The sequence below is a fragment of the Quercus suber genome, unplaced genomic scaffold, assembly GCF_002906115.3.
Source record: "Quercus suber isolate HL8 unplaced genomic scaffold, Cork oak 2.0 scaffold_926, whole genome shotgun sequence".
NCBI classification, from domain to species: Eukaryota; Viridiplantae; Streptophyta; class Magnoliopsida; order Fagales; family Fagaceae; genus Quercus; species Quercus suber.
The window spans coordinates 118,862-190,950 of record NW_027070349.1 but is presented as its reverse complement, the minus strand read 5'-3'; the positions used below and the strand labels follow the sequence as shown (position 1 = coordinate 190,950).

Sequence of the window (72,089 nt, the reverse complement as noted above, 5' to 3'; positions counted from 1 at the left end):
CTCTTTTCTTAAACGTCTGTTTGATTAAAAGGGTAAAAACGTAATGGGATTAAAAAATAAGTTTGAATAAATTTATATACATAGTCTTATTAAGAATGATATCCAATTAAAACAAAAAAGTGACATAATCACAAAAAAGAAGAGCAATCACCCAAATTTATTAAAAAATAAAAATCATGTCCCAAAAAAAAAAAATCGAGGAAAGGGCAAAAAAAAAAAAAAAGAGCGAAAAATTGGACTAGATTCAAGCGACTAAAAGGTCTATTGCAGCGGTCAAAATTGCCACTATAACTAAGAAGCTATGCCGCAAAAAAGTATCTATTGCGGCGGTTTGATAATACCGCCGCTATAGCTAAATAGAACGCCGCTAAAACACATATATTGCCGCAGTTTTATATATCGTTGCTATAATATACCGCAAAAAGGATATATCTATTGCAACGATTTGATAGAGCACTGCTATAGCTATGTCAAACGCTGCTAAAACGTATATATTGTGGCAGTTTTATGTACCAGCGATATAAGATGCCGCAAAAAACTAGAACTACTACAGCGGTCCCAAAAAATGCCGCAATATGCGACATATAGTAGCGGTTTTTGCACCCATCGCAAAATACTCACCGCAATAGTACAGATTTCTTGTAGTGGTAGCTAATGGCAACAACTATACTCAATATTCTTGTATGTGATGTAAATTTGGACAAATCCACTATTAAATAGCATTTTTTTTCTTATATTTTGCATACTTACAAAATTTCCAAAATATCAAAGATCAATAGTTATATTATCAATTAAATGTTTAAATTTCAACTTTTTGTATTATTAAATTATGTGTAAAAAATAAGTTTATAGATTGAATATTAAATAAAATCCGATTGACGTGAATTTTTGACATATGTATTAATCACATAAAAAATATGAAATCTAATGGTTAGATTTTTAAAATATAAATTAATTTTGTTAGTGAGAATTGTAGCAATTGGTTAGAACAAAATTTGTAACTAAATTTTGTTATTTAATTTCTTGAATATCTTGAGACAATTAGAAATATTGCTCCTCCTAGGACTAATTAATGTTCTCACTTTTACCATTTTTCCTTGCATTACTCTCCACACTTACAAATAAATTAGCATTCGCTCTCCGTATCAAATTTTTACAAAAATATTGACTGTAGACATACAAAACTCTGGCATTATATTATTTGATTTGCCAATGTATCATTTAATAAATTTATAAAAATAATATTTTAGTAGTAAAATGCTCCAACACTTTTCAAGAAAAAAAAGTCACAAAACCATTGCATCTCTTTTTCTTAAAAGCATTTCAATGTTCATTAAAATACATAACATGTCCAAGATTCATGTCATTATTAGTTATTACAAGAAGTTTCTAGCACGTAACTATAACATATATATCATTGTCCTTACAGACTTTAATCGGGAGAACTGGACCACTTGCCTTACCATTTTCATGAGTATCTCCAATATCATTGTCCCACTACACGTCATTCATTAGGATAATGATATAGAGTATGGAGGGTAACACAATACAATACATGAGATAGAAGATTTAGACTCTTTCTTATGACCTAAACACATGCTGCACAACACATTAAAGACTCCTACGAGAGTGGCCAATAATCTCATTCACAAAATCTTGGATATTCCGGTCAGAGGACCCACCATCAGCTACCGCCACACGTGCTGCCCGCTCGAACTCTGCCACGTTTTTCTTGAATTCCTTAGATCTTGGCCCAGTCATAATTTGTTCAATGCATCTTTCTACATCCATGGTTGCCACAAACCCATCACTCCCTGGCTTAAGCCGCACACCCATGTTTACAACTTCAGCAATAAGCTTTGCATTTGTGGGCTGGTCAGTCCACTGAGGATATGCAATCATTGGCACACCTATAGCTATGGATTCTAGCAAGGAACTCCATCCACAATGTGTTAAAAAGCATGCAATAGACGGGTGAGCTAAAACCTTTGTTTGAGGACACCAAGTTACTATATGGCCTCGGTCTTTTGTTTCTTCCAAAAATGCTGACGGCAATTCTTCTTCACCTTCTGGTTTTGGCACTTCTGAACTTTTCAACACCCAAAGAAATGGACGATTACTGTTCTTTAAGGCTGTTGCAATGCTCACTAACTACTTGTTAGGCTTTATGGAGCCTAATTGTATTTGATCCGGTTGATGACTTGACTCGACCCTAAATAATGTTGTGTGGTTTTTAATGTGAGATTTTTTGAGGCTTAGTCCATGGGCTACGGCTTGGGAAAATTTTTTGGCCCATTTTGTAACCAATTGTATATCTTGTGCGCATGACGTAGAAAACGCAGCTTGATGATTAGGGTTTTGTTGTTATCGTGTTTTAGAGAGAGAGAGAGAAACACTGTACTGCCGCACTTTTTATTTTTATTTTTTCTTGATAATAGTAAAATTACTGCAACTCCGTGGATGTAGGCAAATTGCCGAACCTCGTAAATACTGTCTTATGCATGTGATTGTTTTCTTTTGATGTATGTTTTTTCTTTATTTTTGTTTCTCATGTTTTGGGAATTTCGGGTTGAATTCCCTACAACTAGTATCAGAGCCTAGGGTTAGGTTTGAGTGGGAGCAATGGTAGAGGAAGCAGGAAAGACGTCTGGAATAGAAAAGTTTGATGGCACAGACTTTGCGTATTGGAGGATGCAGATTGAAGATTATCTCTATGGGAGGAAATTGCATCTGCCTCTTTTGGGAACAAAACCTGAGACTATGAAGGTCGAGGAATGAGCTATTCTTGACAGCCAGGTATTGAGAGTCATTAGATTAACTTTGTCTAGGTATGTTACACACAATGTTGTAAAGGAGAAGACCACAATAGATCTGATGAAGGCTTTGTCTGGTATGTATGAAAAGTCGTCAACAAACAACAAAGTGCATCTGATGAAGAAATTATTCAATTTGAAGATGGCAGAGAATGCATCAGTAGCACAACATTTGAACGAATTTAACACTATTACAAATCAATTGTCGTCTGTAGAAATTGATTTTGATGATGAGATTCGTGCTCTAATCATTTTGGCTTCTTTGCCAAATAGTTGGGAGGCAATAAGGATGGCAAAAAGCAATTTTGCAGGAAAAGAAAAGTTAAAGTACAATGACATACAAGATTTAATTCTGGCTGAGGAAATTCGTAGAAGAAATGCAGGCGAAACCTCAAGATCTAGTTCTGCCCTAAACCTTAGGACAAGAGGCAGAGGTAACGACAGAAATTCAAATCGGAGAAGATCAAAATCTAGAAATTCTAATCGGAACAGAAGTAAATCTAGATTAGTTCAACAAGTACAATGCTAGAACTGTGGGAAAATAGGTCATTTTAGGAGGTAATGCAAAAGTTCTAAGAAGAAGAATGAAGATGAGTCTGCTAATACTGTAACAGAAGAGGTACATGATGCACTACTTCTTATAGTAGACAATCCACTTGATGATTGGGTTTTGGACTCAGAAGCTTCGTTTCATATTACTCCACACCGAGAAATCATACAGACTTATGTTGTAGGTGATTTTGGTAAGGTGTATTTGGCTGATGGTTCAGCCTTGGATGTTGTGGGTATAGGAGATATTCGGATATTGTTGCCCAATGGGTCTGTTTGGTTACTGGAGAAGGTTTGACATATTCCTAAACTGAGGAGGAATCTGATTTTTGTTGGACAACTTGATGATGAAAGGCATGCAATACTATTTGTTAGTGGTACTTGGAAGGTAACAAAGGGAGCTAGAGTATTGGCTCGTGGAAAGAAGACTGGCACTCTATATATAACCTCAAGTCCAAGAGATACGATTGCAGTTGCTGAAGCAAATACTGATACAAGTCTATGGCACCATAGGCTTGGTCACATGAGTGAGAAAGGGATGAAGATGCTGTTGTCAAGAGGAAAGTTACCATAATTGAAGTCCATTGATTTTGACATGTGTGAAAGCTGCATTTTAGGAAAACAGAAAAATGTGAGTTTCCTAAAAACTGGTAAAACACCGAAGGATGAAAAATTGGAGTTAGTACACACTAACCTGTGGGGGCCTTCTCTGGTTGCATCCCTTGGAGGTTTAAGGTACTACATTACCTTCATTGATGACTCAAGTAGAAAGGTATGGGTTTATTTTTGAAAAATAAATCTGATGTATTTGAAACTTTTGAGAAGTGGAAGACCATTGTTGAGATAAAAACAGGTTTGAAACTAAAATGTTTGAGATCAGATAATAAGGGAGAGTATATAGATGGAGGGTTCAATGAGTATTGTGCTGCACAGGGAATTAGGATGGAAAAGACCGTTCTTGGGACACTATAGTAGAATGGTATGGCTGAGCGCATGAAAAGAACTCGTAATGAGCGTGCTAGGAGTATGAGATTGCATGCTGGACTACCAAAAACTTTTTGGGATGATGTTGTTAGAACTGTAGCTTACCTGATAAACTGAGGACCATCAGTTCCCATGGAGTTCAGACTTCCTGAGGAGGTTTGGATTGCTGAAAAGGTAAAGTTTTCACATTTAAAAGTTTTTTGTTGTATTTCTTATGTTCATATTGATTCTGATGCTCGTAGTAAACTTGATGCAAAGACTAAAATATGTTTTTTCATTGGCTATGGTGATAAGAAATTTGACTATAGGTTTTGGGATTAACAAAACAGGAAAATCATCAGAAGTAGAAATGTGATATTTAATGAACAAGTTCTGTACAAGGACATATCAACTGTTATGTCAGATGTTATAAAGATAGATCAAAAGAAATCTAAGTTTGTCAACTTAGATGAACTGACTGAAAGTACTGTCCAGAAAAAGGGTGAAGAAAATAAAGAGAATGCAGATCCATAGGTAGATCAGAGTACACCTGTAGCTAAAGTCCATAGATCTTCCAAGACCATTAGACCACCACATCGTTATTCACCCACTCTAGATTATCTCCTGTTGACTGATGGTGGTGAGCTAGATTGTTATGATGAAGCCTTGCAAGATGAAAATTCAAGCAAGTGGGATAAGCCATGTAGGCTAAGATGGATTCCTTGTTAGGGAATCAAACATGGGAACTGACTGAATTGCCAGTAGGAAAGAAGACTTTGTAAAACAAGTGGGTATACAGAATAAAGAATGAGCATGATGGTAGCAAACGTTACAAGACCAAATTAGTTATTAAAGGGTTCCAGCAGAAGGAGAGCATTGACTACACAAAGATATTTTCTCCAGTTGTGAAGATGTCAACAATCAGACTGGTACTGGAAATGATGGCTACAAAAAGCTTACATCTTGAGCAATTAGATGCGAAGATGACATTCCTTCATAGTGACTTAGAGGAAGATATTTACATGATTCAGGCAGAAGGATTCATTGTTCAGGGACAAGAGAACCTAGTCTGCAAACTGAGAAAGAGCTTGTATGGCCTAAAACAAGCTCCTAAACAGTGGTACAAGAAATTTGACAGTTTTATGCATAAAATTGGGTTCAAGAGATGTGAAGCTGATCATTGTTGCTATGTTAAATTCTTTGACAATTCTTACATCATATTATTGTTGTATGTGGATGATATGCTTATTGGAGGGTCTAGCATTGAGGAGATTAATAATTTGAAGAAGCAATTGTTCAAACAGTTTGCAATGAAGGATTTGGGAGCTACAAAGCAAATCATTGGTATAAAAATCATTAGAGACAAGGCTAATGGTACATTGAAGCTTTCACAGTTAGAGTATGTGAAGAAAGTTCTCAACAGGTTCAACATGAATGAAGCTAAACCAGTGAGCACACCCTTGGTAGTCATTTCAAACTAAGCAAAGAACAGTCACCGAAGACAAAAGAAGAAAGGGACCATATATGCAAGGTGTCCTATGTCTCAGCTATTGGTAGCTTGATGTATGCTATGGTGTGTACAAGGCCAGACATTGCACATGTAGTAGGAGTTGTGAGTAGATTCATGAGTAGGCTTGGAAAGCAGCATTGACAGGCAGTCAAGTAGATTCTGAGATATTTGAAGGGTTCATCAGATACATGTCTTTACTTCACAGGTGCAAGTTTGAAACTGCAAGATTATGTAGATGCTAATTTTGCTAGTGATATTGATAGTAGAAAAAGTACTACTGGATTTGTTTTTACTCTGGGTGGTACAGCTATATCATGGGCTTCAAATCTACAAATGATTGTTACTTTGTCTACTACAGAAGTTGAGTATGTTGCAGCAACTGAAGTTGGAAATGAGATGATTTGACTACATGGTTTCTTAGATGAATTGGGTAAGAAGAAGGAGATGGGCATTCTACACAGTGACAGTCAGAGTGCAATTTTTCTTGCTAAAAATTTGGCTTTTCATTCAAAGTCGAAACATATACAGACAAAATACCACTTTATTCGGTACCTTGTTAAAGATAAATTGGTAATACTTGAGAAGATCTGTGGATCTAAGAACCCAGCAGACATGTTGACTAAGGGTGTCACTATTGAGAAGCTAAAACTGTGTGCAGCTTCAGTTAGTCTTCTAGCTTGAGGACAGGAGGATGAGTTGCAGGGATGAGGGATTACTTTTGGAGGATAGCGGTTAATGTTGGTGATTGAACTAGTCTCCAAGTGGGAGATTTGTTGGGCTTTGTGGAGTTTAGTTATGTTTGATCCGGTTGACGACTCGACCCGACCCGACCCGAAATAATGTTGTGTCTGATTGTTTTCTTTTGAGGTGTGTTTTTTCTTTATTTTTGTTTCTCACGTTTTGGGAATTTCAGGTTGAATTCCCTACAGGGGTTCCCACATTTCTATGCCAATATCAAGATTTGGGTCTTCACCAAGTATGGAAGGAGGGACTAGTGGACGAACAGCTCATATTGGGCAAAGCTTAGCCATGGATCCAATGGCTTCCTTCTCAAGCTCATAGAATGTGTTTCCCGGTACCCATTTAAGCTTCTTCAAGTTTTTGAACACTTGGGCGAGTAGATTTTGGTAAACTACCAAATGGATTTGATGGAAGAACAAATGATGGTTGGTCATGTGTGTGCAACAATGGTAAGCCTGGTAATTGAACACTCATGTCTGGGTTTGTAGGAGTAGGAAATGGGAGGAGGTTGTTATGAAAATGGTGGTAAATGGCTTAGAGAGAACAAGGTTGGATCCACAGCATGGCACATGGAATTTTTTGCTCTTCGGCAACGTCAAGTACCCATGGCACAAAAGGATTTTTGATGATGCAAGAAAGTCTTTTATGTTCACCATGGAAGTGATTTTTGATAAGGTTTGAGAGGCTAATGGGTCCAAATTTACTTAGGGTCTCCATGTAGAGATCAAGATCAACCTTGCGGTCATATTCGATGGATTCTGGAGATGGAATTGGTGGTGGTGATGGAGGAAGATTTGAACATATGTTGCTGAAATATTTCTGTGACTGCAAGGTTGACATGCAGGCCTTTAGAGACAAGGTGTTTTCCTAGTCTAAGTAAAGGGTTAATGTGACCTTGAGAGGCAAATGACACCATTAGCACATGAATTTCTTCTTTCTGCTCATTCAAGGCCATGATTCAACGTGCACACACAGAAATTTGGAGGAGATGAGTTCAGATAAAGAGATATTTGGATGGTTGGTAGTGAATAACGATAGAGGCAGATATATATAAGATAAGCTATAAGGTAACTCAGGCTATCCATGAGTCGGTCCGAGTCGGGTTTGTGCCCAACCTGGAACCGATCCGACGAAATCGGGTTTTGGAAAATCTCACTCACTGTTGACTGCCGGAGTAAACAGGTTGGGCAGATCAGACTTCTACGGGTGGCGGGCGGGTCAGTCGACGTCTGGGTTCTAAGAAAACAGGGAGAAAATGGCAAGAAAACTCAAGAAAACGGTGAGAAAACTCGAGATCCGGTGAAAATCTCATTGGAATCTATGAGATTTCGTCAGATCCGGCTGTAATCTCATCTAATTTGATGAGATTTCGCCACATCTAGTCAAAATCTCACTAAATCTATGTGAAATATCGCCTGAATCTGGGTTTTTTGGTAGTGATTTGGGTTTTTTTTGGCTAGATTTTGGACTTTTTCTCGCTAGGATATGGGTTTCTCGTTGGAACCTGGGTTTTTCGCCAGAATCTGGGTTTTTCTCCGGTCAGTTTGGGTTTTTTTGGGGTTTGGGGGTTAGAAACTAAAATTGACCCGCCAAAGTCGGTTTCTGGGGGAGGAGACCTGCCGCCGACTGTCGAAATAGTCGGGTCGGCCGATTTCAGATCGGTTTCGGTATGGTCCTCTGGGTGGGTCAGGTCTCGAATAGGTTTGGATAGGCCTAAAGGTAACATAGGCTATCGTAGGCAATGACGCAGTTGTAGGTTGAGAAGTAAAAAAAAAAAAAAAAAAAAAAACATCATTGTGAAGCTCTTAAGATTTATGTCATAGAATAAGGTTGGGATGGTGCTTGGCAACATTGATACCTATAACCATGTCTGCTTACATTACTAACTTAAGGGTTGCCATGTGAATCCTGCTCACTTAAACAAATTACTTTACTTAGAAGCTTAGCTTCTCTCCACATCTAGATGCCAATATTTGTCATGCTATCAAGGAATCCTTAATGAATGCATTATCATGTCTTAGCATCGAGCATACTGCACAATATGCCCTTTCTATAAATACCCTTATATGTTTTAAGGATTCAGATCTTATAAGATTTAACTAAGGATTTTATAATTTTGCTACACATGCTTTGGGTGATTGCAACAACAACAACAAAGCCTTAGTCCCAACATTTTTGGGGTTGGCTATGGATCCTCAATAAGATTACTTAGGTTCACATGTATTTTATGCTTAGGCTGACTGCTCAAGATAAAATACTTCATATGAATTTGGTGGAATTAGATGTACCAAATCAGTGTTCTTAAACCATAAGTTTTTGTTAAGATCATTCATAAAGTTGCCTTGGTTCCTGTTTTAATATGACATTTGCTGGTTTTACTTGTACCTGTAAATATTTTTATGTTGTCAACCCTGCTCTTGTAGTCTTATGGAATTCTTGGTACATCCTCTACTATGGAGCCCATGACAAAGGATTTGCCATCTGTTAATTTAACCTTCTTTTCCTTTATTCCCACTCATTTCAAAAGTACATATATCTGCTGATTAGTATGATATTTTCCCAATGTTTGGACTCCATGTTTGAAGATAAATAGATCATCTTTTTTCATCTGTTTCTTAACCTTGATGTTTTGGGGAGGTGTAAATTTTTTCTCTTANCAGCACTAATAAAGATTCTCCATGAGTTTGGAGCAATTTGACTGACGGATATACCAAGGAAATCAGCCAGCTGACGGTGTAAAGCCGTCAGAAACAGTCTCAACCCAGGGGCAAACATGGCATCATACATGCCAACATTTGCGGTTCTTCCAGTATAACATTTCTCACCCTCCCTAGGCAGACGGATAGGAATATGGTCAGGGATTTGGAAACGGGTGCGTAATTCGTTAAAAATTTTAAGTGTCATCTTTGGAAGGAACTTATTCAAGCCCAGTCCTTGGGAAGGATGAAGGGACGACTGCCTCCAGGACTTTCAAAAGTCCCTTCACAAGGCTCCTCGTCACCTTCCTCCCCGTCACTATTTGCCTCTCCTATTCCAATTTCACCCTCCTCGCCTACTTCTTCCTCCTGGCTGTCGTTTCCCTGACTTCCTACTTCTTCGACGGGAGTATGGGTTGACGTCTCCCTCTTTGATGACTAGGAGGAACTCTCAGACTCACTACCTGAGCCTGAACCAAACACCTCGTCGTAGCCCACTCCTTCGCGGACCGATGACTGGTCACTCGACACGTCACTCGACATCTACCTACAAGTGACGGATGTAAACTAAGCACCTAGGATGACGACCTCACTGTAAAGAAAATAATTGAAAGTGTGCAAGGAAAGAAAGGAAACTTACAAGTTTTCCAAGAATAACAGATTGAAGAAGTGACGACAGAAATGTTGGCAGTGCTGACGGAATATAGGCGACGGATGTGCTCTCCAGGAATCAGTGAAAGTGAAATAGTACAAATGGGGAGAGGTGGCCATATATATATTAAGGAAAAGCACGGAAGACGAAGTGACGCCCTCATCCAGACGCGGAGCCAATCCGAGCAAGCCACGTGTCCTAGCATTTAATACTGGGATGTCAGCTTTTAATTATTTTCTCCCCTGGTCAAAGAGCAGGTAACGACGAATAAAACTCCATAACCGTCAGTTATAGCTGACGGAGATATGGAGTAGGGGGCAACTGATAAGGAAGAATCATAGTACCATGGGCTTAACCCGTCAGCTTATGCTAGGCTGACGGTCAGTCACGACGGATGTTAAGGACTCTAATGCGCCGACGGAAAGAGACACGCTGACGGTAAGGGAAATCCGAGAAGCTTGACATTATTCTCAAAGAGGCTGACGGCCCTTTATCGACGTAGGGAACGAGACAAGCCGAGGGTAAAAGGCCGACGTTCCAATAAAACCTTTACTTGGCCACCACGCTCAATGATAAATTCCTATAAGGAAAGGACTCCGAATCTACGCTCATAAGGATTCCTATATGGAAAAGACTTCTGCTCCAAGGAAGAAAGGTCAACCCTCTACTACTATAAAAGCCCAATACCTTTACAAATCAGGTACGCATAATTAACCCCTCTCTAGCACTCTAGAGTTGAAAGAAGTTCTAACTTACCTTCGGAGGGTATTTGGCCGGCACCACACCGTGCTCTCGTTAGTCCTCTTTTCTTTGTGCAGTGTCGTTTTAAGGGTACAGATTGTGTAACTCACTGTTGATATTTTCGGCATCATCAGTTTTGAAATTATACACACACACACACACACACACACACACACACATATATAATATATATATATATTTCAATCATTTTCAAAATTAGTTCTGAAATTATATATATATATATATATTGTAAGAACCAGATTTGAATTTCCAGCCCAACGGGTGGATGGACTTAGGTTCAAAAGGCCCAAAACAATGAATTTGTAAAGAGTGTGTTGAAAAACTGGGCTTTAATGAATAGATAGCTACTCAAGTAGATTTGGATGACAAGAGAATGAAAGTAAACAAGTTTATACTGAAGAAAATCGTTCTCAGCAAAGTCGAGGAAATCTGCTTTTACATATTTCTCACAGGTTCAATTACACAATTAGTTCTTGATGCTACAGTATTTTTTATGTGTTTTCTCGATCCCTTTGTCTTGTTGCCCCTTCTTCTTTTATACTATCTTTCCTTTTCATCTCTACCTTCCACGTGTATGCTAAATGGTTGGTGTGAATACTTATCCTAGCAGCGCCTCCCATAAGTCCTTATGTAGTAGCAGTAAAACTGAAAACCACTGTTCAGGTATCACCTCCACATTAATGCGACCAAAGAGTTAGCTGTAGAGCATTTAATACGTGGTAGCAGCTTTCTCCTAAAATAATTTAGGACTTTTCCCTATCTGACGTCTCTACAAGGCTTATCAACATCAACAAGACTTCCTGGAACGTCACCCTGAGTGACAGACAACCTCTTTGGACCTCGGAATTGGTCAACCGAGGATGCATTTATCCTTGGCCCACCCTCTTGAGTCATTATGATCAAAACTAACCTATATTTACTAACACAGTCTTTCCTTAATAAAGATTTCTCTTCCTCGAACAACCCTCATCCCCGGATTTGAGCCACAGGCCTGAAAAACAAACAAATGACGAACTCCTGGGCCCAATCTTATATATATATATATATATAATTTCACTTGATGTATAATTTCTAAATCTATGGCTGATTATCTGACAATGTGGTTAGAAGATGTTCCGCCTGATGTTCCTTCTTTTGTTATTCAAACCCTCCTAACCTTAGATTATCACTGAAACCAATTACACATTAGATGTCCATTAATTCCTAGGAATTTCTATAGTTATTGGTGACTATGTATCCTTTGAAACAGCAATTATGCAACCAAGCGACAAAGAAATCAAAATATCATATAGATAAATATTGTCAGTCGAGGCCTTTCATTCCACAATAAATAATTTATTTAAAGTATAATCATGATAACTTGTGTGCTAATATCCAATATCACAACCCAAGACATGTAATAAATATAATCCAAGACATAATTCAACTTCCACATAACATTAACTGTGGCTTAGAATTGCCTGAATAGATAGACATACCGTAGCACTCAAATTTAACATGATATAAAATCAAGTAATGCATTTTATAATTTAATATTATTTTTAAGTGGAACTCAAAAGTGTAAGATGCACAATTGGTTGTATTATGGCTTAAAATTTTAATAATTTAATCATTATACAAGGTTAACAACGGTTTACGAAAGTTGTACTAAAAGTTTATTTAATCACTAAAAATCATTACATGAGAATTATAATTGAAATTTTGATAATAAAAAATTACAACAGGGATTACTCATATTTAAAACTCTAACAAATAAACAGAATATAATGAATTGTTATATTTCTATGGTTTTATAATTAACATTAAAATACCATTTATTATTCACAAAAGTGTCAATTTTTTTTTCTTTTTTCATTAAGTCAAATCTTGACTCCACTAAAACACCACCATGTCACGAATGAAACCTCCATGATTTCAAAGCGGCTGACTTAAGGAGACAAGTAAAGCTGCGCTCCAGGAATTTCTTGAGTGCTATGAACCTTTTGAACGTGATTATTCTCGTCATCATTCAGAATTTCTGAAGGTGAACCTCTTCCAGTGAAAGTGAAGGGAATAACCTCTTTTATCGTGCTTGAAGTCAAACATCAAGCGGAAAGTGTTTTTTCCTCGTTGTCATGCTCTAAGGAGCTATGGGTTAAGCCAGCAAGATCAATTAGATGTGGAAGTTTAGATTCTAGAGCTTGAAGGAAGAACACAACCAGATGATTTCTTAATTGGCTATACTTGGTGAAGCGAGTCTTATATTATAGAAATTTCCCAAATCATCGTAAAGTGAAGCTTGTCGCCATCAAATTAGGAAAATAATATATGAGAGAGGTCTTTTTGGACAATTACCAACAAGATGTTTGCCTTATGTTCTAAATCCTCAAGCAAAAAGATATGTCTGAGGAAGATAATATAAAGCGAAGTTTGATCATCTTATGATGAAGTGTGCAATTGTTGAGCAAGAAGTGTAAACTATAGTTTAATATTATCTTCACGAGTTTATGGTAGAGATTGGTAATGTCGTCCAATTACAGTCTTATTAGACTTACAATGATGCCATTAAATTAGTATTAAAGGTGCTGAAGCGATTCAAGGAAGCTCGTGGTGGTAGCCATAGATCTTTGGTGAAGTATGGTCAATTTAATCTGGGGAGTTCTTTATCAGCCAATCAAAATTCCGTGGGTAAGGTGTCAACACTTATAACTTCTAGAAAGATTACCAGTTTTTTTTTTTTTTAAAGTAAACTCTGTCCAAGTGGTATCAAGTACTCCGTATATCATTAGCATCTGCCAATGCACTTCAAATTCTGTTATGACGTTAGTTTGTAAAAATTGTAATTTTTTTATTAGCATATCTTTTGACTGAACTGAAATTTGAGCACAATGGGATTGACCATAAGTTTATTGCTTTGAAATTAAACAAGAATCATCCATTGATTAATTTCTTTAATTTTTTATACCTCATAGGGAAAATTAGTAACATTGGTAATGTCATTTTAATCCTTATGCACTTCTATTATATACAACCCTCACTCTAATTGCTTCTTAAAAATACTATTCCAAACAAAAGTCTTGAACTTTCAAAATTAGTAGTATAAATAAGGAAGTAATTTCTTAAATTTTTTATAAAAAGTAGGGAGTACTCCTATACCTGAATCTTATTCTCATCATTCTAGCTCTTGTTCTTTTACTCTGAAAAATCCTATTGTCCTTCATATCACTAAAAGATGGGTTTGAACCAACCACTTAAGACTTAAGAATCCAATCACAACCTACTTAATATTTATAATTTTTCTGAAAAAATGAAGAAAAATTGACTATGTTCATATTCAATCCATCTCCCTCCCATTGAACCTACCACTTAAGATTTAAGAATCCAATAAGAAAAACAGCAAAACCCATACCAAATCCACAAAACCCATACAAAATCAAGTGATTGATGTCCCAAAAACCCAATCCCATTTATATTTCAAAATTAAAAATAGGGGAAAACTACCAAATCATGAGAAAACAAACCTTGAGATTGCGACACTAGACTAACAGTGGATTCGGCATCTTTTACAGGCTCTAAAAACAACTCCAATGATCACGGTGGCAAAATGAAGCTCCGTTGTGAGGAAGAGGGGAGAGTCTGCCTTTGTTTGCCGTTTGGAGAAGTTTTGAACGCCTTTGAGGAGTGTTTTAATTGGGTTATAATTGCATGTAATCAAATGTATTGAATTTAAATTTGTTGGCTGATGTGTCTTCTCATGTTTGGCTGGCGTAAAAGATGTCATTTACATCTGCTCCGGACCTACCTTATTTTCTTTCTAAGAGAGAATAGTCCATTAATAAAAATTGTCTAAGGATACCTATAAAAATTGTCTGTATGTATATTGCGCCTTTTCTCAGGGCCCAAGCAGTTGATGGAGTCTGTATATAGCGTTGTTTGTTACAGAAATTGGATAGGACCAGAAAAAGACAGTAGAAAAATAAATGGACACAAATTATAGCAGTAGAAGGTAAACAAAGGACAGAGAAAGTAGAACCTGTAGAGCTGCTTTTAGGGTCCGTTTGTTTTGGGTGAAAACAATTTCAGGAAAGCATTTTCCGTAAAATAGGCTGTTTGAGTGTAAAGGAAAATTCGGTCAAACGGAAAATCATTTCCGTTGACCTTCAAAAATACCCTCTGTTTACAGAAAATCATTTCCGTTCTCATTTTACCTTCAATTTACTTCCGGAAAATGAGAGAGAGAGAGAGAGAGAGAGAGAGCCACGAACCCAGAGCCCAACTCCGACACCCACGATCCACCGCCACTCGCCGTCGACCCACGACCCACCGCCACTCGCTGTCGACCCACGAAGACCCACGACCCACCACCACTCGACGTCGACCCACGAAGACCCACGACCCACCGATCTTCGACCCAGACCGAGACCGGAGACCGTCGACCAGACCCAGACCCAGACCGTCGACCCAGACCCAGACCGACGACCCATCGCGTTCGACCTTCGACTTCGAACCATCGCCTTCGACCCAGACCTTCGACCCAGACCCAAACGGCGACCCATCGCTCTCTCTTCCTCGCTCTCGTCGACGACTCAGTGTTGTTGTTGTTGTTGTTGTTGCCGGAATTTTTTGTTGTTGTTGTTGTTGTTGTTGTTGCCGGAATTTGCCGGAATTTGTTGTTGTTGTTGCCGGAATTTGTTGTTGTTGTTGCCAGAATTTTTTGTTGTTGTTGTTGTTGTCGCCGGAATTTGTTGCCGGAAATTGTGAAAAAATTTAGGAAAATAACATTTTCCTAATAGAACAAAACACATGAAAATATTTTCCACAACAATTTTCATAATTCATCCAAACACTTAAAAATATTTTCCTTTTCCGGAAAATATGTATTTTCGGAAAACGTTTTACACGAAACAAACACAGCCTTAGTGGCCAAAACTGAAGTAGAATGAAAACATTACTCCTACTAAGAAATCAAAGAGATGGTTGACACATTATTTGTTTGGAACAAATGAGACTGAGAATTAATGAATAAGAAGACAAGGGCTTTCCCATGTGTCGACACAAGAGCAGAATGCAATAAATTTGTCTCATCATCAAATAGATAACAAAATGATAATAATTAATATTTGTTTAAATACTAATGATGGGTTAAAATCTATTCCACTCATTTCAAAGTGGATGGATACAATTTCAAATACTTTATAGTGCAGTCATTCTAAGAAATCTACTTGATCATAATCTTATATATCGGGTAGAATCAAGGGGGAAAAAATATAATATATAGGGTAAAATGTATTGGCAAATGTGAGAAGAACCAAGAATCAAGGTAAAAAAATAAAAGAACAAAAGAGAAAAGAAAGGAAATTAAGAAGTTAACACAGGCAAAATCAGGTCATTGATTTGGTATTTCAATTACTCTGTTCATTATCATAATTTTCCCATTTTTCAATTTCTCTATGATCTTTTGCAGTTTTCGTTACAATTAAGAGAAAATTATTCAATATTATGAGAAAAATGATTTTTTTCTCTCATATGAATAGTGGGTTAGTCTTGAAATATTATGTAATTATTCATCATTAAGGATTCTAGATCCTCTCTAAGCAGGAAATATAATTTGATTGGCTAAATGGGCAACTACATTGGGTCCCAAATTGGGAGGGTTTAATCCATATTAGATTAGTTTACTTTTAAAAATCTTAATTTGGTTTGAAGTTTGGACATGATACCTGTTGATCCACTGCCATGTTAGTGATTTCCTTTCGCTATATATAGTTTAATAATGAAAGGGCGGAGGATACAAGCCTAGCCATTAGCCAAGAATTTTACTAACACAGAAAAAGTGATGAGTAATGCGATTGGTATTTAAAATTATGCTACATAATCTTACATACAAATTTATATATTATCAATTATGATTTTTTTTTAACATTTATTATATTGTCAAAATGGTAACAAATTAAAAATCACATTCATTGCTGTCATATCAATTTGTAAACACTTTGTAGTAAATTTGTATTACCTTTAACAATTTTTTAAAAATAAAATGCTCTATCCTTTCCTGTCCTTTTGAAAAATATTATAACTATTTCCAATTTTATGACAAAAAGTTTACAAATAAACATAACAATAAGTGATTAGTGCAACATTAACAACATAATAAATTATTATCTAAATTGCATTTTTGTGATTGATGACAAATTAATCTATAAGAGTTAAAACGTAATATTTATTGTATCAATTGATCCCTAATATCAATATTTCCTTTTTCCTATATCTAATACCTTTTTTTTTTTTTTTTTTTTATTGAAACAACTTGATTAGAATTCAATAACTTCTGCTCTATAATGATTATTTCTTATCATCATTACAAAATACTAATTAATTTTTAGTATAAAGGGCATAAATGATATATATTTTTTAAATATGGAAACTATTTTTTTCCCTTGTCTAATTAGCAACTAATACATTTTAATTATTTGCTAAGTTTCAGAGATTCAGTAAAGCACTAACAGTTTGTCCCTTTGTTGTCCACAATTTAGTGAGACAATAATATTTAATTGTCACAAAACAACATAAATAACTTTCAATTACTTCAATTTCTTCTCTCATTTTAATATGAAAAACCCACATTAAACTTCTAGAGACACAAGTTTCACAACTTTATGAGAAATGAAGCCCTTTTTCTGTCCCCTCTCCTATTTTTCCTTTTGATTTAAATTTCTAGGATATAAAACCGTTCTCTTTTTTTTTTTCCTAGTGTTTCTTAAAATCTAATAAGCCTCATCAAGGAAATTTGTATCTCTTGCCTGTACCAAGCACTACTGATGTCACTTTGTTGAAAATCCATTCAGAACTTGTGCATGCTTACGCCCCCTCCCACCTTTTTTCCTTCCTTTGGATGATGCAGGAGCCATTAATAGCACTGAAGAGGCATTTTGCAGTTCATCGGGACTTCTCAGCAGCACTGAGTCCAAGCAGAAGCCTAGACGACTTTAAGAAAACCAATTTTCCTATGATTTGTTATTATAAAATTTGTGATGTAGTTGAAGACGAGTTGGGGTGCGGGTGTTAGACAAGAAAAGGGACCAAGATGATCCAAGGACCAGTGGAGACTGTAGCTGAAGAAGACCCAGTCACTACTGTTTTGCATGAGAAGGAAAATGGCAAACTGGATCAAGAGCCAGGGCTTAGGGAGACCATTAAATTTGGTTGACTTGGAGATGAACCAATTGAAGTAGAAGGAAATGATGTTTCAGATGCCAACTTCCCTAAGGATGCAGTTGACGAGTGTGCAGCACCTAAGCAAATCCATTTATTTGATTTTTGTCTCAGGCTGATAAAGAGAACCAGAGGAAAAATCAAGTCTGATTTCAGATCATTGAAGCTGATGATGCCGAAAATATCAACAGTGAGTTACACAATACTTGTACCCTTGAAACGACACTTGCACAAAGAAAAGAGGACCTAACTGAGAGCACTGGTGTGGTGCCGGCCAAATACCCTCCGAAGGTAAAGTTAGAACTTCTTTCAACTCTAGAGTGCTAGAGAGGGGTTAATTATGCGTACCTCGATTTGTAAAGGTATTGGGGCTTTTATAGTAGTAGAGGGTTGACCTTTCTTCCTTGGAGCAGAAGTCTTTTCCATATAGGAATCCTTATGAGCGTAGATTACGGAGTCCTTTCCTTATAGGAATCTATCATTGAGCGTGGTGGCCAAGTAAAGGTTTTATTGGAACCGTCGGCCTCTTACCCATCGGCTTGTCTCGTTCCCTACGTCGATAAAGGGCCGTCAGCCTCTTTGAGTATAATGTCAAGCTTCTCGGATTTCCCTTACCGTCAGCGTGTCTCTTTCCGTCGGCGCATTAGAGTCCTTAACATCCGTCGTGACTAGACCGTCAGCCTGAGCATAAGCTGACGGGTTAAGCCCATGGTACTATGATTCCTCCTTATCAGTTGCCCCCTACTCCATATCTCCGTCAGCTATAACTGACGGATTATGGAGTTTTCATTCGTCGTTACCTGCTACTTTGACCAGGGGAGAAAATAATTAAAAGCTGACATCCCAGTATTAAATGCTAGGACACGTGGCTTGCTCGGATTGGCTCCGCGTCTGGATGAGGGCGTCACTTCGTCTTCCGTGCATTTTCCTTATATATATATATGGCCCACCTCTCCCCATTTGTACTATTTCACTTTCACTGATTCCTAGAGAGCACATCCGTCGCCTATATTCCGTCAGCACTGCCAACATTTCTGTCGTCACTTCTTCAATCGTTATTCTTGGAAAACTTGTAAGTTTCCTTTCTTTCCTTGCACACTTTCAATTATTTTCTTTACAGTGAGGTCGTCATCCTAGGTGCTTAGTTTACATCCGTCACTTGTAGGTAGATGTCGAGTGACGTGTCGAGTGATCAGTCATCGGTCCGCGAAGGAGTGGGCTACGACGAGGTGTTTGGTTCAGGCTCAGGTAGTGAGTCTGAGAGTTCCTCCTAGTCATCAAAGAGGGAGACGTCAACCCATACTCCCGTCGAAGAAGTAGGAAGTCAGGGAAACGACAGCCAGGAGGAAGAAGTAGGCGAGGAGGGTGAAATTGGAATAGGAGAGGCAAATAGTGACGGGGAGGAAGGTGACGAGGAGCCTTGTGAAGGGACTTTTGAAAGTCCTGGAGGCAGTCGTCCCTTCATCCTTCCCAAGGACTGGGCTGTGAATAAGTTCCTTCCAAAGATGACACTTAAAATTTTTAACGAATTACGCACCCGTTTCCAAATCCCTGACCATATTCCTATCCGTCTGCCTAGGGAGGGTGAGAAATGTTATACTGGAAGAACCGCAAATGTTGGCATGTATGATGCCATGTTTGCCCCTGGGTTGAGACTGTTTCTGACGGCTTTACACCGTCAGCTGGCTGATTTCCTTGGTATATCCGTCAGTCAAATTGCTCCAAACTCATGGAGAATCTTTATTAGTGCTGAGGTACTGTGGGATCGTCTAAGTGGAGGCCACCGTCAGCTTTCCTTGGATGAATTTTTTTACTGCTACAGACCCCGGCACCTTTCTTCTTCAAAGGGGATGTATCATTTTGCCGTCAGGGACAAGGAGTTAAGGCTGGTGTCTGAGATGCCAGATTCCAACAAAGCCTGGAAGAGTAGGTTCTTTTTTGTGGAAGGGACGGACTGGGTGTGCCGTCAGGAAGAGTGGGAAACGATACCTTTTGGTTGTTTTGACAATACATGGGGGTTTGCTAAGGAGTCAGGTTTTAGCCGTCAGCTTTTATCCTCGTCAGTTTGCTACTTATTTCAATTTATTTTTGAAAAGGTACTAACGTAGTCAATTTATTCTTTTTTCAGCTTTCACTCGTCCATCAATAACTGACGAGCAGGAAGATTTCATCCGTCGGGTTTTAGAGATACCTATAGAAGAGCGATCGTGTCGGGACTTGATTACCCTTGACACTCTTCACACGTACTGCGGGGGTCTAGAACCGACGCCTGAAGCTCGCAGATTGGAAGAATTTTCCTGTCACCGTAAGTTCCTTGACCTATTCGTTATGTCACTCTTTGTACCTTTAGTCGGCAGCTTCCCTTATGCATTTTTTGCAGAAATGGATGTAGCTAAGGAACGGATCAGGGCTGCCGCTGCCCGTCAGAAGGAGGAAAAGAAGGCAAAGGGGGAGGCGACGTCTACGTCTGCCCCCCAAACCGTCGCTATGGGCTCCCAGAAGAGGAAAACTGACGGGGTAGTTATTCGCCCGTCGAAAAAGCTCACCGTCACTCCTGGGAAGTCGCCCCCCTCGTTGGTCCATGGAGTAGGGAAGGGTGCTATGACCTCTTCTGGTCCCGTCCTGCAGGGACCCCAAAGCCTACTAACACATAAGGATTTTGCTGTCGAGACTATTGAAGCCCTCATAAGACCGACGGATATAGATCCTTGCGCTCAGCTGGGGACGGAAGAACTGGGGTCGTCAGCTTTGTTCGACCTCTCGCGGGTAAGCCGTCAGCTTTTTTGGACTGACGTGCTTAATCTTTCTTTTTTGATAACCGACGGTTGTATCTTTTTCTAGGCCTTGGTTCGTGTGAAGGCGCTGCAAGACCGTTGCGTGGCCAAGGAGGGGGTCGTCAGTCGTGTCAACAAGCATAATGCCAACATGCGAGACCAGCAGGCTCAGTATAAGCAAGCGGTACGCACACTTAACCTCGAACTGAAGGAGGTAAAAGAGAAGCTGGAAGAGGCGAGCCGTCAGAAGGGCGAGCTAGAGGGAGAGCTGACGGCCCTTCGTGGACAGTTGGAGACAGCAGGGGCTGACGCCATTGAGAAATTCAAAGCGTCAGACTCCTTCATCGATTCTTGTGGTGCCTATTATGGCACGGGATTCGATGATTGTCTCAAACAGGTTGCGTCAGCTTTCCCTGAACTAGACCTATCTGGGATTACCCTGGACGACTCTCAGCCCATGACGCCTGCTACTGATGCCGTCACTGCTGGCGCTGACGACTTGGTTGATTCTCCCTCCCATGGAGGTAGTGGAGTTGTCCTGGCCCAACCTGCTGCGAACCCTCCAACAACTGCCGCGACTTCTCCTGTAGTGCTACTTGACGGAGAGGACCCTTTTGCTGTGTAAAAAATTTTTTTTAAGTGACGGTTTTTTATTTTTGTAGCTTCATTTTTTTTTTTCTTCTTTTTAATTTATGTAGCAAATAGTTTTATTAATTGCCCCTTGGGTCCCAATGTGTAATATTTTAACAGCTTTTTAAATGCCTCTTTTTTGGATTTTGATTTGTTTGTAATGCTGTCGCTCTTAATTACTTGTATGTAGCTACTTTTTAACTCGTATGTTTCGATTTGAAAGAACGGGATCAGGATTGTGGCCCCTTTTGGTGCAATGTACCGTCAGTTTTACTAAACCGTCGGTTTAAACTTGCCCATTTTTAGAAATTTTTGGCAAAGTCCTGTTACCTCGTGACAAGGTCATCTTCCTTATAGACTTGCCCATTTGTGGACTGATAGATTCAGCCTTTTTTAGACCGTCAGTCTAGTGGCTGACGTTATTGGTTTACGAACTCCGTCAGTCTTTTATTTAGACTGTTAACTTTGTCGTTTTGTCCATCTTGTGGACTTGATTATTTTTATACCGTCGGTTTAAATACTTGGCCTCTTTCTCAGTCCTTTAATTTGATTGTAAGTTTAAGTGCTAAGATGATTGTGGTCTTAACCATATTTAGTCTTTTAGACCGTCAGCTTTGAGAGCTGAAATGATTGTGGACTTGACCAGTCTTTTAGTCCGTCAGCTTAAGAGTTGAGACGATTTGTGGACTTAACCAGTTTTTTAGACCGTCAGCTTGAGAGCTGAGACAATTTGTGGACTTAACCACTTTTTTCGGTCTTGTGGTTAGACCGTCAGCTTGAGAGCTGAGACGATTTGTGGACTTAACCACTTTTTTCGGTCCTTTGGTTAGACTGTCAGCTTGGGAGCTGAGACGATTTGTGGACTTAACCACTTTTTTTTGGTCCTTTGGTTAGACCGTCAGCTTGAGAGACGAGACAATTGTGGACTTAACCACTTTTTTAATTTGATGTCCATTTTATGGACTTGGTCATTTTTTAGACTGTCAGCTTGAGAGTTGAGACGATTTGTGGACTTAACCAGTTTTTTAGACCGTCAGCTTGAGAGCTGAGACGATTTGTGGACTTAACCACTTTTTTCGGTCTTGTGGTTAGACCGTCAGCTTGAGAGCTGAGACGATTTGTGGACTTAACCACTTTTTTCGGTCCTTTGGTTAGACCGTCAGCTTGGGAGCTGAGACGATTTGTGGACTTAACCACTTTTTTTTTTGTCCTTTGGTTAGACCGTCAGCTTGAGAGCCAAGACAATTGTGGACTTAACCACTTTTTTAATTTGATGTCCATTTTATGGACTTGGTCATTTTTTAGACCGTCAGCTTGAGAGCTGAGACGATTGTGGACTTAACCACTTTTACGGTCTTTTTAGGTTTTAAGGCCGTTCATGTTTTGTGAATTTGAACTTGTAAGTAGGTACTTCAGTAATTCTGAATAAACTCTCATTGTTGTGTATTAATATAAAAGGTAGTTTGGAAACAAATTCTGCCCATTTTGGGCTTTATTGTAGCAAAAACATAAGTAGAAGAAACTGCCCATTGGGCTTATTGTAACAAATACTTAAAAAGATAATCGATAAGTCTTAGTGTGCTTAAAAAAGTTGCTTTTCGTGTCGCCGCCCCTACTGGTAGTACTTCCGTTAGTGTTCAGCATTCCATGGATGTGGTAGCTTCCGTCCGTCCGGTGTCTCTAGATGGTAGGTGCCCTTCCTTTGCCATGCCGTAACTCGGTAGGGTCTTTCCCAATTTGGGCCGAGCTTTTCTTGGGTGGGGTCCCTTGCTGCACCCATAACCTTTCGTAGAACGAGGTCTCCCACTTGGAAGTCTCTGTGTTTGACCCGGGAGTTGTAATGCTTGGCCATGCGGTCCTGGTACCGTGCAAGCCTTTGTTCTGCTGCCATCCTAACTTCGTCCACCAGATCAAGTTGCAGACGTATGGCCTCATCATTCCTCTTTTCGTCATGGTTGTGCACCCTGTAGCTTGTAAGGCCGACTTCGGCTGGGATGACTGCTTCGTTCCCGTACGTTAGTCGGAATGGTGTCTCTCCTGTTGGTGTCCTTGCTGTTGTCCTGTAGGCCCATAGTATGCTCGGCAACTCTTTAGCCCATATGCCCTTTGTCCCCTCTAGCTGGGTCTAGATAATTTTTAGCAAGGACCGGTTTGTAACTTCGACCTGTCCATTGGCTTGGGGGTGGGCGGGAGAGGAGTAGTGGTTCCGTATCCCTAACTGCGAGCAGAAGTCCCTGAAAGAGTCGTTGTCGAATTGCTTCCCGTTGTCCGAGACTAAGATCCTTGGAATGTCAAACCTGCATATGATGCATCGCCAAACGAAGCTCCGTACGTTTTTTCCTGTAATGGTGGCCAAGGCTTCAGCTTCCACCCACTTCGTAAAGTAGTCGATGCCGACAATTAGAAACTTCAGTTGTCGTATTGCCGTAGGGAACGGTCCCATGATGTCCAACCCCCACTAAGCGAATGGCCACGGTGCCGTCATCGGGGTGAGTTCTTCGGGTGGTTGTCTGATGACGTTGTTGAACCTTTGGCATTTGTCGCAGGCCTTCACATAAGCCTCGGCATCCTTCTGCATTGTTGGCCAAAAGTACCCAGTTCGTACTACCTTGTGCACTAGCGATCTTGATCCTGAGTGGTTTCCGCAAATTCCTTCATGCACTTCTCTCATGACGTAATCTGCTTCTTCAGGACCTAGGCATCGTAGGTAGGGGCGGGAGAAACCTTTCTTATATAAAACATCTTTTATCAGCACGAACCTTGCTGCTTGAACCTTCAGTTTTCTTGCCGCCTCCTTATCATTCGGCAACATGCCGTTCTTCAAGAAAGATGTTAATGGCGTGGTCCAATCATTTTGGGGATCGAGCTTCTGTACGTCGACAACATTTATGAGTGGAGAGAGCTGTGTGAAGGAGAGTGTATTACCAATGGTGGCCATGTGTTCAGCCGAGGTAGCTTTGGCCAAGCGGTCGGCTTGTTCGTTCTCTCCCCGGGGAATCTGCATAATTTTGACCTTCAGCTCGTTCATCCTCCTTCTTGCTTGGTCCAGATTCTTCTTCATTCTTTCGCCTTTGCATTCATACTCCCCACTTATCTGGTTGACTATGACTTGGGAGTCACAGTAAACGATCACTTTTTCGGCTCCCGTTGCTTTTACGAGGTTAAGCCCTGCTATCAAAGCTTCGTACTCCGCCTCGTTATTGGTGGTAGGGAATTCAAGGCGGACCATACACTCCACCGTATCTCCTTCGGGTGACTGTAGTACGACGCCAGCTCCGCCTGCCTGCCTGTTGGAGGATCCGTCTACATGCATGCTCCATTGCGGGGATTCTTCTGCCCCCCTGTCCTCACCATTCGTGAATTCTGCTATGAAATCTGCAACGACCTGCCCCTTAACAGCGGTCCGCGGGCGATATTGGATGTCAAACTCGCTTAATTCTATGGCCCAAAGTGCCAAGCGCCTGGCAGCTTCTGGGTTGCTCATTGCTCGTCGCAAAGGCTTATCAATTAAGACAATAATCGTGTGGGCTTGAAAGTACGGCTTCATTTTGCAGGCTGCTGTAACCAGCGCGAAAGCGAGTTTTTCCATGGGTGGATATCTTTCTTCAGCTCCTCGTAGCGCCCGGCTAGTGTAATACACAGGTTTCTGTTCTTTTTCTTCTTCTCTAATCAAGGCGGCACTGACGGTGGCTGGGGAGATAGCGAGATAGAGAAAGAGTTCTTCTCCTGGTTGCGAGGGACTTAGCAGTGGTGGGGAAGAGAGGTAAGCCTTCAACTCCTCAAACGCTTGTTGGCATTCAGTGGTCCACTCGAAAGACCTTTTTAGCGTGCGAAAGAAGGGTAAGCATTTGTCTGTTACCCTGGAGACGAACCTGTTTAGCGCTGCTATCTTGTCGTTGAGGCTCTGTACTTCCTTCACATTCCTCGGTGGTGCCATCTCCATTATAGCCCGGATCTTGTCTGGATTGGCCTCGATGCCTCTCTGGGAAACCATGAATCCTAAGAATTTTCCTACCGTCACCCCAAAGGCACACTTCCCTGGATTAAGCTTCATGTTGTAAGAGCGAAGGGTGTCAAATGTTTCCTTGAGGTCTTCTAAATGATCTTCTTCCCTTCGACTTTTAACTAGCATATCATCTACATATACCTGGACGTTTCTCCCGATCTGCCGCGCGAACATCTTGTTCGTAAGCCTTTGATATGTTGCGCCCGCATTTTTTAGACCAAACGGCATTACCTTGTAGCAGAATAGGCCTTGGTTGGTTACGAAGGAAGTTTTTTCTTGATCATCATCGTGCATCTTGATTTGGTTGTAGCCGGAGAAAGCGTCCATGAAGCTTAACAGCTGGTGTTGAGCCGTGGAGTCTACTAGAGTGTCGACTCTCGAGAGAGGGTAGCTGTCTTTAGGGCATGCCTTGTTTAGATCGGTGAAATCTACACACATCCTCCATTTCCCGGAAGCTTTCTTGACCATCACTACGTTTGCTAGCCAGTTGGGGTAGTAGACTTCTCTAATGAAATTTGCCTCTCGTAGCTTGCGGACTTCTTTGGCTATAGCTTGATCCCGTTCTGGGGCGAAGACCCGCTTCTTCTGCCGGATGGGCAGAAAGGATGGTGATACATTCAGCCTATGCACCATGACGGAAGGGTCTATCCCTGGCATGTCTTCGTGACTCCAGGCGAATATGTCCTGATTCTCTTTGAGGAATGCTGTAAGTGTTCGCCGGATTGCGGGACTTGCAAGGGTTCCAATCCTTGTTGTCTGGTCAGGTATGGAGTCGTCCAGGGGTATTTCTTAAAGCTTCTCGACTGGCTCCGTCGCGCTCTGGTATTCTTCAATGCTCATGGTTTGGAGGTGATCATCCATTTCCATCATGGCCACGTAGCATTCGCGTGCGGCAATCTGGTTTCCACGTAGTTCTCTGACTCCGTATTCTGTTGGGAACTTGATCATTAAATGATAAGTTGAAGTTGCCGCCTTCCACGCGTTGAGGGTGGGTCTCCCTAGGATAGCATTATAGGCAGACGAATGGTCGACCACGAGGAACGTTACGTCCTTTGTGATTTGCTAGGGGTAGTCGCCTGCCATCATAGCCAACGTGACCGCGCCCAGCGGAAACACTTTTGCGCCTCCAAAACCTACAAGTGGGGCGTTCGTTGGAACCAGTTGTTCCCTGCTGATTTTCATCTGCTGGTATGCCGGGTAGTACAAGATGTCTACCGATCTGCCATTGTTGACCAACACCCGATGCAAGTTGTAGTCCCCAACCTGTAGGCTGACAACAAGTGCGTTGTCGTGCGGGTGGTGAAGACGTCGCGCGTCTTCTTCCGAGAACTCGATAACGGGGCTTTCCCTACGGGCTACATTTTGCACTGGACCCGTCAACTGGACGTTTTGGACGATCCGGAGGTACGTCTTTCGAGCCTTTTTGGACGGCCTGGTAGCCATCCCTCCTGCAATCATTCGTATGTCACCAACGAGAGGTCTTGGACGGTCGTTGTCTCGTCGGGGAGGGTGCTCTGGAGGTGCTGGATCCGCTCTTTCCTTGCTTACGAATTTCTGCAATTTCCCTTGCCTTATAAGGGCCTCGATTTGCTGCTTCAAGTCGTAACAGTCGGCTGTGTCATGGCCGTGGTCTCAGTGAAAGCGGCAGTACTTGTCTCTGGAACGCCTGTTAGGATCCCCCTTCAGCTTTCCAGGGAAGGTCAGAGCCCCTTCGTCCTTAATTTGCATTAGGACTTGATCTATTGGGGCAGTCAGCGGGGTGAAGCTTGTGAATCTCCCTCCCGGAGGTTTAGAACGCCTTTCGTCTCTTCGATCTCCTGTTCTGGGCCTTTTTCTCCTTGGTTTGGTCGTGCATCTTCCTGCCTCTCCCTTTTTCTCGGCTTCTCTTCTCGGGCCTGCAATGCGTCCTCGGCATTTATATACTTAGTAGCCCTGTAGAGTACTTCCGACATGGTCTTCGGGTCATTTTTGTATAGGGAGAACAAAAACTTGCCCTTCCGCAACCCATTTATGAAGGTTGCTACAAGTATTTTGTCGTCAATTTTGTCAACTGATAGCGCTTCCTTATTAAAGCGCGTTATGTAGGATCGTAACGTTTCGTCCTCTCTTTACTTGATACTCATCAGGCATGCCGTGGACTTCTTATACCTATATCCCCCAATGAAGTGTGTAGTGAATTGGGCGCTTAGCTCCTTGAAGGTGCTGATAGAGTTGGGCGTCAGCCGGCTGAACCATACCCTTGCGGGGCCTTTGAGTGTTGTGGGGAAGGCCCTGCACATAATCTCATTTGCTACCCCCTGAAGATGCATCAGGGTTTTGAAAGTTTCCAGGTGATCCAGAGGATCCTTCACCCCGTCATAGCTATCTATATTCGGCATGCGAAACTTGTGGGGTAGGGGGAAGGAGTTCATGGCCACAGTGAAGGGTGAGTCGATACGATTGACCAGATCGTCAAGATCACTGGAAACTCGCCCCTTGAGGGTGTTCATCATGACCTCCATCTGTTCCCTCATTGCCTGTATCTCGGCGGCAATATGGTGGAGTCGAATCCGTGAGGGATGGCATGTTCACGTGCTGCCTCTCCGGCCTGCTTGGGGCGTGGCTGCCTTCAGGTCTCTCCTGATTCCTATTTGAAGCGCTAGTCCCTTCCTGATCTTCTGGTTAGTCATTTAGTGTTGCATTCTTTTGGCGCAGCTGTTCCTCCAAGTCGAGGTTCTGTTTGGTGAGACGCTCCACGGCGGCACTGAGGGTCCGAACTTGTCTCTCGAGGGCAGTCATGGGTGGTTCCTCTCCTTGCACGTCATTAGTAGTCACCATTGAGCGAGTGAGTACCATGCAACCTTTTAGTCCGGGAAACGATAGTATGGCTTAATTACGAGTTCCCCACAGACGGCGTCAACTAATGATGCTGAAAATATCAACAGTGAGTTACACAATACTTGTACCCTTGAAACAACACCTGCACAAAGAAAAGAGGACCTAACAGAGAGCACCGGTGTGGTGCCGGCCAAATACCCTCCGAAGGTAAAGTTAGAACTTCTTTCAACTCTAGAGTGCTAGAGAGGGGTTAATTATGCGTACCTCGATTTGTAAAGATATTGGAGCTTTTATAGTAGTAGAGGGTTGACCTTTCTTCCTTGGAGCAGAAGTCTTTTCCATATAGGAATCCTTATGAGCGTAGATTACAGAGTCCTTTCCTTATAGGAATCTATCATTGAGCGTGGTGGCCAAGTAAAGGTTTTATTGGAACCGTGGGCCTTTTACCCGTCGACTTGTCTCGTTCCCTACGTCGATAAAGGGCTGTCAGCCTCTTTGAGTATAATGTCAAGCTTCTCGGATTTCCCTTACCGTCAGCGTGTCTCTTTCCGTCAGCGCATTAGAGTCCTTAACATCCGTCGTGACTAGACCGTCAGCCTGAGCATAAGCTGACGGGTTAAGCCCATGGTACTATGATTCCTCTTTATCAGAAGCATTGAAGGCAAAAAGGTCTAATTGAACAGGGATAATTTCTCAAATTAAAGCTCTGAAAGATGACAACAGGAAATTAAGATGATCTTGGATGAGAAAAGAAAGGAGATGGAACCTTGGCAACAGGCTCTTGCGAAGTTGCGCAATTCAAGCAATGCTGGTCGGGGTAGTGGTTTAAGTTTATCTGAGGAATAGCTTAAACATTTTATCCATATTTTTCATTACTACATACAACATTAGAGCATTCCATTGTCAAAGGAAAAGAAACTCCTTAAGGAAATCAAATAGCTAGAGGGAACAAGGGGGACACCAATGATGTCTTAGCTGGATATTCTGATGCAGACTAGGCTGGGAATGCTGATGATTGAAAAAGTACTTTAGGGGGTTGTTGTTATGTGGGTAATAATCTTATTTCCTAAATGACTAAGAAACAGAACTTCATCTCTTTATCCACTGCTGAGTAGGGATGGCAATGGAGCGGGGCGGGTCCGAAGGATGGGTCTTCATCCCTACGCCGTAAGATTTTGTCTTGTCCCATTCCCGCCCTGCCCTGCATGACAGGGAAAATTTTCTTGCCTTGTCCTCACCCCTTGGGGCCCCATGAGGCCTCGCCCTACCCTATAAAACTCTACTACTTTTGTTAATTTTCCCTACAATTAGTACCCTTTTTTTTTTTAATGAAACCTATTTCATTAATAAAAATATACTTGAAATTACAACTAAATTTATCCCATGAAATCAAATAAATTTTTAGAAATAATTGAATAATATATCCAAGTGTTTAACAAGTCAATCATAATAAAAATAAAAAAAATAAAAAAAAAATCTCATACTATAACACATGACTAAATAAAAGCAAAGAACCACATTGGGGAGAATAAAATAAGCGAATATCGATATGTGTGTTTAAATAGTAGAATTTTAGGGTATGAAAAATTTATAATTATAACTCTTGAGAACGCGGGGCAGGGCAGGGAGGGGAAGGGGCGGGGCAGGGTGGTCCAAATCCATCCCTGCCCTGCCCCGTGGTGCAAGGCTAAAATCTTGCCCTATCCCCGCCCCACCACCTTTGCGGGGTGGGGAAAACCCGCGCGGGGCAAAACAGGGAGGGGCGGGTTAAGTGGGGCAGGGAAAAATTGCCATCCTTACTGCTGAGGCTAAATACCTCGTTGCCAGTAGCTGTTGCACCCAACTTCTGTGGATGCAAAAACTCCTCTTTGATTATAGTATTTGTCAAGAACATCTTACCATCTATTGTGACAATACCAGTGCCATTAACATCTCTAAAAATCCTGTTCAACATTCTCGAACAAAACATATAGAAATTCAACTCCACTTCATTCGGGAGCTTGTCGAAGAATCAAAATGCTTTTAATTATGGTTGCAAGCGTGTTTCTAGGAGATGTGAGAGTTATAGGATGTACCTCAAAGGTGATAGTCTTCCATCAAGCAGTTATGATTGTGTGTGAGTATATTTGATTTTCTCATATCTAAAATCGTCATACTGGGAGACATTTAGGGGCTGTTTGGTTTTAAAAAAACCATCACTTATCACTCCTTACTCAAATATCATCACTCATCACTCATCACTCCATAACTCATTTTTTATCACTCAAAAATCACCAAATATCTCCAAAACCGGTTTGGCACCTAAACCCGGTTCTGTTTTCAACTCCAAAAACTCAAAAAATTGGGACCCACACCTAACATATACTACCAATGCACCAGATCCCCTACCCACCCTTCTTTACTTCACTTACCCCAAAACCAAACAACAAGTTCTTCACTACTACTTTCTTAGGAAAATGGTCATGAAAGAATAGTATATTTTTGCTTGGAATTAATTGCCCAGCTGAGATCATCAGGTGACTATATAAAGCCACGGAAAGCAAGTAAGTGGACACACATATCATATTATAATGCACAAATCATATTAGAATGAAACTGAGCACAATACCCAGTACCCATATAGAAATTACAGAGCAACTGAGCAACAACTCTTTACTCCATAAAGACCCCAAAAAAAAAAAAAAAGAAGAAGCTTACAACGAAGAAATTTTTTTTAAAAAAAAAAAAAAAAAAGCATAGAGCATATTTTTGACTTCTCCACTCCAAATCTCATATTATTTTGCCTTACCCACAACCCAAATTTGCTCTGTTCCCCGCTCCAAATCTCTTTTCTTTTTTTTCTCTCTTACCCATAGCCCATATTTTCTCTCTTTCCCACTCCAAATTTCAGATTTTTTTTCCTCTTACCCACAGCCAAAAACAACAAATACAAACTCTCTTAAACATACAGACATAAACCCATAGATACCCAACCCAAAACCATGTCTATGCCACCGAGATGACAACCCACAACCCGGAACCACAAGACCCACTGTCGAGACAGAGACAGGGATGGAGCAGAAGGAAGACTTGAGCTTCAGCTAGAGTGGTAGACTGGAACTGTGAGAGTAATGGGTTGTGTTAATGGCAGATGGGTATGGAGAGAAGAGAGTGGCATGGGAAGAGAAGAGGAAGAGGAAAAAAAAGAAAAAAAAGAAAGAAAAGAAAGAAAAGAGATGGTTTGGTAGAGGAGAGAGCTGTTGGTAGTCATTGGAGCTGGCAAGGAAAAGACAGGACGCAGAAAACGGGGCCCACCATATGAATATATTTACAAAAATGCCACCATCACTCTATTTTCATAACTTGAAAACATCTAAAATGTGTTTTCAGTTTCTATAACTCATCACAAAAAAATCAGAGAATTGAGTGACGAAAACAAAAATTGAAAACAAATCCAAACAAACCCTTCAGCCATGGGACCCACTAGTTTTGAGTTACGGATGATGGAAACAAAGTTATGGGTGATGGAAAACAACAAATCCAAACAGCCCCTTATGTACTCTTGCCATGTTTTCACACACAACACACAAATTCTTTGCTAATTTTGATACATGTGCAGGTACAATGTGATTTGGCCATCACAAAGAATATATGTGTTAATGTATACTCACTAAACTATCTGAACTTGTTTTTGAAATATAAAATTGGTTAGACTTGTTTAGTGTGTGTGTGTGTGTTTTGGATCTTGAATTCTTTGCATTTTTTTTGTTGACAGATGTTTTGAGAACTTAAAATGTTGATTGGATCTATGTTTGAGTAGCTTGCTTGTTGCATTCATCTATATGTGTTTTTCCTCGATAGATTCTCTTCTATCAAGCCCCTATTTCTTCTTTTCTCGACAGAAGTTAGCGCTATCTCAATCCATTGAGCTTTCTGGAATTTGTCTCGATAGCTTCTCGACAACTTCTCAATCCATCGAGAAACTTTCTGTCTAGCCGATAGATTCTCGACAGAATCTCGATCCATTAAAGTGTTTTTGCCATCGACAAATCCTCAACAGATTCAAATCTATCGAGAATTAGTGCTCGACAGATACTTCAATCCATTGAGCTACAATTTCAATTTATATATGGAGTGCAAATCAGATTTCTTTTTCACTTCTCTCTCAACAGAAAACCTTTTCTCTCACCCTGAACACTTCTTCCTCACTTAAATCCTCCAATTTCCTCTAAATTTAATCCAGATGTGAGATAAATGATATTAAAAAAAAAAGCCTTAAAAAAATCTACATAAACAACAAAATCAAATAAATGAAGCATATCTCACATTTGCCTAAAAATCAAAGAGAAGTAAAGAATTTAAATGAGAGTGGATTTTATTTCGAGTTGGATAAGTACCATTAGATAAAATTTAAAGGACTAAGCTAGTGATTGAGAACCGAGACCAACAAAAAACCAGAACACGATGATGACAATAACCATACTGTTATAATAGAAACTTCTAAAGTTGATGGAATATACAAAATGGTGAGAAATATTTAAAAGCTTTTACCACTTTTTCAGGCATGATATCAAGTGTTAAAAGAAAAATCACAAAGGGACTGGCAAGATCTCATATCGTTTGAAAGAGTTTCCAAGTTTGCCTCCAATAAAAATTAATTAGTGAGTTAAATAATAATAATAATAATAATAATAATTATCTGAATCCTTAAAACATATAAGGGTATTTATAGAAAGGGCATATTGTGCAATATGCTCGATGCTAAGACATGATAATGCATTCATTAAGGATTCCTTGATAGCATGACAAATATTGGCATCTAGATGTGGAGAGAAGCTAAGCTTCTAAGTAAAGTAATTTGTTTAAGTGAGCAGGATTCACATGGCAACCCTTAAGTTAGTAATGTAAGCAGACATGGTTATAGGTATCAATGTTGCCAAGCACCATCCCAACCTTATTCTATGACATAAATCTTAAGAGATTCACAATGATGCAACTAATGCATTTTAATTATTTGCTAAGTTTCAGAGATTCAGTAAAGCACTAACAGTTTGTCCCTTTGTTGTCCACAATTTAGTGAGACAATAATATTTAATTGTCACAAAACAACATAAATAACGTTCAATTACTTCAATTTCTTCTCTCATTTTAATATGAAAAACCCACATTAAACTTCTAGAGACACAAGTTTCACAACTTTATGAGAAATGAAGCCCTTTTTCTGTCCCCTCTCCTATTTTTCCTTTTGATTTAAATTTCTAGGATATAAAACCGTTCTCTTTTTTTTCCTAGTGTTTCTTAAAATCTAATAAGCCTCATCAAGGAAATTTGTATCTCTTGCCTGTACCAAGCACTACTGATGTCACTTTGTTGAAAATCCATTCAGAACTTGTGCATGCTTACGCCCCCTCCCACCTTTTTTCCTCTCTTTGGATGATGCAGGAGCCATTAATAGCACTGAAGAGGCATTTTGCAGTTCATCGGGACTTCTCAGCAGCACTGAGTCCAAGCAGAAGCCTAGACGACTTTAAGAAAACCAATTTTCCTATGATTTGTTATTATAAAATTTGTGATGTAGCTGAAGACGAGTTGGGGTGCGGGTGTTAGACAAGAAAAGGGACCAAGATGATCCAAGGACCAGTGGAGACTAGCTGAAGAAGACTCAGTCACTACTGTTTTGCATGAGAAGGAAAATGGCAAACTGGATCAAGAGCCAGGGCTTAGGGAGACCATTAAATTTGGTTCACTTGGAGATGAACCAATTGAAGTAGAAGGAAATGATGTTTCAGATGCCAACTTCCCTAAGGATGCAGTTGACGAGTGTGCAGCACCTAAGCAAATCCATTTATTTGATTTTTGTCTCAGGCTGATAAAGAGAACCAGAGGAAAAATCAAGTCTGATTTCAGATCATTGAAGCATTGAAGGCAAAAAGGTCTGATTGAACAGGGTTAATTTCTCAAATTAAAGCTCTGAAAGATGACAACAGGAAATTAAGATGATCTTGGATGAGAAAAGAAAGGAGATGGAACCTTGGCAACAGGCTCTTGCGAAGTTGCGCAATTCAAGCAATGCTGGTCGGGGTAGTGGTTTATGTTTATCTGAGGAATAGCTTAAACATTTTATCCATATTTTTCATTACTACATACAACATTAGAGCATTCCATTGTCAGAGGAAAAGAAACTCCTTAAAGAAATCAAACGGCTAGAGGGAACAAGGGGAACACCAATGATGTCTTAGCTGGATATTCTGATGCAGACTAGGCTGGGAATGCTAATGATTGAAAAAGTACTTTAGGGGGTTGTTATTATGTGGGTAATAATCTTGTTTCCTGAATGAGTAAGAAACAGAATTCCATCTCTTTATCCACTGCTGAGTAGGGATGGCAATGGAGCGGGGCGGGTCCGAAGGATGGATCTTCATCCCTACGCCGTAAGACTTTGTCTTGTCCCATTCTCGCCCCGCCCTGCATGACAGGGAAAATTTTCTAGCCTTGTTCTCACCCCTTGGGGCCCCATGAGGCCCCGCCCTACCCTATAAAACTCTACTACTTTTGTTAATTTTCCCTACAATTAGTACCTTTTTTTTTTTTTTTTTAATGAAACCTATTTCATTAATAAAAATATACTTGAAATTACAACTAAATTTATCCCATCAAATCAAATAAATTTTTAGAAATAATTGAATAATATATCCAAGTGTTTAACAAGACAATCATAAAATATAAAAATAAAAATAAATAAAAATAAAAATCTCATACTATAACACATGACTAAATAAAAGCAAAGAACCACATTGGGGAGAATAAAATAAGCTAATATCGATATGTGTGTTTAAATAGTAGAATTTTAGGGTATGAAAAATTTATAATTATAACTCTTGAGAACGCGGGGCGGGGCAGGGTGGTCCAAACCCATCCCCGCCCTACCCCGTGGTGCAAGGCTAAAATCTTGCCCTATCCCCGTCCCACCACCTTTGCGGGGTGGGGAAAACCCGCGCGGGGCAAAGCAGGGAGGGGCGGGTTAAGTGGGGCGGAGAAAAATTGCCATCCTTACAGCTGAGGCTAAATACCTCGTTGCCAGTAGCTGTCGCACCCAACTTCTGTGGATGCAAAAACTCCTCTTTGATTATAGTATTTGTCAAGAACATCTTACCATCTATTGTGACAATACCAGTGCCATTAACATCTCTAAAAATCCTGTTCAACATTCTTGAACAAAACATATAGAGATTCAACTCCACTTCATTCAGGAGCTTGTCAAAGAATCAAAATGCTTTTAATTATGGTTGCAAGCGTGTTTCTAGGAGATGTGGGAGTTATAAGATGTACCTGGAAGGTGATAGTCTTCCATCAAGCAGTTATGATTGTGTGTGAGCATATTTGATTTTCTCATATCTAAAATCGTCATACTGTTAGACATTTAGGGGCTGTTTGGTTTTAAAAAAACCATCACTCATCACTCCTTACTCAAATATCATCACTCATCACTCATCACTCCATAACTCATTTTTTATCACTCAAAAATCACCAAATATCTCCAAAACTGGTTTGGCACCTAAACCCGGTTCTGTTTTCAACTCCAAAAACTCAAAAAATTGGGACCCACACCTGACATATACTACCAATGCACCAGATCCCCTACCCACCCTTCTTTACTTCACTTACCCCAAAACCAAACAACAAGTTCTTCACTACCACTTTCTTAGGAAAATGGTCATGAAAGAATAGTATATTTTTGCTTGGAATTAATTGCCCAGCTGAGATCATCAGGTGGCTATATAAAGCCAAGGAAAGCAAGTAAGTGGACACACATATCATATTATAATGCACAAATCATATTAGAATGAAATTGAGCACAATACCCAGTACCCACATAGAAATTACAGAGCAACTGAGCAACAACTCTTTACTCCACAAAGACCCCCAAAAAAGAAGAAGCTTACAACGAAGAATTTTTTTTTTTTTTTGCATAGAGCATATTTTTGACTTCCCCACTCCAAATCTCATATTATTTTGCCTTACCCACAGCCCAAATTTGCTCTGTTCCCCGCTCCAAATCTCTTTTCTTTTTTTTTCTCTCTTACCCATAGCCCATATTTTCTCTCTTTCCCACTCCAAATTTTAGATTTTTTTTTCCTCTTACCCACAGCCAAAAACAACAAATACAAACTCTCTTAAACATACAAACATAAACCCATAGATACCTAACCCGAAACCATGTCTATGCCACCGAGATGACAACCCACAACCCGGAACCACAAGACCCACTATCGAGACAGAGACAGGGATGGAGCAGAAGGAAGACTTGAGCTTCAGCTAGAGTGGTAGACTGGAACTGTGAGAGTAATGGGTTGTGTTAATGGCAGATGGGTATGGAGAGAAGAGAGTGGCATGGGAAGAGAAGAGGAAGAGGAAAAAAAAGAAAAAAAGAAAGAAAGGAGATGGTTTGGTAGAGGAGAGAGCCGTTGGTAGTCATTGGAGCTGGCAAGGAAAAGATAGGATGCAGAAAACGGGGCCCACCATATGAATATATTTACAAAAATGCCACCATCACTCTGTTTTCATAACTTGAAAACACCTAAAATGTGTTTTCAGTTTCTATAACTCATCACAAAAAAATTAGAGAATTGAGTGATGAAAACAAAAATTGAAAACAAATCCAAACAAACCCTTCAGCCATGGGACCCACTAGTTTTGAGTTACAGGTGATGGAAACAGAGTTATGGGTGATGGAAAACAACAAATCCAAACAGCCTTTATGTACTCTTGCCATGTTTTCACACACAACACACAAATTCTTTGCTAATTTTGATACATGTGCAGGTACAATGTGATTTGGCCATCACAAAGAATACATGTGTTAATGTATACTCACTAAACTATCTGAACTTGTTTTTGAAATATAAAATTGGTTAGACTTGTTTAGTGTGTGTGTGTGTGTGTGTGTGTTTTGGATCTTGAATGCTTTGCATTTTTTTTTTTGTTGACAAATGTTTGGAGAACTTAAAATGTTGATTGGATCTATGTTTGAGTAGCTTACTTGTTGCATTCATCTCTATGTGTTTTTCCTCGATAGATTCTCTTCTATCAAGCCCCTATTTCTTCTTTTCTCGACAGAAGTTAGCGCTGTCTCAATCCATTGAGCTTTCTGGAATTTGTCTCGATAGCTTCTCGACAACTTCTCAATCCATCGAGAAACTTTCTATCTAGCCGATAGATTCTCGACAGAATCTCGATCCATTGAAGTGTTTTTGCCATCGACAAATCCTCGACAGATTCAAATCTATCGAGAATTAGTGCTCGACAGATACTTCAATCCATTGAGCTGCAATTTCTATTTATATATGGAGTGTAAATCAGATTTCTTTTTCACTTCTCTCTCAACAGAAAACCTTTTCTCTCACCCCGAACACTTCTTCCTCACTCAAATCCTCCAATTTCCTCTAAATTTAATCCAGATGTGAGATAAATGGTATTAAAAAAAAAAAAAAAAAGCCTTATAAAAATCTACATAAACAACAAAATCAAATAAATGCAGCATATCTCACATTTGCCTAAAAATCAAAGAGAAGTAAAGAATTTAAATGAGAGTGGATTTTATTTCGAGTTGGATAAGTACCATTAGATAAAATTTAAAGGACTAAGCTAGTGATTGAGAACCGAGACCAACAAAAAACCAGAACACGATGATGACAATAACCATACTGTTATAATAGAAACTTCTAAAGTTGATGGAATATACAAAATGGTGAGAAATATTTAAAAGCTTTTACCACTTTTTCAGGCATGATATCAAGTGTTAAAAGAAAAATCACAAAGGGACTGGCAAGATCTCATATCGTTTGAAAGAGTTTTCCAAGTTTGCCTCCAATAAAATTAATTAGTGAGTTAAATAATAATATAATAATAATAATAATAATAATAATAATAATAATCTATCTATATATATATATATATAAGTTAAAGCATAACATTTATTATTGTCATGCTCCTATTAAGCTACCTTATCTGCCACATCATTAGTTTTTTTTTCATATTTATTTTTTAAATTTATTTTTTACAATATTAGCTATATAAATATTTTGACTTTACAAATTCATTTTAGGCGGTTTTAACTTTACATATTCATCTACTTTAATTTTAAAGTTATAATTAAATAATAAATCAATGGAAAAAAAAAAAAAAAGTGTTGTCTACATATACTCCTCCTGGACGGCTTTAAATTTAAATATTATATTGTCATTTTATCTTATTTTATTTTGACTCTTCTTAATCTCATCATCTTACTATAAATTTGTCACCCTCTTCTGTTCTATGCAAATTTTTTCTATACAAAAAGGGCTATCTTTCTCTGTCTCTCAATTTTTTTTTTCATTTTTTGTTGGATTTATTATTATTATTTCTCTTGCATTTATTCCTTAGATTGATGAATATTTGTGTTTTTAGAATTTTACTTTTGATTGTTTATAACTAAAAAATGAAATCAATGAAAAATAAATTTTTTTTAAAAAAAACGTGTCTATAAAAAATGTATTCACAAGTCTTACTTAATCATTTATGGTAAAAAAGATAAAACCTAATAGCTGTCCATAGGACGATCTCCAACTACAAGTTTGTACCCTCATTGTCCTATTATTGACTAATTCATATGTGTTCTTTGATGCAAATATTTTTTTTATCATTTTATTTACAACACTAAAATACTTTTAATGAATGGTGTTTGTTGTTGATCTAATTTGGAAAAAAAAAAATCATATTATAATATGTTATATTTTGTGTAGTTGTCAGGTTTTAGCTTATTTGGAAAAGTACAGGATAGTTTGTACAAGCTAATGAAGAATAGTTAGTTCATTTGAAAACAATGGTCTTTGTGCATTTCCTTTCATTATTTAAAAATATTTTGTTTAAAAAATTAGTAGTAAATTGTTATGTATTTTTTATATGATGGTCTTAGATGCTTGAGTAATTGTTTTAAGTGTTTACAAATATTTTGTGCTATTCTTCATCCTCCGTATCTTATTAGTGTATTCTTTGATATTTTTAAGAAAACAAATTCAATTTTGTGTTTAAAATGATTTATTTATCTATTTATTTTTCACATATTTGATTAGAAGTTAGATTAGATTAAGATAACATTAACACAATACTTCTTCTGTTTTCAAAAAAATTTCTCTACTTTTTCCCCTTTGGAATTGTACTCTTTTGTTTTTTTTTTAAAGGAAAAATGGTTACAATCTTTTAATTTTTTTTCCTTTCTTTTTTATTTTAAATTATAGTTTTGATGAGTTTTATTAATATTTTTAGTTACGTTTCTTGGGGTTTTTTTATTGTATGGTAGAAAAAATTGGGTTTGAGAAAGTTTGTTTAAAACTAAAAAAATAATTTCCAATTTTATATACTTTTTGATGAAACACAAAATATTATAAATAATTTTTATCAAAATATTAATGTGGGGCCCGTGGGCCTGATAGCCTCGGCCCATCGTGTAGCAGGCCTAAGGCCCACGCGGAGGAATACTGACCATTCAAGGCTAAATTGGGGAAAACCTCTTTTACGGGTCCACGCCGAGGACCTCCTCGTCCTCGGCATGACAAGGATGATTTTTGGGAAAGACCAGGCCCAAAGTAAGCTGTCACCCTCACACTTAATGCATTCACCTAACCCCTCTGGCCGCATTAATGGGGATATAACCCCTTAGCAGGGCAACGTTGATCAGAGTGAACCACTTGAGTACTGATAAGGCCTTTGATGGGACGGACGGCCAGAAGAGAGGCAAATGGATGATTAACAGATGGAAGAAGGAGATAGGAAGATGAAGACTATATAAGAAAAGCAAGTAAAGTAAAAAAGGGAGGGGGAAAGATGGAGTAGAAAAGGGGCTCCTCGACCACGGGCCGAAGAGCATCCCCCCCAGTTGTAAACAAACTCTAAGTATTTTCTTTTATAAAGAAGAGTTCATGCTTGGTGAACGACGGCCAGCGCCTAAACCTTTAACCCACTCTCTACAAATTTATTATTTGGGCTTATTGGGCTGAAAACCCATTCATACTCAGGGTCAAATCCAAATTGAGTCCCTACAATTAATATTTTCACTAACTTACTTTTTTAATTCTTGAGAAAAATTATATTGTTTTGATTTTGGCACGACAAAAATTATATGTGTTACATTTGATTGTTGCTATAATAAATGAAAATATGATTATGAATGACATTACTATTTATTAAATAATTCTAAATTGAAAAATATATATATATTAATGAGACTATTCTAAAAATATTATCATGCGCAATGTGCAGGGTCTAAGACTAGTAATGATGATGATGATGATAATAATAATAATAATAAACTGACATAGTAACAACTTGATTATGCTCCATCCTCTATGGACTGAGAATTCAATTCACAGACAAATCGTATGAGTTTTGATTTCTAAGCCCTCTTTTATGATGGAGACAACTTCCTTATTAATAAAGGGAGTCTCCTGATAAAAACCAAACATCTTAACATACATCCCTGCCTACACAAAAGTTGATGAATAGATCCTTATGCAAGATCACCTAAGATGGAAGATCAACCTAGTTGTGCCTATTTACACTGCAGCTCTTCCGTCTACCACAATTATATCTAGCAATATAACTCATTTCAGTTTAAATGTTCCTAACGGAGACTGGTAGGAATTGTAAGAGAATTGACTTAATTCGAGGTAGTCACCCTCCATAGAGAAAGAAAGAGATTAAGAGTGAGAGAGAGAGAGAGAGAGAGATACACTAATGCACTAAGCAATGAGTTGGTTTATTCTTCAATAATGAAAATGTGATTCCAAGTTGTTATTTATAGAACCGTAAAACTATTCTATTAACTTACATGGCCTTATCCTAATAGTCCTATTATTCCCCATATGCATTAATAATTTCAGCATGTGTTAAATGTGATTAACATGCTTGGAATTGTAACTAACTAACCAACTAACTAACTAAATGCAACCATAGTTGTCAAAATGTGAATCATATCGTGAATTAATTTTTAATTTTTCTGTATAATGTATCGTATCATATCGTGTATCGTAAAATACACAAAAACTTAATAAAATTTATAAAAAATTATAAATATACATATATAAAGGGTATGTTCATTATAAATTTTGAATATATTCAACTAATGACTAAGTCATTCATCACTTATATAATAATATTTAACAAACTAACTAAATAAATCAAACTAACATGTGTTTATAACATACACATTCAAATTATTTAAATTCAAAAGTAATAATATAATACAAATGACCAAAAAATAATAATTTATTTTCATCATATTGCCTAATCAACCTCATCTAAGTCAATGCTATCATCATGTTTATAATTTTGCAAACTTATCTCTTCATTAAAATTTTCTTCATCGTCATTCATCATTAACATTTACTATCTCTTGTATTTTTTATTTTTATAATTTTTTTTGGGCATTCTAGTTTCTTGGACTTATAACAATAATGATAAAAATAAATAATTTATATTGTCAATTCATACTTTATTCATAGTATATAAAATAAATTTGTAAATATTAAAGTGAAGGGTAAGTGTGTACTGTGTAGTCCAATTGTAGGAGAGAGGAAAAAAAACTTATGAATATGTTATTTTAGTAGGCTAAATTAAGTAAACTAACAATTTTGTGTTAAAAACAAGTCTAACAACTTATTAGATTCAAATAAAAGTACAAATTTTAACAAAAAATCTCATTTTAAAACATTTGTCTATGTATTGTACAATGCGTACAATTTTACGACACGATACTAATTCATTCGATACATACACTGTACCATACGATTCATGAACACTTACGATATGCCGATACGAAATAGAACTTTTTACACACGATACGATATGTATCGTATGATACTGACAACTATGAATGCAACATTACAACAATTATTATCCATATGCTTATAGAATTCCTAATTTTAACCTATCACTAAAACTACTTTTTTATTCATTAATAATAACTCAAACAATCTACTATTTATCTATGAATCATGGGTACAGCTCCAGGGCTGTCGCACCCACACCCAACTTGGGTGGTGGTCAATGCCGTAGATCGTGCATCCATGCTATGTCAGTTTTTTTTTTTTTTTTTTTTTTTTTTTTTTTTTTTTTTTTTTTTTTTTTTTTTTTTTTTTTTTTTTTTTTTCGTTTGAGGATTCGTGCCAAGCTGGGCCAGTTCATGCCAAAACGGGCTGAATCAGGTCGAAACCGGCTTTGAATCAGGTCGAAATTCTATTATTAAAAAAAATTATGAAAAAGCAAAACTCACCGTTTTGAAAACTTGAAGCAACTTTAAACCAAAAAAAAAAAAAACCCTAATCCCTCTCAATTCCTCTCTGCCTCTTTTGTTATCTCACTCTCCATCTCTCTGTCTCCATTCTCTCACTCCCTAACCCACAGCCACTCACTCAAATTCTCAGAATCTCTCCTTTACCTCATTGCCCAAGCTCTTTTGGTCTCAATTTCTATCTCTCAGTCTCAAGCTCACTGGCCCTCCCAAGCTCTCTCAAGTATTTTGCTTTCATTCTCACCCTCTATTATTCTCTCACATGCTTTATTGCTCATTCTATATCTGTCCCTCAATCTGTATCTACTATCTGATTTTTTTTTTTAAAAAATTTTTATATAAGCTGTAATGTTGAAACTTGGGTTAATCACTTGATTTCTTCTTTAGTTATTATATATTTGTCAAATTATTTGTAGGTTAAACAACTTAAGTTGAAATTATTGAACTTTCAATGGATGAAGCTACTAGCATAGAACCTTCATCAGATGAAGGTCTTCTTTGGAAGTATGTAACTAATTTGGAAAAACCTCCTGGTTCTACATCTAATTCAGGTGGAAACACACAGTTTAAGTGCAACTATTGTGATGGAGTTTTTGTGGGATCCTATTCTAGGGTTAAGGCTCATTTATTAAAAATTAGTGGTAAAGGTATTAGAACATGTAAGAACGTGACACTGGGCCATAAATTGGAAATGCAGAAAGTGCATGATCAGGTTGAGAATGATAAGTTAGAGCGAGAACGCAAAAGTCGAATTCCGTTACCCCCACCTCTCCATGGACTTATTCCTTTATTCCAGAGACAGGAAGGGAGTGGTAGTACAAATGCAGTGGTTGATGGTAAGAGGAGGAAGGTGATTGTGAATTCTCCTTTGGAGAGAGCATTCCAGAATAGTGTTAGAGTCGAATTGGGCAGTAGAATTACTAGGATGTTTTATACTAGTGGGCTTTCATTTCACTTTGCAAGGAACCCAAATTATCGTAATTCCTATGCATATGCTGCTACCTATAACATTCCGGGTAATGTTCCTCCTGAAAACAATGCATTGAGAACAACACTTTTACAAAAAGAAAAAGCTAATGTTGAATGATTTTTGAAACCAATTAAAGACTTTGGGCTTGCAAATGGTGTAAGTATAGTTTCTAATGGATGGTCAAATCCACAAAGGAGGTCTCTTATTAATATTATGGCTACATTAGATGGGGGTCTAGTGTTTATAAAGGTAATTGATGGGTCAAGTGAGTTAAAAAACAAACATTTTATTGCTGGGGTGTTGAAGGATGCTATAACAGAGATTGGACACAAAAATGTTGTCCAAGTCATCACTGATAATGCTAATGTGATGAAGGTTGCTGAAGCTCTTATTGAAGGTGAGCTTGCCAAAATATTTTGGACACCATGTGTTATCCACACTCTCAATCTAGCTTTGAATAATAATTGTGTAGCAAAAAACACTAAAAAGAATGAAGCTACATATGAGGAATGTAGTTGGATTACACGTATTGTTGATGATGCATCCTTCATACGTGTTTTTATCATAAACCATTCAATGAGGTTGGCAATGTTTAATGAATTTTGTCCATTAAAACTGCTCCAAGTTGCTGATACTAGATTTGCTTTAGTAATTGTTATGCTGAAAATGTTGAAGTTGATAAAAAGATTCATTCAAGCCATGGCTGTTAGTGACCAATGTGCTTCTTATAGGGAGGATGACGTTGAAAAGCTCAAAAAGTGAAAGATTTTATTCTAAGTGATCATTGGTGGAATGTTGTTGATTATATCATTGAATTCACAACACCTATTTATGATATGCTACGAGAAGTTGACACAAATAAACCTTGTCTTCATCTTGTGTATGAAATGTGGGATTCAATGAAGAGAAGGTGAAGGTAGTAATATATCAGCATGAAGGCTTGGAAGTAGATGAGTATAGCTTATTTTTTAATGTGGTGTATGATATACTCATTGATCAATGGACTAAAAATGGTACACCATTACATTACTTGGCTTATTCCTTAAATCCTAAGTAAGTACTTTCATTTTCTATTTTACTTAGTTCCCCCTTCTAGTAAAATACACGTTTCATCATCTATATTTGTTTTTTTTTACTAGGTATTATTCTATTGAATGGCTTTCGAAGAATCCAAAATGTGCCCCTCCACATTAGGATCATGAAATTCCTATAGAAAGGCGCAAGAGTTTGGATGATACCTTGAAGATGAGAATGAATTAAGGATGGTGAAAGTTGAGTTTATTACATTTTCAGAAGGGAGGTTTCCTTCACCAGATGCCTTGATAGATAGGTGGGTCTTACAACCTTTGGTTTGGTGGCAATACCATGGCTCTTCATTACCAACACTTCAAACCCTTGCCTTTAAACTTCTTGGACAACCTTGTTCATCCTCATGTGCTAAGAGGAATTGGAGCACATACAAATTCATTCATTCCTTAAAAAGAAACAAAATGGCTCCTACACATGCTGAGGATTTGGTATATGTGCATTCTAATCTTCGACTCTTGTCAAGGTGCCATGAGGAGTACGTAAATGCAACAAAAAAGATGTGGGATATTGGAGGAGACTCTTAGAATGAGAGTGACATACATGGAGGAGCTAGAATTCTTGAGAATGCTACCCTTACACTTGATGAGCCATAGTTGGAGGTAAGGGTGTTCGCGGTGCGGTGCGGTGCGGTTTTGGGCCATTTTTGGCACCGCACTTTGTGGTGCGGTTTAGCTAAAACTATAACTGCACTGCACCTTGTTTTTACGGTCATATGTGCGGTGCGGTGCAGTGTGGTGCGGTTTAAAGTTTAGCCAAAACCATAACAGCACCGCACGTCATTTTTGTGGTCATATGTGCGACACTATGTATAAGATGCAGTTTGAAATCGATATATTTTTCAAATTTTGGGCTTTTCCTACTCAGCCCAAAACTAATCTTTCTATTTTTTTGGGCCAAGTTTTAAATTATTGAGCTAGTTTTCTTTATTTTGGGTTGGCTTTTCTAGTCAACACTTGCTAGGGTTATTAAACTTTTTTTTTTTTTGAAAACTAGGGTTATTAAACTATTAATAATATATTTAATATTAAAAATAAATAAATATATTAATATATGGAGAGGGTACGGTGCGGTGAGGTTTGTGCGGTTTTCTTATTATAAAACCGTAAACCGCACTGCCCCATTCGGTGCACTATTACTTGCGGTGCGGTGCGGTGCGGTTATGCCATTTTGCGGGTGGTTTTGGTGCGGTTTTTGCAGTTTGAGCGGTTTATGCGGTTTGGTGAACACCCTTAGTTGGAGGCTATGGTTATTGGGAATACTAGCACTAGTGTTACTACTAGTGAAAGTGAAGTTCAAAGTGAAACCATTGATATTGAAAATGAGGATGATGGTTGTATTTGATTGTCTTGAGCACTTATCTTTTATTTTGTTTTAGTTTCAAACATGTGGGTTGTATTCTAATTTCCAAACATCATGGAATGTTTTAGTTTCAAACTTGTGGGTTGTATTTTAATTTATGAACATCATGTTTTAATTATTATCTACTATTACTCTTAAATTGGTATATTTTACAATTATATGAAAAAATATGCTTAGTAATATATAGAAAATATAAATAAAAATAATTTTTAAAAAAATTTATCTCACCACACCTGTAACCTACATTTTCAAAAATTGTCAAGTCTCGCACCCACACCCGAACCTGAATCTACACCCTTGCTTCATTGCTATTTATAATTTGTTAGAAAAGGAAGTGAAAATAACATCTCTCTCTTTTTTTTTTCCTTGAAAAAGCTTGAAAAAGGGTATTTTCTGCTACTGTATCTGGACCCCAGAAGTGAAATTGTAATTCTGGGATTAAAATGTATTTTACTCAAATTAAAATATTTGTACGTAAAATGGTCATTTCATTTGCAAGTTGCATCGATCCCTCTCCAACTAGATAATGAGCATGGTTTGAAAACTCGAATTGTTCAATGAATCGTAAAAGTGAGAGATTCAAGGTTTTTGAGGTTGGACCGAGGTTGAACCGGGGTCGAACTGTAATGACATTATAATTAATTTAATAATTTAATAAAATAAAAAATTATATTAAATTAATATAAATATAAGAAATAACTAAAATAATTAAATTAAATATAAAAATCTAACTTTCAAATGTATTTTTTTATATCATAACTTTCACAAGACAAATAAGAAATATCAAATACTAAGCAAAGGTAGATATAGTATTTATTTATATGTTGATTAGTTAAAATTGCTATAGCAATAATAATATACAAATTATAAGGACACTTATATTATATTAAGTAAAATAAAAATTTTAAATTATTTTATAGTTTTAAATTAAAATAATTATATACTCAATTATATCTATTGCTTTTAAAAGAAAGTAATTTTAGAATCATACAATTTTATATATATTTTTGGCATAATTGTGAATTTGAATCCCTATCATTTACATATGAACTCATTATTTTTTCTTTATTAGTTACTCTTTCTCGCATCACAATTACAAAAAAATTATGAAATAAATGGTGGTATTAGTTTTTTTTTTTTTTAAATTGTAAATATTTGTTGAAACTTTTTTTTTTTTTTAGAGAGAGTTTCAACTTATGGCATCAATTTTTGGTGTAGGCGGGGATTGAACCTCAGACCTCTTATTCACCCATAAAAAACTTTACTAGTTGAGATAGTTGAAACCCACAATATTTATTGAAACTTAAAAGCGCTTTCAGAGTTAAGATATTTGTCACATCACGTTGGGCAAGGTGAAAAGAAGGAACGACCGAAACTTGGACAATTTGGACACATTTAATGGAGTCCAAATCTTCTATCCCACTTTTTCTACTCTACTTTATACTCCATTAATAAAAACTTGCCACATGTTCACTTAACTAATTAAATACTATCATTATTGACTTATTAATACTATAGTTATTGACTTATTAATACTATAGTTATTAATTAATAGTAGTATTTAATTAATTAAGTGAACACGTAGTAAGTTTTTATTGATGAAGTATAGAATAGAGAAGGAAAAATGAGATAGAAGATTTGGACTCCATTCAATTAGATAAACGGTTCAAAGACTAAAAGTCGAAGACCTAACCACACATATTGGACAATTTGGTCAACCACCCCATTTAAGAGTAAAGACTTGGACAATTTGGACACATTTAAAGTAGCCCATTAACCACACATATTTTAGAAGAAGATAAACCGAGTTTTCTTAGCAAAGTTCTACGAAATTTCTTCTGACTTACTAATTTCCCATTTTCTTTATACATCATAAAAAATGCTTCACATATTGAATCTTGTGCTCTGAATCACTGTCCTCTTTCTACAGACGGAGATTTATGATGCTCGTTGTCGTTACCTTCTTGGCGTAACTTTAATGCTTATTTTTCCACTGTAATCAATATCTTGAAGAAATATCGGGTATCCAAGTATATATTGCCATTTCAATCCAGGTACACTACCGCCCACTTCTTTCTAATCTCATTTGATTTCGTAAAAGTTTGTGCTCTGCCACTTATCCTACTGAAAGTTGATTTCATATATATGCTACAATTGATGTGATTAGCCTTGCTACCATGTAATAATTTATGTTGGATTATGATTGAAAATTAACATGGTTTGGTCCGACAATTTATGTTTTCGTTAAAAAGCCCTTAACAATTAGATCTATACTATAAACTAATTTTTTACAATGAACTTTAGACTAATTCTAGATTAACTCTAAACTTCCTTTACATGCTCTAAATTAAGGTTATTATAAGTAGGATTAGGATATTATCTTGTTTACTAGACTAGACTAGACTAGACAGTGAACACCTCTGCTTGCTACATGCATATTCAAATGCATTTTTTTTTTTTTAATATTTAATTTAATTTTTCAAATTTTCACTTTTGTAATACTCATTTTCAATGGTTTCATAATATAAATTTATAATAACATTCAAAATTAAATTAGCTAAAAATTTTTGCAATCTAATAATATGAAATACAATAAGATTTAATCTTAAATCATTTAAAATTTCATAACATTTTTTTATAAAGGAGTAAAAATTTGAATATTCTACACCACTCTCGATTTTATCAAATGGAGACTTTTTGACCAACATTCCTTTGATAGTGGAGTTTATGCGAAGGTAGATCATTAATAGGCCAAATTAACCTCTGTCCTTACTACTATCGGTTTAGGGATACAAACACAATTTTGTATTTATCAGTGGACGACTTTGAGGTGGACGTGACAAAGGAGTCTAGTATATTTGGAAATTGGGCTTTTGAGAATTAATTACTTCATCAAGCCTATTTATTTGATTTATCAAATTTCACCCCTAGATTTAAGGATTTGTTAGAATATTTCTTAAACTTTTTCAGTTCCCTAAAACGCTTATTACAAACAACTTAAGATCGCCATTAGAATTGTCTTAAACCAAATCAACACAATCGTGAGTAGTATGAGTGTATGACACTTGAGTTTATCCATGACAACCAAAGGTCAAGGATTATAGAGGAAGATTAGACCTACACGAGTGAACCTATATTTCTAATATCAATTGAAATTTACGTTTAGAACTCTAATTGGCTTACCTACCAATTTTAATTAATTGATTCACAACTTAATCTAGGTAGTTAATTAATCAAGATTCAAGTCATAATGTCTATATACAATTATAGATAAACACAATCAAAACAATAGAAACACACACAGAGAAGTGAAAACTTTAAACAATAAACACTTTAAGACAACATTTTCACAACAAATTTTATGTAAAAAATTATTACTGGTTTTAAAATTATGCATTAAAAAAAAAAAAAAAAAGAGAATACAAGAAAATTGTGTGTGAAACGTACAGTAAATTTTGACTCACCCAATTTAACTATATATACTAAAAAAGAAGTCTAAGAATACAACAAAATATTAAAACATTTTCACGAAACTTTTATTTTTAGGATCCGAATAGATATATTTTTATTTTATTTAAGAGAAAGGCTACACCCATAACATTTTTAGAACAAATTATAAATGACAAGTTGTTATTGGTTTTAAATTAAACCCAATACTGATATCACTTTTTTTTCCTTCAAAAATACCTTGCCACATAAAGTTTGTTACAAAATTATTGTGAAAATTTTGTGGACATAACATTTCTTTTTATTTTATTTTATGTTGATTTATAAGGAACTGAGATCTCGCGATTGTGAAAATATTGTAAAAATTTGTTGCGTAAGTGTATTTGTGTATGCACATATAATATTTAAAAGCACAAGCAAAACCAGCGTATTGTGGAAAAAAAAAAAAAAAAGCCCAATGAACAGTGCAAATTGTCAATAATTGTGAAAATATTATAAGAATTTGTTAATTCAGTGTAACCGTACATACAAATATAAATATTTAAAAGAAAAGACAAAAACAGCACAACCAAAACTGACGTACTGCAATTTGTGGAAAAAAAAAAAAAAGCCTAATGAACAATATTGCGGATGTAGCACTCCTTTTTTTATAATACCTTTAGTTTTAGTTGTAGATGATTCTAGTATGATATTTTATTTTAATCTATAAGGAATTAACATAACAACAAAGATCACAACTAAAATTAACATGGTTTGGTCCGACAATTTATGTTTTCGTTAAAAAGCCCTTAACAATTAGATCTATACTATAAACTTATTTTTTACAATGAACTTTAGACTAATTCTAGATTAACTCTAAACTTCCTTTACATGCTCTAAAATTAAGGTTATTATAAGTAGGATTAGGATATTATCTTGTTTACAATACAAGTACATTGAACTTCCATTAGGATAATTGACTTGGATCACGATTAGACCTTAAGATTTTTAACAATATAAAGTATGAGTATATGACACTTGAGTTTATCCATGACAAATAGAGGTCAAGGATTATAGAAGAAGATTAGACTTACACGAGTGAACCTATATTTCTATTTGCTTGGAAATTAGATTGTAATATTCTTTTTTTTTTTTTTTTTTTAATAATAAGTGTTCTTATATAAAAATTTTAAAATAACTCTATAAATTCCTTTTATATAAATAATTAGTGCACCTTCTTTAGATAATTAATTCATGAAAATCAATGCAGTTATCCCATTAATATATGATGACAATTAATTATAGTATTTCATTGAAAAAAAATGCAAAGTTTTGATTTTGATGAGGCAGAACTCTTTTTTTTTTTTTGGAGAAACAGATGAGGTAGAATTGAAGAGAATTCTGATATAGAACCTTATGCAGAGACTTACGAATGGAGAAGTTAGCCCAATTTCTTGAACCAGAAAAACTAAACCAAGTCCTTGAACTTGGAAAAAAGATTTGGGATGAAATTGGCAAATTATACAATTATCATAGCAGCGCTGGTGACCATGTGAATAATCTCAAGAGAAAATGGAAAGAACTAGAATGTCAGAAGACAGACATAGAAGAAAAAATGAAGTCTGAACTTTTTCCAGGAAAGAGACCAAAGAGAGAAGTTGAACTTTGGCTCCAAGAGGTAGAAACAATTAACGGGGAGATACAAACTATTGAAGAAGAAGGTGGCGGAGGGATCTGGAAGTATTTCCCACGTATGCATATGGGAAAACTTGCATGCCAGAAGATACAAGAGGTGAAAGAACTTTATCAAAGAGGTGGTTTCAGAGATAGTTTGGTAGTTGATCCACCTGTAAGCCATGGAGAAGAATTTCCGACTAAAACATTAGTAGGAGAAAGTACAACCAAAAGAACAATTGAAAAGGTTCGGGAACACTTATTGGATGAAAAATTGAGGAGGATTGCTGTTTATGGCATGGGAGGCATTGGTAAAACGACAGTCATGAAACAAATAAATAATGATCTATCAAAAGAGAGAGACAAGTTTGATAATATAATTTGGGTTACTGTATCAAAGTCATCAAGTGTTTTCAAATTACAAGAGGACATTGCACACAAGTTGAAACTAGATCTCACAAGCTGTGAGGATGTAACTACAAGGGCAGGCAAGCTAAACAATGAATTGAAAAATTGGAAGAGGTATGTGTTAATCCTAGATGATATGTGGGAAGCATTTGATCTTGAGGATGTAGGGATCCCAGAGCCCACTCCAACAAATGGATGCAGATTACTATTGACAGCTCGAAGTTTGGAAGTTTGTAATCGTATGAATTGTGTGAATATTAAAATGGAGCTTCTTTCAGAAGAAGAGTCGTGGGATTTGTTTCTGGATAAAGTGGGTCGTGATGTTTTGAATACTCGAGATATAGAACCAATTGTGAAGGAGGTTGTCAAAGAATGTGCTTGTTTACCTCTTGCAATCGTCACAATAGCGAGAAGCTTAAGAAATGTAATTGACGTTTCAGAATGGAGGAATGCATTGAATGAGTTGAGGACACCAAAAAAGGGGCCCAAAAATGTAGATGTTGATGTAATATTTGAAAGGCTTCGATTTAGTTACGAACGCTTAAAAGATGAGGACCTTCAACATTGTCTATTGTATTGTGCACTATTTTGTGAAGACTATGAGTTTGAAAGAGATGAATTGATTGAGGATTTAATTGATGAGGGAATAATAGAACGGATGGAGAGCAGGCAAGCAGAGTTTGATAGGGGCCATACTATGTTGAATAAACTTGAAAGGGCTTGCTTATTAGAAACTGGGATTAACCGTAATGTGAAACTGCATGATCTAATAAGAGACATGGCCCTCGAGATTGCAGGTCCTAAGTTCATGGGAGCAGTTGGCGATAGAGTGACAGATTTTATGCAGCACGAAGAAAGATGGGGAAAGGATCTTGAAAAGGTTTGTTTGATGTGCATGTCGAATTTCCTAAACTTTCCTAATATATCACCAAGGTGTCCTAAACTTTCAACATTGCTTCTACACAAAGCTTTTTTTTCTGGAATCATTGCAAATTCTTTTTTTGTGCATTTGCGTGGACTCAAAGTTCTTCGTATATGTAACATTGGGATTACATCTTTGCCGAATTCAATCTCTGATCTGGAGAATCTAGCTACATTAAGGATTAATTATTGTCTGAATTTATATCATGTTCCTTCATTAGCAAAGCTTACGGCATTAAGGAAGTTGGATCTTAGTCATTCACTTTTTATAAAAGAAATACCTCATGGTTTGGAAATGTTGGTCAATTTGAGATACCTCAATCTCGAAGAAACCTATATACAGGAGATTCCATCGGGGATTTTATCCAAACTTTCTCAACTCCAAGTTCTCAAATTTAATTATGGAAAATTGAATGTAGAGGAGATAGTAAGCTTGAAATTAGAGTGTTTTAAAGGAGCATTTTATGGTGGTGATGACTTCAATAAATACGTGGGATCCTTGAAGGAGGGACGACTTAGCCATTACCAATTTACAGTGAGAGAAATGACGGCCGAAGTAGATGATGAGGTACTTTGGGATTAGGGGTGGCAAAATCAACCCAAACCCATTTGCCCATCCAAACCCGCCCACTTAAAATAGACCCAAACCCACCCAATTATTAGTTGGGTTAAATGGGTATTAACCCAAGTAAACCCAATTAACACTAATGTTTATTGGGTTTTAATTGGGTACCCAATTACCCAACCCCAAAACTACTAAAATTACAAAAATACCCCATCAACATAAAAAATGACCAAAATAACACCTAAACCTGCAAAATGACCAAAATACCCCAAAAACTCAAAAAATGACCAAAATACCTTCTGAAACCTAAAAAATGACCAAAATGCCCCCGAAACCTAATAAATGATCAAAATAACACATAAACCTACAAAATGACCAAAATACCCCTAAAACCCAAAAAATGACCAAAATACCTCTCGAAACCTAAAAAATGACCAAAATACCCCTAAAATCAAAAAAATTACCAAAATAACCCTGAAACCCAAAAAATGACCAAAATATCCCCGAAACCCAAAAAAATGACCAAAATACCCCAAAAACCTAAAAATGACCAAAATACCTTTGAAACCCAAAAAATGACCAAAATACCCTTAAAACCCAAAAAATGACCAAAATACCCCCGAAACCTAAAAATGACCAAAATACCCCTGAAATCCAAAAAATGACCAAAATACCCCCGAAACCTAAAAATGACCAAAATACCCCTGAAATCCAAAAAATGACCAAAATACCCTCAAAACCTAAAAATGACCAAAATACCCTCAAAACCTAAAAAATGACCAAAATACCCCTAAAACCCAAAAAATGACCAAAATACCCCCAAACCCCAAAAATGACCAAAATACCCTCGAAACCTAAAAAATTGCTTTCTTTCTAATCTCGTTTCCTTTTATGCCCCATTTGGACCACCTAGCTATGAAAACTCATTTTACGGATCAGATTCATATGAAGAGCGACTTAGCGATGTGATCTCAATGGACGGAGCAGATTCACACGAAAAGCCACCCAGCAATCAGCAATGAAATCTCATACTCAATGTACGGGGCAGATTTACATGACTTTTCCTTTGTAAGTCAGACCCCAGATATATATGCTTTTCCTTTTTAATTATTTTTCCTATAAAAATTGTATTCACAAGTGGTTTATTTTCCTGTTTGGTTTGATATATAGGATGTCACCAAGTCGAGGCAGCTTGTGAAATAATTTTGCGGTGTAGGCCCGCAACAAGAACTTGACTCTCAAACTGTGTTTTCTGTGTGATTCTTGTTTTATTGGTTGTTAATTTCTTATTATTTGAACTTTTTTGGTAATTGTGCGAGGATTCAAACATTGTCTGTTTCTGTTTTATTCATTGACTTTTCTCTAAATTCTTTTATCTCAAAGGTGAATCAAGAAGGGCATCCTTAGATACATGTTGTGAACTAGAAAGACACAGTGTGCAAATTAACCCAACCGCATGGGCATATGACACATCCTCTTCTCTGAACTTTTTGTTACATTTTGATTAGAGACTTGCAGTATTCATAATAAACAGATACTTGATATCTTCGATAATTGGAACCATTTTCCAAAAATAAGAAGCATTTTTATGATTAAGAAAGCCTTGTTTGGAAACTAGCCTATCTAGCTCCCTCTCTGCAGACCGAAGCTGCAATGGCTAGAGCTGAACCAGCCTGCAGTTTTGCCCCAACGATTGACTTTGATTATCCCACTGAACATGACAAATACTTGCAGCAGATTTAAGCACAAAGAGAATGATATATCATTTCATCATTAGCTTACTTGAACGTAGAGATTAAGCTTAAATAAAAACAAACCAATATTATAAGACACACACATATATAATTTAAATGGTTATCTTCACAACAGTGCGGAGGTATTAATAATGAATGACTGGACTTGAAGAAGAAAGGTATTGTTCTCTTACTTGTGAAACATAATAACCTGAAATAAAGTCATGTAATCTTTCTGCTATCATATATTACTTTTTTCCATTACAACGCTGACATGTATGATGCAGGGCCAATGGCGCTTTGAATCTTTAGCTCAGCAATATCTCCATAGTTTGTAATTTATTTAAATTATATAACTTTTAATGCCTAAGGCACCTGACTGTTGGATGAAATGTCTGAAAGAGATATGGTATCTGGAATATGATGATTGCAAGTTATCTATCATGATGAGCAATGGATATAGGGAGGATCTCTCTATCATGAAAGAGATAGGTATTGATCTCTTATTGTTATACTTCAGCAGAATGTTATTTCAAGTATTTTCAATCAGTGTATGATAGTCGTGTGAATCGGACTACAAGTACTTATTAGTTTCTGAATGTCATGAACATGACTAAATGATTAATTTCACATTGTGAATGTGTTTTGATCTGATGTAGTTATCTTTTAACTTCACAAACGGTTTTTGCTAATTTTCTTTACATGAGTAGTTTTTGCAAGTTTTCACTTGGGTAAATGGTTGGAACATTTGGTTTTTTATTATAAATTTCTTCTTTTGTAGCTCACGTTTATCATATATGGAGCTATTGAAGTTTTGGTTCACATTAGTTTAAATTACTCTTACCTGTAAATGCCTATTGCAGGTACACGTCTTTGAGCTTTGAGCCTCCACAAGCACATGTGAGTGATGTGGGTCCATGATGATGATTGACAAGTCTTCTCCTTCACACAAATTAACTTATAAACCCATTGTACAAAATGCATTTTTATTACTATATTTGTGCAAATATACACAAGCACTATTGCTATGTATTTCAATTTTTTATCATTTTTTAACATTTCCAACAATGAAAGAAGATAATGGATGGTGGTTGTATTGTGTGAAGAAGGAAAAACTATTAGAGAAATTGATATTTTAATAAAGTAGAGTTTGGAATACATGACATAAGCAGGGACTTTGAAAAGTTTTTTTTTTTTTTTTTTTTTTTTTTTTTTTGTTGGATATATTTCAACAATTTACTTTTGTGATAAAGCAAAAGTAACAACATACAGATCTAAATATAAGCAATAACACAAATAGATGTGAAGACAAATACAATAAATAGATACTGTATATATAAGAAGAAATTTGCAAATAATTAAAAACTCATAGACCAAATGCATGAAGGATGAATAATTTAGATCAAGTCTTGTGTTTGACACAATCTCCTTAAAGCAGATTTCTTCTCTCACACAATCACTGTGGTGTTTTGAGACTCACATACGTCTGCCTCTTAGGATAAAATGATCTACAGCACAGAAACGAAGCATACAAGGCTATGCTCTGCAAACTACTCAATGTCTCTTTCTCTCTCTTTGACACAAAATGAAAATGCACAAAATATTCTCACTGGGAGAGTTTTTCTGAAAAAAGTAGTTTTTTATGAATGAGAGACTATAAAAAATTATACGTTACTGAACAGACACTCTGTTTTAGTAATAATTGCTATACACAGACTAACTGACTCAAAAATTAAAAAAATAAAATATTATTATTTGGACAAGTAGGCCCAGTCCGCATATGCCAAAAGCCTAACCCAATGTCCAACTCATGAGTATATAAACTCATATATTATCTCTTTCCTTTCCTATGTGGGACTCAGGATTTCTTTCTACTTTTAATAACATCTTCAAGTGAACATAGAAAACATCAATTTCTTATTCACTCCATGCTATTTTCCAACAATCCCCCACATGAACAGAAATTGATAAACACAATGCAAATGATGATGTAGACACGAAGAGAGTAGAAGAAAAGTAACCATATTGGGAGAAGTAGCTTGTGGCTTTGAACTTTCCTTTGTGAAAGACTATCGGATATACTGGCTAACCAATGAACATGATGTCTTGAATTATTTAACCATTTGTGTATACCTAGACAATAGAATTCACACAGTTCCTTTTTGAACATATTTCGTTCATATAGTCGTGTTCATTTCGGCCCTGAATGTATCCTGGTAAATTCATGATGTGCTTTAGAGAACTCAGCCTTAAAACTCTCATGGAAGCGGCCCACTTCACACTCATATAGGTGACTCTTATTAAAAGTATCCTGCTATACCCCACTTGGTTTTCTAAGATATAAGAATCGTTAAAAGCAAAGCTTACTTTGAACATCGCTTACAGGCATCACTATTTCATCATAGGAATGGGTGGGAGATGTTATCTCCATAGTGATAAAAACTATGAGAGCTAAGATTTATGATCCACTGGGTTAGAAAAAGAAGCCATTCAAGATCAGGTTAAGCTCGTAGGTGGTGATTTGGATGGAGCAAGGAAGAAGAATCAAGTAATTCAGGTCAAAATTAAGCAACTTGATGATGCAAAAAAAAAAAAAAAAAAAATCCAAAGCAGCTATAAAAGCTCAAAAGGAAGCTCAAAAGAAGCCAAAGGAGCATGAAAAGAAAGCAAAGAAAAAGGCTTCAGCATCTGGCCCTGCTATCAATCCTGAAGAATGAACCAGAAAAGCGGTAGGTTTAAATGGAGAAGGTTAATAAGGTGAAGTCAAATACTATTAGACACAGGAATAGATCAAAAGGCCCAGATTTAGTTCCAAAAGTCATCTTGAAATGGAAAAAGTCGACTAACTACTGGTTATGGGCTACTCCAGCTGTTGTGTTTCTACTACTTTTTCTAGTACTTGGATACACCCATCTTCTCTAAAAAGTGAGTTAGAACTAAATAGAAAGAGTTATGAACCAGTTTTTCTACTTCACAGTGTGAGTGGCTAGGTGTGTAGTACTAAGATTAAGTTATTCCGATTTATGACATCCTTTGAAGGGGTGGACTCAAAATCATAATGTAGCTCAGTCAGAGGTAAGAAGCTACATACATTTAGTTTGATTGGATTTATTTTCGAATTTCTACTTTTGATCAAATTTCATAAATGCTATCTGAATCCATAAACTTGCTGCTAAAAAAGGCATATATCAATATTGAGTTGCTTTGCACTCTAATTTATCCTACTTATCATCTTGCTTTCCACCTTGTGGGGAATAAGTGTGCCGTTGTCAGGTACCCAAGACAACATCGCCCATGTGTTTGGCAATATTCTTGTTAGAATAAAGGTTAAAATATTAAATTCATCATTTTCTAATAGCTAAAGCGTTTGGTGCAACTATTAATTTATTATGGTGTAGCAAGTATCTGGTGTAAAGTAGCTTTGAGTTGGAATCCTATCTCCACTCCACCTCTAATTATAAATTAAAAAAAAATTGATAATAATCCCATGTATCCCCTACACCCGAGGATAGTGTTATTGTGTTTAAATAATAGTTAAATAATTCAATTTACATTTTCTTAATAGCTTAAGCTTTTGAAATAAATAGTAGTTTATAGTTCAAACTCCTTTTCCAACATTACAAAAAGATCCAATGAATAAAAAGGGAAAGAAAAAAAAAAATCTTATTGCCAAGAGATGAGAATCATCAAAAGAAGAAGCTGAGAGTGAGGTAAAGTATTTTAAATGGACATACCAAAGGTATGAAAATAGAATATGAGCCTTTAACCAATAAATAAGGTCCACCACAATGGCACAATGAAGAACGATAAAGATTTCTCTCCAATAGTGATTGCCCTCATGCCAATTGGTCGATCGGGGGTTAGTCAAGATAAAAAAAATGCTAAAAATATGAGCAAAAAACAAATTGCCTTAGCATTATCTTTTGGGTTCGAGTTTCTTAGAATAATTGTTAACAAACTATTTTAAGAAAATTTTGATACAACTTTTATGAGAAATATAAAAAGTTGTCAACATATCGCCGCACATCCTTGGCGCAATGGTCATTCCACAAGTATAAGTGCTTATGGGGGATAAAGTTCGGGGTTCAAGTCTCCAGGAGTTCTTCACACACATATACACTTAGATTAAGTTAGATTAGAATTTCTATCTTGAATTAATATATATATATATATATCAAAACATTAATTTTTTTTTCCCCATTAAAATGGTTCACTAACAAATACTCTTAATGTATTGGTTAACATTTTTTTTTTTTTAACAATTTAATCTGAACAACTCCAAGCTGCAAATATTGGTTTTTGGCAGGCCATGGCTAGGTTTATTATCCTATGGAAAACTTGGCATGAATACAATAGTAAAAGATACTGCAGGACTCATGATTATTTTGTGATTAACAATACATATAGCTGGCCATTCATATTCATCAGCTTAAGATTTTTTGGAAGTATTTTTTTATATATAATAACTCAAAAATGAGTCATGCAGTACCTAAAACTATCTGCTCATTTTAAAATAAGTGAGTTTGATATTATCAAATCATCAACATTTATATATATATATATACAAAGCTTGCTATCATTAATTTGGTATCTATATACATTATTTGATGAGGTGAAAACACCTAATTCACTCATTTTTAAATTAATAGAATTTTGAAAATTTAAGAGTGAAGTTACACAAAACTTTAGAAGATATCAATCCAAAATATTCTATCCTTATATTATCTTTCATGCTTAGACTAAGGGCCATGTCAGGTGTTGAAACAAATAAATCAAGTCACATATGACATTTTTCACATATATTAACAGTCTGTTGTGATCAATATTCATGTAAAAAAAATGTTATTCTTATCAAAATTTGTCACCTTAACAAATTGTAAAAAAAAAAATTATTAAAAAATTTTCATCTCCAGCATTATTTGAGCCAAAAGTCTATCCTTACATCATTGAAACAGGGAATCAAAACGTTTAGAACTTTTATTCATTAAAAAAAAGATTGGAACATGTTAGTAACAACTTGTCCAATGAGTTGTAGCATCAAGCTGTTGGGATTGCATAAAAAAGTAATAAATAAAGTAAGGTAGGTTGTTAGTTAATATGTAAAATTCCAACATTCATATGGTCATGCTGACAAATGAACAAGAATCCAGTAACCCACAAAAATAAATAAAAATTGTCACATGGTCACGTCAATATGTTTGGTTGATTGTCTATTATCGAAACTTGCAGCATTCATGATGTTACAAATTCCTGATAAAATAGTATATTAGCCAATGGACTCAATCATTAATTTCCTCTTGCCAGTACATTAATCTTCTTTTCTTTGATGAAAGCACATGAATCTTTTGATTCATTATGGAGTAATATAAAATAGGTGACGCTGCAAATAGTAAAGTAGGACAGCAACAAATTATGCGTTTGTACTTTGCAGCTAGAGGGAATATATTATATTCAAGTGTTCCAAACCTTTTTTTTTTTTTTTTTTTTGGTTGGGTTGGATTTGGGTTATAAGGAATTAGTTAAATGGGTTTTAAATGGGTAAATGGGTTTTATATACCCAACCCAATTATGCCCACCCCAAACCCACCCAAACCCGCCCATTTGCCACCCCTATTTGGGATGATGAGGTACTTTGGGAAAGTGAGGGCAAACGTGTAATTTTATACAATTGCAATGTAAATCTGCTCCCAAAAGACGCTCAAACCCTAATGATTTACAGATGTGACAATTTAAGAAATTCATCTGATGCTCCATATTTGGAATGCGCAAGAGAACTGAAGTCTATTTCTATTTGGTGCTGTGAAGAAATAGAAGACGTTCTTTCTTATTCTTACACCTTCCCTCTTCAAAGCCTTTGTCTCAAATTTTTGGATAAGTTACAAGTACTGTTTAGGGAAGAGAAAGTTGAATCACCACTAGACATCCCACCTGGCACCTTTTCTTATCTCAAACAATTTTTAATTTTCAAGTGTTCGAATATAAAGAAGCTCTTCACGCCAGGCTTGCTGCAAAACCTGGCCAACCTGGAAGAGATTGAAGTCAGATACTGTAAGAGATTAGAGAAAATAATAGGTGCAGCATCGGATGAAGTTGAAGAAGAAATAGAGGAGGAAGGAAAGGACACCACCACCATATTCCCCCGATTGAGGAAGTTGGTATTAGAAGGCTTACCGATACTGGAGAGCATCTGCAGTAGCAGTAATGCAATAGTTTGTGATTCTCTCCAAAAAATTAAGATAGTAAAGTGTCCAAAGCTTAAAAGATTACCTCTTTCGCTGCGGGATGAACAACTATCTTCTCCACCTTTTTCATTACGGATTAAAACAGAGAAAGAATGGTGGGAGTTGCTGGAATGGGACAATCATGCTACTAAGAATGCCCTTGAACCCCTCTGTGAGTTCGTTGAAGTGGATCCTAATGGGTATGACTCTCTTCTCACTTTTATATCTTTGGTTTATCTTTTATGAGGGCCATTCAATTTATTCCTTATCTACTTATAATACTCCTTGCTTTCTTTCTAATCTCGTTTCCTTTTATGCCCCATTTGGACCACCTAGCTATGAAAACTTATTTTACGGATCAGATTCATACGAAGAGCGACTTAGCGATGAGATCTCAATGGACGGATCAGATTCACACGAAGAGCTACATAGCGGTGAGATCTCAATGGACGGATCAGATTCACACGAAGAGCCACCTAGCAATTAGCAATGAAATCTCGTACTCAATGTACGGGGCAGATTTACATGACTTTTCCTTTGTAAGTCAGACCCCAGACATATATGCTTATCCTTTTTAATTATTTTTCCTATAAAAATTGTTTTCACAAGTGGTTTATTTTCCTGTTTGGTTTGATATATAGGATGTCACCAAGTCGAGGCAGCTTGTGAAATAATTTTGCGGTGTAAGCCCGCAACAAGAACTTGACTCTCAAACTGTTTTTCTGTGTGATTCTTGTTTTATTGGTTGTTAATTTCTTATTATTTGAACTTTTTTGGGTTATGATTTATGAACATGAGTTCGTCTTTTAGACTAAGTAGTGTGATATGTTAAATTGTTTGGTAATTGTGCAAGGATTCAAACATTGTCTGTGTCTGTTTTATTCATTGACTTTTCTCTAAATTCTTTTACCTCAAAGGTGAATCAAGAAGGGCATCCTTAGATATATGTTGTGAACTAGAAAGACACAGTGTGCAAATTAACCCAACCGCATGGGCATATGACACATCCTCTTCTCTGAACTTTTTGTTACTGCTGCATTTGCTGTTCTTTTGATTAGAGACTTGCAGTATTCATAATAAACAGATAATTGATATCTATCAAAAGAAGAAGCCATCTGGTCAAGCTGAAGCTATTGTCAAAGAATCAATTGATTCAGATAAGCTCATACACGCAGAAAACAGAAGAAAAATAGATGTTGAAGAACAGAGCAACAGAGGAAGTTCATCTGTAGCAGAGCAGAGCAAGACATGTAGTTAGTTACTAGTTACTATATGCGACTTGTAGTTTTAGTTAGAATATTGTATATGTGTTCACATGTGCCAACTATTGTTAGTAATACACGTGCCAAGAATTGTTAGCATTTAGTTAGCATAATTCGTGGGAGTTAGTTAGAGTTAGTGGCTGGTTTCAGTGTGTATCAGTGTATATATAGATTGGCTTTGTAATTCCAATTAAGTAATGAAATCATTTTTTTCCAAATTAGTTTTTCACATGGTATCAGAGCACAAAACCTAGGGTTTTCTTCTTTTAACAAATTTGGGAACTTTCTTCTTCATTTCTCTTCGTCTTCTTCAAAAGCATCGAAGCTCCTTCCATGGCTGCCACTGGTACTCCTACTGCTTCGACTTCTGAGACTCAATCTTCAATACATGATTCATCAAATGTGAATGATCCTTTGTTTTTACACCATGGAGAAAATCCTGGTGCTGTTCTTGTTTCTCAACCTCTAATTGGTGGAGAAAATTATCCTGCTTGGGCTCGGTCTGTTAGGAAGTCACTCATCGCTAAGAATAAACTTGGCTTCATAGATGGCTCTCTCACCTTGTCATCTCCGATTGTAGATTCTCCAACTGCAGTTCAAGCCTGGATTCGTGCAGATAATATGGTAGGGACTTGGATAATCAATTCAATTTCTCCAAGGCTTCAAGCTAGCGTTGTCTATAGGGAAACTGCTTTGGAAATTTGGAATAATTTGAGGGACACTTTCTGTCATAAGAATGGTCCAAAGATTTTCAATTTGCAAAAGCAAATCTCAGAGCTTCATCAAGGTGAAGTTTCAATCACTGATTTTTTCACACAATTGAAGGTCTTATGGGATCAATTACAAAGTCTCAACCCTTTTCCCTTGTGCACTTGTGGAAAATGTCAGTGCAATATAAATCAAAGGCTTACTGATCTTCAAGCCAAAGAATCAGTGATGAAGTTCCTCATGGGACTGAATGATTCTTTTTCCCAAGTCAGAACTCAGATTTTACTCATGGATCCTCTACCTCCTGTTAACAAGGTGCATTCTTTATTGATCCAAGAAGAGATGCAAAGGAGTGTTAGTATGGGTACGAGGGTTGAATCTACTGCTTTAGCCACCAAGACTCAGAATTTCACTAATGGAGGTTCTAATGGTAAAGGCAAAGAGAGACCATTGTGTACTCATTGTGGTAAGCTAGGCCATACCATTGACAAGTGTTACAAATTACACGGATTTCCCCCAGGTTACAAGTCAAAGACCAAGTCCATGGCTCATTTGGTGTCTTCTACTATTCTAGATCAATTTCAGAATCATATGGCACTAACTTCTCAAGAAGGTGTGCTTGGTCATGCACCTGTCACTACTCAAGCACCTTCTTTCACAACATATCAGTACCAACAATTGCTAGCTTTGATTGGTGCACTACCAAGGCCGTCTCAGCAGAATTCTACAAGGCAGGAGTATCATATGGCCAATACTGTGGGTTTTCCTAATAACACAGTGGCAGGTATGCTTTTAAATCTCAAGCATTCTGTCTTTTCTGCTCAATTTGTTAATAGAAAAGCCTATAACATGGAGACTTGGGTTATTGATACTGGGGCTACTGATCACATAGTTTGTTCTGTGAGCCTACTAACCTCAATTACTGCTGTTTCACATACTATGGTACAATTGCCTAATGGGGAGTCAGCTATTGTCACACATGTTGGAACAATTCAACTTTCTTCACATCTTATCCTTACAAATGTTCTTTGTGTACCTTCTTTTTCTTTTAATCTTTTATCTGTCAGTTCCATGACTAAGACACAACCCTTTGTCTTGTCTTTCTTTCTGATCATTGCTTTATACAGGACCTTACCAACTGGAGCACGATTGGAGTGGGTCAAATGTCTGATGGTTTGTACCTACTGCAACAATCAAGCTTGTTTTCAGCTTCTAGTTCTCTATCTGATTTCCTGCTAAGCACAACATAGTTCTTTTACTGCTTTTTCTTCTAATGCTCATCACATAATATGTCTTCTCTGTGGCATTCTAGACTAGGCATCCTTCTGATTTAAACTTCAATCTTTGAGCAATTTTTTCCTTTCTTGCAAAATTGTTGTACCAAACAATGTACTGTTTGTCCATTAGCAAAACAGAAAAGATTGCCATTTCCCTTCAATAATAAAATGTGTGATTCTCCTTTTGATTTGGTGCATATGGATGTTTGGGGTCCTTTTTCTGTTCCTACCTCAGCTGGTCACAAATATTTCTTACTTTGGTTGATGATGCAACAGGGCAACTTGGCTTTTTCTCATGAAGGCCAAGTCTGAAGTCAAAGCCTTGTTGTTTCCTTTTATAACATGGTTTTAACTCAATTCAATGTTAAAATAAAATGTTTTAGATCTGATAATGCTCTTGAATTCAAACTTTCTGAGTTTATTCTACTAAGGCATAATTCATCAAACCAGTTGTGTTTATACTCCACAACAAAATTCTGTTGTGGAGCGAAAACACCAACATATCTTGTCTACTGCTAGGGCTTTACAAATACAATCTAATCTGCCTCTTTCCTTTTGGGGTGATTGTGTGCTCACTGCAGTCTATCTCATTAACAGACTGCCCTCTCCTCTTTTACAACATAAAACTCCCTATGAACTTTTGTTTGGGAAGGTTCCTTCTTATTCTCATCTTAGGACTTTTGTTGCCTATGTTTTGCTTCCACAACTGGTCCTAAGTCTTCCAAGTTCTCTCCTAGAGCAAGAAAGTGTGTTTTATTGGATATCCTATAATATCAAGGGTTATAAGGTCTTTGATCTCTTATCTCACACTGTTCTTGTGTCTAGGGATGTATAGTTTTTCATGAGACAATTTTTCCTTTTTTTGTGGATGATGTTGTTCCTTCTTCTTCTGCTCTTATTCCACTTCCTGTCATGAACCCCATTCCACCTTCTTTTTATGAACTTCTCCAACCTGCTCTCCCTTCCTTCAACTCTTCCCATACCATTTCTGATGACACCATTATTGATATTCATCATGATGTTGATGAAGATCTTCCTCAAGATCTGCCTGAAGCTCCTGATGAGCCTTTGGTTTCTAACCCTCATCTTAGGAGGTCTACTAGAGTTTCTAAACCTCCATCTTATCTTCAAGCTTACCATTGCAGTCAGGTAACCTCTGTTCCTACTCCTAATCTGCCTCAGTCAGGTACATCTCATCCTCTTTCTTCTTTTCTTTCTTATGATCACTTGTCTCCATCCTATAAATCCTTTTGTTGTTCTATTTCTGCTATTGTTGAACCACAATATTATTCTCAAGTTGTCTCTAACCCCAAGTGGCAAGCTGCCATGGATGCTGAAATTGCAGCATTGGAAGCCAATCACACTTGGACTCTTACTCCTCTTCCACCCAACAAAAAGGCCATTGGATGTAAGTGGGTCTACCGGGTTAAGTATAGGTCTGATGGCTCTGTGGAGAGGTACAAGGCTCGGTTGGTTGCAAAGGGGTTTACCCAAAAAAAAGGGTTGGATTATATTGAGACCTTCAGTCCTGTTGCCAAAATGGTTTCTGTGAAGTGTTTGTTGGCTGTGGCTGCTGTGAAAGGCTGGTTTTTGAGCCAACTTGACGTTAATAATGCCTTTCTTCATGGGGATTTGCTTGAGGATGTTTATATGGCTCTTCCACCTGGCTTCCACAGCAAGGGGGAGGTTGTTTGCAAATTAAATAAATCACTTTATGGCTTAAAGCAAGCATCTCGGCAATGGTTCTCCAAGTTCTCTGAAGCCTTGATTCAATTAGGCTTTGTGCAGTCCAAAGCAGACTACTCATTGTTTACTAGACAACAAGGTGAGTCCTTTATTGCTTTGTTAGTCTATGTGGACAATGTATTAATTGCTAGCAATGACAAGGACAAGGTTGATCAATTCAAGGTTTTATTGGATCAAAAGTTCAAGCTCAAGGATTTGGGAGATTTAAAGTTTTTCCTTGGTTTAGAAGTTGCAAGGACTGATAAGGGTATAGCTCTTTGTCAAAGAAAGTATGCTTTGGAAGTACTAAGTGATGCTGGTATGCTTGGTTGTAAACCTTCTAAGGTCCCAATGGAGCAAAATCTTAAGTTGAGCAAGTATGATGGTGATTTGCTCAATGATCCCAGCAAGTATAGAAGATTAGTGGGGAGGCTGCTATATTTGACAATCACCAGACCTGACATCAATTATGCTGTTCATAAGTTGAGTCAGTTTATGTCTAAGCCTAGAAAACCACACCTTGAAGCAGCCTATAGAGTCTTGGAATATTTGAAGAATGAACTAGGGAAGGGAGTGTTCTTTTCAGCTGCCTCAGAGTTGCATGTGAAAGGCTTCACTGATTCAGATTGGGCCGCATGTCCAGACACAAGAAGATCAGTGACTGGATATTGCATCTTCATTGGTGAGTCCTTAATTTCATGGAAATCCAAGAAACAGTCCACTGTTTCACGATCCTTAGCAGAAGCTGAGTATAGAGCAATGGCAGTAGCTACATGTGAAGTGGTATGGATTCTTTATCTTTTGAGGGATATTCAAGTAAGGCATGACAAAGAAGCTTTGCTCTTTTGCGATAGTCAGTCTGCTCTCCACATTGGTTCCAATCCAGTGTTTCATGAAAGAACCAAACATATAGAGATTGATTGTCATGTGGTTAGGGATAAAGTGTTGGCTAAGGTGATAAAGTTAATTCATGTCAGGACTCATTGCCAATTGGCTGATGTGCTAACTAAGGCTTTGAGTTTTAATCACTTCTCAGAGCTCATTTCCAAGATGGGACTGATCAATATTCATTTGCCCCCAGTCCATCTTGAGGGGGAGTATCAAAAGAAGAAGCCATCTGGTCAAGCTGAAGCTATTGTCAAAGAATCAATTGATTCAGATAAGCTCATACACACAGAAAACAGAAGAAAAATAGATGTGGAAGAACAGAGCAACAGAGGAAGTCCAGCTGTAGCAGAGCAGAGCAAGACATGTAGTTAGTTACTAGTTACTATATGCGACTTGTAGTTTTAGTTAGAATATTGTATATGTGTTCACATGTGCCAACTATTGTTAGTAATACACGTGCCAAGAATTGTTAGTATTTAGTTAGCATAATTCGTGGGAGTTAGTTAGAGTTAGTGGCTGGTTTCAGTGTGTATCAGTGTATATATAGATTGGCTTTGTAATTCCAATTAAATAATGAAATCATTTTTTCCCAAATTAGTTTTTCACAATATCTTCGATAATTGGAAGCATTTTCCAAAAATAAGAAGCATTTTTATGAATAAGAAAGCCTTGTTTGGAAACTAGCCTATCTAGCTCCCTCTCTGTAGACCGAAGCTGCAATGGCTAGAGCTGAACCAGCCTGCAATTTTGCCCCAGCGATTGACTTTGAAGTGTTGTTTTGTGTGCAGACTACATCATCAAGTTGATAATGTTTATTTCTCCATTCCTCTATTAATATTCCTTTCTTTTATGGGTCCAACTTATTTCATTGAATTTCAAGTTTCTATAAAACCCCACTCTAAACTATTGAGTTTTAAATCACTTGTTAAATGTTATCTTTATCATACAATTTAGGCTAAAATTGTTTTTGTACATCAAGTATGTTAAAGTCTTAAAGACTGTGTATTAAACTATGTTAAATACAGTACTAGGCTTTGCCTTATATGAAGGTAAATTCTGTGACACAACAGACTTAAAAGACACCAATGAGATTGTCTTGATCAAATCTGGCTGCTATGTGTCTGTCACTTTAAGTTTTTCTACATAACAACTGATCAAAATCATGGATGAGAGGTATCAGACTCTAAAGCTTGTTTGTTTTATTTGTCCCTTTAATTGTATAATATAATCTACATGCGTGCATTTTGTATTTGGTGAATGCAAAGTGCATCCATCAATCTGCTTGGTTTTGCACCACCCATTTTTGAAATTTCTGCAGATGGAATATCAACAAAGCCTCTCTAATTGTGAGAAAAATAACTACAGTTTTGTTTTTTTTTTGTCACTGTCCAACTATAGCATCCAGCATCCTCCTCTTGCCTTCTCTGTTCTTGCCAACAAAACTTGCTCCTTCCCATTTACCGCTTCTTCCCTTAACAGCTGCATCGGCTGTTCTTTTGATTAGAGACACCTCAATTTGCTGTATTCTGATAAATAGATTTGTATTATCTTTGATAATTGAGACTATTTCCAAAAAAGAAGAAGCTTTGTTATGATGAAGAAAGCCTTGTTTGTAAACCAGCCTAGCTAGCTTCCCCATGAAGACCAAAGCTGCAATGGTTAGAGCTGAACCAGCCTGAGATTTTTACCCCAATCATTAGCTTTGAAATGATGCATTGTGTGCAAGTTACTTCATTCATTTGTATAATGTTTGAATTTTCTTTTCTTTTCTGTGTCCAAATTAATTTATTGAATTTTAAATGTTTATAAAATTAAACCCACTTTACAAAAGTTTTAAATCACTTGTTAAATGTTTTCTTTTAGGCTAGAATTGTTTTTGAACATGAAGTAATTCTCTATGAGTCTTGTGTCACAGTGGCTTTGAAAGACACCCATGAGCTTGTCTTGATCTAATATGGTTGATATATAATTATATATATATATAGTTCACTTCAAGGTTCTTCTACAAAACAACTTATCAATGTCTTGGATGAGAGATGTTAGAATCTATGGCTTGTTTGTTTGTGTTATCCATTTAATTGCATGATATACCCACTTGCACTTTGTTCTGAAAAATAGTGTTATCGGTAGAGTCTTAAAGCTACATTAGCTCACTAATGATTGATGTGCTCATAGTTCAAAGGTAATACATCCTTTCAACCTTAACTCTCTTCTAAACTCTCAGCCTTTGTCTCTACAACTCAATCCAATTTCCAGACAAACTGTCTTTCTTGACCTATTACCAAGTTTTTAAATCCCATAGAGGTGAACCATAACTAGAAGCAGATGGGAAATTGGGAATATGTAGCACCTCATGTAATTGGTTAGGACTTAAGAGTGTCTTGTTATTCTTTAAAATTGTGGCACTACTGCGTAATTAATGTTGCTGCAGACCAAGATTACTTGGTGTTTTTTAGCTTACTAAATAGTAATTCTCTTGGCTTCAGACTTTCAGTCCTTTCTCTTTTGTTTGAAAAAAAAAATGATAAATAAGTATGCTTTTTACTGAAAAGAAAACAGAGTAGAGCAGAGCAGTGGAAGCAAAATATGGAAAGGTAAATAAAAAACAGAGAGATATTTTCTCTTTTGTTTGGTATTTATACTTATACAGACACAAGTCGAAAAGAAAAGGCGGGAAACCAAAACTGAAATGTAACAAACTCTAAAACGGAAAACCAGTCATCTTTGACAGAATTTTAAACAAATTAACGACCTGACGACTTCTCAGTTTATGGTAAACGACACAGGTAATAAATACTGTACGACTTATAGCTTAGTGATGAACTCTGAAGGTTATAACACGACTTGCAGCACAGGAAAAAAATAATTTAGCACGACCTGTCATTTGCAGCTTTTGTCTTGACATTCTTAGTCTATACGACTGTATATACTATATAGTATATAGAGAAGAATAGTAAGATTGGCAAATTTTGTAAAAAAAAAAAATAATCTATAATCTATATAAATTTCACTGTTTGTGACTTCTTGGTTGATCTCATACTATTGTCAGTTTTTTAGGCTCATAATTTTTCTCGTAATTATTTTAATATAGTTTTTAAAAATTTTGTATTTAAATTTTATTCTATATTTAAGCCATCCATTAAAATCTTGGTACATCATTTTTTTTAATATTAAACTTTATAATTTCTTATACCAAAAAAAAAAAAAATAATGATAAATATAGGGATAATTACAATTTACCCACATGTGGTTTGCCTCTAATTCTATGTGCCTACCCGTGGTTTCAATTTTGACACTTTGCCCACCTGAGGTTCTCACCGTGAGTGTGCCGTAACCCACCTCTCCACTTTCCGTTACTCTAACACAGAATAAGTAAAAAATAAACCCCAAAATGGATCAAAACACTCTCATTCAAATCTTGAACATGAAGAACAAGAAGGATATACCCAAAATAATAAAGATCAGAAAACAATAAATACTAAAGACTAAGTAATAAACACTAAAGACTAACAAATCAAGCTAATCTAAAATAAAGACTAAAGACTAAAGACATAACAATAAACACTCTCACAACACATAAGGCCCATTTTTCTTTTTCCTTTTTCTTTTTTTATGTGTGATCTGTTGTCCAAATCAAGCATATATAAGGAAAGTGTGATCTGGTGTGTATTGGTGAAAAGATACAAGGAAAGTGTCCAAATCAAGCATATATACAATGGCCAAGATCTCTTCTCGGAACCCACAATCGGCCACCAAACTTCACCCATGGCTCCGCTGAAGGCCATCGAAGAGGTCCTTATCAAGATCGCCGGCGCCATTCTCAACCTCATCGACAAGCACTACAGCGTTGAGGTTGAGAATGGCGATGACGCTGAGAATGGCAAGAGGATGACTGTGAGATCCCTCTCGTCGAGGATGAATGTGAGGTCCTCATCAAGATCCCCGGCGATCTCACAGTTGTCCGTCTCCGCCAGGGCAATGACGTCGTTGCCGTCCTCGCCCGTGTCGCCGATGAGATCCAGTGGCCTCTGGTGAAAGATGAAGCTGCCGTTAAGCTTGACCACTTGCGTGGGGTCATGGTGCTGTGGGTGGACCTGGGTCCGTGGGTCTTGGGATTGAGATCCGTGGAGTGGTTGATTTGAGTGTAATTTTTCTGGGTTTGAGAAGTCTGGATTTGAAATTGGGGTTTCAAATATATGTCTGGGTTTGAATCCGTTTGTTCTTAAGTTCCTGGGATTGTATATATGCTTGATTTGAATTAGTTTGTTCTTAAGTTCCTGGGTTTGAATTCATTTATTCTTAAGTTCTTGGGATCAAATGTTGTGCTATATTTTGGGGTTGTATTTTGATAGATTTATGTTTGATGGTATTGCTTGATTTGATATGTATTAGTTTTCTGGACGCATGTTCTTCATGTTTGTGTGTTCTTCATGTTTGTGAATGGTGAGAAATTAATACCATATTTTAATCCTTTTTTTCTTTCGTTTTTTTTTTGTTTTTCTTGTTTGGGAGGAGAGAGATATAAAATGGGCGTAAAAAGACTTATTTACCCTTCTTTTTTAACAGAGGTGGGTTACGGCACACTCACGGTGAGAACCTCAGGTGGGCAAAGTGTCAAAATTGAAACCACGGGTAGGCACATAGAATTAGAGGCAAACCACAGGTGGGTAAATTGTAATTATCCCTTATAATTTTAAACTCTAATTTGGTGATTTTTATATGATTTTTGTGGTTTGATTTTGATTTAGTAAAGACATATTAGCCAAAAGAAATAAAGGTAGAGCTATTAATGAAATCTATACTTTCAGATTACCAATTACCGATGGCCAACGCTGCATTGTCATTTGTGGTTATGGAATGAATAAGCGGTATGTTGTTTGGGCAACTAATTAAGGCAAAGCAATTAACCATATTAAAAGGGATTAGCAACTTTTTCTTTCTCCTTTGCCATTTATGGTATGTATATGCCTCTTTCACATATGCTCAAGTGAAGTACCCATTAGGATTTCCCTTAATTATGATAAACAATTTTTTTTTAATGGAAGTTCTATATTTATTGAATGAGATATATATATATATATATATATATATGTCAAGGGCCATGTAATTGAATTTAATAAAATAAAATTAATTATGGAGACAAATTCATTAACTTGAAATCTACTAAAATTAAAATTTACCAGAAAAATTACATTAATACAACATAAATGTCTTGAAATATGCTAAATATAGATTATAAATTTCTAAAACAAAAGACAAAAAAAAATCTCTCGTCTCTCCATCTATATTCTCACCTTTTTTTTCTTATTTGTATCCTTGATTTTTATATATATATATATATATAAATATATATATTATAAAGCTTTCTTTCATTCAATCATTCTTTGCAATAGCTTCACTACCTTCACAGTGTGGATGGTGTGCGTGTGTGGGCATAGCAATCTGGTAACCCCT

General features: G+C 36.8%; 1 protein-coding gene, 1 long non-coding RNA gene and 1 pseudogene across 8 annotated transcripts; 2 read left to right on the top strand and 1 right to left on the bottom strand.

Moving 5' to 3' along the window:
• Positions 1–1,611: 1,611 nt before the first annotated feature.
• Positions 1,612–7,531, bottom strand: LOC112015187 (limonoid UDP-glucosyltransferase-like; annotated as a pseudogene).
• Positions 7,532–47,607: 40,076 nt separating this feature from the next.
• LOC112024814 (probable disease resistance protein At4g27220) lies at positions 47,608–62,255 on the top strand. Of its 7 annotated transcripts, none has more exons than XR_010626964.1 (5): positions 47,608–47,881; positions 50,632–52,824; positions 60,182–60,975; positions 61,112–61,314; positions 61,860–62,255. XR_010626964.1 is itself a non-coding variant. In XM_065768369.1 (4 exons), exons 2-4 carry the CDS (start codon positions 50,686–50,688, stop codon positions 61,260–61,262), a joined length of 3,084 nt encoding a protein of 1,027 aa, XP_065624441.1. In that variant the 5' UTR covers positions 47,609–47,881; positions 50,632–50,685; the 3' UTR covers positions 61,263–61,676. The 7 variants fall into 7 exon arrangements, 1 of the variants encoding a protein (XP_065624441.1); XR_010626962.1 differs by having other exon boundaries at positions 61,844–62,255; XR_010626963.1 differs by having other exon boundaries at positions 61,834–62,255.
• LOC136065319 (uncharacterized) lies at positions 53,706–55,710 on the top strand. Its single transcript, XR_010626957.1, has 3 exons — positions 53,706–53,889; positions 53,992–55,046; positions 55,418–55,710. It is a non-coding gene; the product is annotated as an uncharacterized LOC136065319 (long non-coding RNA).
• Positions 62,256–72,089: the final 9,834 nt, after the last annotated feature.

What these genes read in the sequence shown, in the direction of transcription:
- LOC112024814 (XM_065768369.1), top strand. Translation starts at nt 50,686, where the DNA reads ATGGAGAAGTTAGCCCAATTTCTTGAACCAGAAAAACTAAACCAAGTC. An exon ending in CGGCCGAAGTAGATGATGAG is followed by an intron (nt 52,825 to 60,181) that starts GTACTTTGGGAT and finishes TGGGATGATGAG; the next exon opens with GTACTTTGGGAAAGTGAGGG. An exon ending in GTTGAAGTGGATCCTAATGG is followed by an intron (nt 60,976 to 61,111) that starts GTATGACTCTCT and finishes TGGACCACCTAG; the next exon opens with CTATGAAAACTTATTTTACG.